Here is a 72,089-nt window from a genome sequence, read left to right as displayed (position 1 = left end):
ATGATTAAGGGACTGGAACAGATGACATATGAGGGGAGGCTGAAGGAACTGGGATTGTTTAGTCTGCAGAAGAGAAGAATGAGGGGCGATCTGATAGATGCTTTCAACTACCTGAAAGGGGGTTCCAAAGAGGATGGATCTAGACTGTTCAGTGGTAGCTGATGACAGAACAAGGAGTAATGGTCTCAAGTTGCAGTGGGGGAGGTTTAGGTTGGATATTAGGAAAAACTTTTTCACTAGGAGGGTGGTGAAACACTGGAATGCATTACCTAGGGAGGTGGTGGAATCTTCTTCCTTAGATATTTTTAAGGTCAGGCTTGACAAAGCCCTGGCTGGGATGATTTGGGGATCGGTCCTGCTTTGAGCAGGGGGTTGGACTAGATGACCTCCTGAGGTCCCTTCCAACCCTGATATTCTAGGATTCTAACAGAGTTGCAGCTAAACTGGTTGGAAACAGCCAAATTTGCAAAACACTTAAGACTGAGCACATGCTTAAGTGCTCCATTGAAAGTAGAGCCTACTAGAAGAGTAGCATTAATGATCCTATAGGGTTTGAACTTGGTTAGTCTTTCTGCATTCTAGCCAGGTTCCCACCTCCTCCATCACTACTTCTGAAAGAGGAGGTATCAGTTCTATCGAAGGCCTTGCTAATGAGGGGCTTTAACATTTAGACAAACACATTCAAGATCAGGATCCTCCCCTTTGGCAAGGTGTTCCATAACCAGGGTCTTGTGCCAGAACTCAGCAGCATGTTCCAGAGTCCGATTTTGGGTCTGGGTGTTGGCTGTGCGTCTTTGTGGAAAATAGTGGTCTTGCTCAGTCATGGGCTTATAGGCAGTTGCTAAACAGCCTGTTCAAATCCCTTATAGAACAGATCCAGGAATCTGAATTTGACCTGAGATTATCAGAGAGCTAACGCAGGTTGCGGAGCATGATTCTGATAGGTTTGCACCAACTATTGTTCCTGGTTACATGCCCTGTTGAGTACTACCCAAGCTGTAGCTTCCACATGGTGGTCACTTCCAGGATGAGGTAGAACCTAATTTCAAAGTAATGAATTTTTGAATCACAAATGCAAGTTCCTTAAGAACAAAGGTCCCCTGGCCAGCTGAAATTTGGTAAAACTAATTGTTCATCTCTGTATGTTCAAGATGAGTGAAGAATCCAGCACAACCCTGAGATTTTCTACCATCTTCCACGTCAGTGGCGGGATGCCCCGAGCTGAGAGAGAGATTAGTGTCCCAATAGGTTTCTCAAAGGGTTTCCACTTTCTATCACCATCTACTTCTTCCTGCAAGTCTGAGCCAGCTGCCTTGCATCCATCTACTTATCTCTTCCAGCCATGGGAACATCTTGGTGGTGGTAAAGGTTGCATCTATGATGAAATGGACAGAGAGCTGAGGGTCATTGGGGAACTGTTGACAGTCATGATCACTGAGTGGTCTGATGCCTATGCTGAAAGGGTGCGTGTACAGTATTTAACATCAGCCTCCAAATGTCTAAACCGGGGGGGGAATGGGACTTTTTTGGCCCGAGGGCCACATTGGGGTTGTGAAACAGTATGGAGGGCCAGGTAGGGAAGGCTGTGCCTCTGCAAATAGTCCGGCCCCTGCACCCTATCCACCCCCTCCCACTTCCTGCCCCCTGACTATCCCCCTCAGAACCCATCAACTCATCCAACCCCCACCAACCCCCAGCACCTTGTCCCCTGACCTCCCTCTGTGGGACCTCACCCCCATCCAACCCCCACTGCTTCCTGTCCCTGGATCCCTATCCACACCCTGCCCCCTGACAGGCCCCCTGACCCATTCAACCCCCCCCATCCACTCCTTATCCCCTGACCGCCCCCTCCAGGGACCCCCCCATCCCTAACTGCACCCCCCAGGACTTCACCCCCTATCCAATCCCCTCCCCCACCCCGTCTGACTGCCACCGAACCTCTGCCCCATTCAGCTGTCCCCTGACTGTCCCCAGGACCTCCTGCCCCTTTATCCAACCCCTCCTCCCCCAGCTCTCTTACCAGGCTGCTCAGAGCTGCAGGACAGGCTTATTGGAAAGCCTGGGAAGTGGGCGGGCCCAAGCTGTGCTGCCCGCACGGCAGCATGGCTACAGGGGACGGGGGGCAGCAGGGGAGGGGTCGGGGGCGAGCGTCCCCGGCCAGAAGCTTGGCAGGATGGGCCCATGATGTGGCCTGCGGGCTGTAGTTTGCCTACTTCTGGTCTAAAACCCTTGGTTAGGTGAAGATAAGTTAGGTCTAACACTGCTGTGTTTAATAAATGTTTCTGGTGAAAGCTGCCAGCCCTAAAAAAAGAAATGGAGACCAAATTCCTATTTATGCACAGGTGACTCTGCAAGCTTTCCCAACCCACCCACTGATGTGGCTCAGCCCTGCCCTAGGATAATCATTTCTAGACATAAGATGCTAGTTCACTGTTCATGCCTATTCAATTCTTAGTCTCTTTGCTGATAGGGCCAATAAGGACACTAGTTGTTGTGGGACTAGTTGGACCAACTGGAAAGTCGGTAAATTGGGTGGGGGAGGAGAAGGCAGTTGACAAAGTGGGATGTGAGCATCTGTTTGTTAAAATGTGGAATAAAACCATTTCTTTACACACAAATCACTGGGCAGCCATTGATCAGGGATGGCTTTCAGTCATTGATAACCTAGGCAAGGCTTGAACCAGTGACCTGAAAAGATACAGGAGAGGGGCTATTTAAAATACTTAAACAACCCATTCCCCCACTCCATGCTGCATTCTGAACCAGGGGTAGCACAGAACTAAATGGATAGGTATTCCACAGATACTTGTAAGAAAATAGCTCAGAGGACTCCAAGGCTGAAAACCAGTCTTATAAAACTGCCTCTCTGAGACGTTATGTTCAACTCCAGCAGCCTGCTGCATCCACCTCCAGTGAACTGCTGTCAGTGTTAAAAGACAAAGGGGCTTTTGTGAAATGAACAAGGCCCGAAGAAGTCGTAATGCACACAATAGGCGTCTTACTGCAAATCCAATAATCCTTTCACGTTCAGAAAAGGCCTAGTTATGGGAACAGTCACTCAGATTCTATATGACAGGTTTCAGAGTAACAGCCGTGTTAGTCTGTATTCGCAAAAAGAAAAGGAGTACTTGTGGCACCTTAGAGACTAACCAATTTATTTGAGCATGAGCTTTCGTGAGCTACAGCTCACTTCATCGGATGCATGCCGTGGAAACTGCAGCAGACTTTATTTATACACAGAGAATATGAAAAAATACCTCCTCCCACCCCACTGTCCTGCTGGTAATAGCTTATCTAAAGTGATCATCAGGTGGGCCATTTCCAGCACAAATCCAGGTTCTCTCACCCTCCACCCCCCCACACAAATTCACTCTCCTGCTGGTGATAGCCCATCCAAAGTGACAACTCTTTACACAATGTGCATGATAATAAAGTTGGGCCATTTCCTGCACAAATCCAGGTTCTCTCACCCCCTCACCCCCCTCCCAAAAACCACACACACAAACTCACTATCCTGCTGGTAATAGCTCATCCAAACTGACCACTCTCCAAGTTTAAATCCAAGTTAAACCAGAACATCTGGGGGGGGGGGGTTGGAAAAAACAAGAGGAAATAGGCTACCTTGCATAATGACTTAGCCACTCCCAATATCTATTTAAGCCTAAATTAATAGTATCCAATTTGCAAATGAATTCCAATTCAGCAGTATCTCGCTGGAGTCTGGATTTGAAGTTTTTTTGTTTTAAGATAGCGACCTTCATGTCTGTGATTGCGTGACCAGAGAGATTGAAGTGTTCTCCAACTGGTTTATGAATGTTATAATTCTTGACATCTGATTTGTGTCCATTTATTCTTTTATGTAGAGACTGTCCAGTTTGACCAATGTACATGGCAGAGGGGCATTGCTGGCACATGATGGCATATATCACATTGGTGGATGTGCAGGTGAACAAGCCTCTGATAGTGTGGCTGATGTTATTAGGCCCTGTGATGGTGTCCCCTGAATAGATATGTGGGCACAATTGGCAACGGGCTTTGTTGCAAGGATAAGTTCCTGGGTTAGTGGTTCTGTTGTGTGGTATGTGGTTGTTGGTGAGTATTTGCTTCAGGTTGCGGGGCTGTCTGTAGGCAAGGACTGGCCTGTCTCCCAAGATTTGAGAGAGAGTGTTGGGTCATCCTTTAGGATAGGTTGTAGATCCTTAATAATGCGTTGGAGGGGTTTTAGTTGGGGGCTGAAGGTGACGGCTAGTGGCGTTCTGTTATTTTCTTTGTTAGGCCTGTCCTGTAGTAGGTAACTTCTGGGAACTCTTCTGGCTCTTCTATATCTGTGTGATAAAGCAGAAGGCAGCGAGGTGCCTATGGTTGGTCTGGGATGCTTCTCTCAGACTGCTACAACAAAACCCAGGGCCTGAGCCTCTTAGGTGTTAAGTGCCCCCTGTGAGATGCTAAGCACACTCAGCAATCAGTAAACTGAATTTAGTACTTCAGTGCAGGCCCACTATAAATACCTAGATAGATTAGGATGCAGTAGAAATGGAGGGCACTCAGTCCTTCACAGGAAGTGCTCCAAATTTTACGAGCCTGGCCTCAACAGCAGTTGGCTGCATTGGTGCCTAGCTAATTCTAGTTATAGGATATAAAGTTGTAGTCAAAGGGACAGATGCTGGCAGTGAGAAGACAAGTTAACAAGTCATAGTTCTGTATCAACCAATGAAAAATGCACAGCAGCTAAAAATACCTACAATGCTTTTCATGTGTAGACGTCAAAAAAAAAAAAAAACTTTAAAAAGATTGGAATTGACTCCATTTTACAGATGGGGAAACTGAGGAATGGGGACAGGGTCACCTAGAGTGAGGATTGACAATAGAATCCAGGTCTCTGCAGTCCCAGTCCACTGTTCTAAAATTCACTAGGGCATGTTGTCATTGAAACATTGAAACAAATATTTCATTTATTCCCCAGCTCAGAGAAATTTTTGCTTTTGCAGAAACCTCATTTTCCATTTGGGGGAAAAAAAAAAAAAAAAAAAAAAAAAAAAAAAGACAGTGGAAAATTCCCAACCAGCTCTACAAATATTATTCGGTCACATGAGGCAAACTTTGCCAGGTCTGTAAAAAAGCATTCTGTACTCTATAGCTGTAATCCTGCATTTACATCCTGCATGTTCATTCCTCCCTCCCGCCCCCCCACCATCTATTATTCTTTATTGCTAAGAATGTGTGCAGACAGACAGAGATTTTTAATGAACTCTTGATAAACCATGCTCCTCTGCTGCCTCGTGCCTGCATGGAAACATAATCCTCTGCTTGTAATGTTACAGCTGGTGCTTGGAAAAGATTAATTTGTCAGAGACGGAGGATTACGCATTTAAACAGGGACACAGATAGGGGAAGAGGTGAGCTCTTTGGAAGCAAAGTTCCTAGTGCATGTAAAATATACAACAGCGAGGTCTCGGTCCTTCAGCCCTTGAACAGCATGACAAATAGAAGACAAGAGATGTAAGAAGTAGCATCAAAATTGTTCCTAAATATCATACCAAGAGGCATCCTCAGCTGCCATAAACCATATAACCCCATTGAGTGGTTCAGCCCTTTGGAGGAAATGGCTGATGGTGTGTTAGACATTCCAGATCCCACCAGCCAATGGAGTATATCTACATACATGCCTTTAACTGTGCATTTACGAAGTGTTCATAGGGGACATCAGTTTACAGCAAACGTCATGAATCTTTACTGCATGCATAACATCGTCAGTGCTTTCTGAATAAAAATCTATTCCCCCATTGTTGTGTAGATGTGCTGCAGCCATGGGTGTGACTGGAGCATATGCAGACATACTCAAGGTAGTTGACTTGAACAGCAGCTGGGAAGCCACAGGGCCATGGGCCTCAGCTTGGACACATATCTAGTGTAATGGCGACAAACCCCAGCCATTGGGATTGAAGCGGGACCACTGAAGCTAAATGCATGAACCTCTACTGCATGAGCTAAAAGCCACATGGCCCTTAGCTAAGGCTGCAGCAGACTCCTTAATCTCCAAGTGGTCTTGGTGCCACTAGATGGGACAGACCCCCACACCCAGGGGGTGCGTGGGTTACACTAGGATCCCAGCTGAGCTGGTACTGTGCTGCCATGTTTCTTTGCTACGGTTATTGGAGCTAGTGATATCAAAGCTAGCTCAGGTACATCTACGCCGTGCTGCAGTCACATCTCTAGTTGCCACACAGATGTAGCCTTAGTGACGCAACACAGGACTCGTAACCCAAGGAGAAGGCGACCCATGGTGGCCACCTTTGTGCCCTGCTGATCCTGGGCTCCTCCGGGCCCTCACAATGCAACTGATACAGACCGGCGCACCTGTCTAAGTTACAATAAAGACAGACTGTGCTTCTGTACAGGCCCCAGCCCTGCCTGGAATCTCTGCAGCGCTCCAGCCCTCCCCAACATGCTTGTCTGAACTCCAGCATGCCTGCTATGCCAGGGCTTGCGGAGGGGTCCTCAGAAAGCAGCCTCACAGCTGTGTTCCACAGTGCCTGTGAAATCCTCCCATGATTGGAAGAGGGGTATTTAGGGACCCTTTACTCCACTCTGGCCCTTTTACACAGCATAAAGGGACTGAGCATCGGGGGGATAGCTCAGTGGTTTGAGCATTGGCCTGCTAAACCCAGGGTTGGGAGTTCAATCCTTGAGGGGGACATTTAGGGATCAGGGGCAAAAATTGGGGATTGGTCCTGCTTTGAGCAGGGGGTTGGACTAGATGACCTCCTGAGGTCCCTTCCAACCCTGATATTCTATGATTCTATGATCTGACCCCTTGCTACACATGTAAAACCCGGCTCCTGCACATATGCACTGGGTAAGCGCAGACTCCGTTGTGAGGCCTGAGAACAGCACCTGGCCTGTAAGTGCAAATGACCAATCAGAGCCAGCCTAGGCAGCTTGAGTGTCTGGGAAAGAAAATCAAAGGGCGTAAGAAGATGACAGCAAAGGGAAGAAGGGAGGAGTCAGAGAGAAAAGGAGGGGAAACAAGGAGACAAAAGCCTAGAAAACAGGAGGGAGGAATAGGCAGCCTATTCTTTCTCTTTTGAGTATGAATTTGCCTGTCCTATTCATGGCCTTTGATAGATGTGGTCACAAGTCCCGACAGCCTTTCTTGACTCATTGGACACTCTGAGCAGTTTGAAAACCAGCCTCTGCAGAAGCTCCAGTAAAGGGCAGAGGCAAGGATATGCAGTGCCAGGTAGCGTGGGGGTAGGTCTTCTGCAGTCTGACAATGAAACTATAGGGCTAGGTTCTCTTAGGACTGCTTTGCTGGGGTCAGAGGAAGAGGGGTGCATCAGGGAGCCAGTCACAGCACACTGGTTCTGTGCTGATCCAGCATAAATTACAGCAACCCAGTAGAGGGGTTGGCATAGCACAGAGTATTCCTGTCCACCAATGCAGGGCCAACATGGACCCCACCTCCACCCTCTGTTCACTAGTGGAGAGTTCCCGTCCCTACATCTTATTCTCTGCAAACAAGGAGATTATCAGCATGAGGCATTTAGAGGCACAAAGGTCAGCTCTGTGCAACATTTGCAGGTCCAGAAGGAGGCCTTGGGTGGGAGCATTTTTTGCTGTGGTACCAGTTGTGCTCACATTTGAAAACAGTTAACTTTGTCTTTACCCCACAATCAGTAAGTTTAAGTAATTAGAAGAGTGTTGCATGTTTGGACTTAATTATAACACGCTCAGTTGAAGTTTTATTTAAGTAAGACAATCAAGCAATACCTAATGCTGCATTATACAAAAAGGAAACATGTAAGCGGGGAAATAGTCCCGCTATTGTGGGGAACTTTCCTGGCTTCTGCACTACCCCGGTGAAGTGGGCTAGCGAAAGGATCTGAGTCCTCACTCCCACTTCCTTTACCCAGTGGCCTCTCTGCCCTTGAGGACTCCCCTTCCACTCTCCTGCCTGGCAGAGTCCTCGTAACCCCAACAAGGCTGGGCCCAGGATTCCTGGGGGGCTCGGCCCCCAACCCTGCTGTGGTCACCTAGGACAAGGGCTAGGGTGTCCCCTCTCCAGGGTACTCTCTCTGCACTGGGCACTTCTCTGACCCACTGACCATTACATACAAGTTAAAGCAAATGCAAGTTATTTAATCAACAACTAATTTTAAAAAGAATAAGGAAAAATGGGAAAGGTGAAAGGAAGCACATCACCCCGCTCTGTGGCAGGGAACATCACAAACAGCGTCTCTGGAACGTCCGGGCTGTTCACAGTCTGCTCCTTGTAAGTCCCAGGCCTCCTGCTCAGCCCCTGGCCATGCTGCAGGGATGCTGTGGGTTGGACACTCGCTCTGGTGGTGGCCACAGGCTCTAAGTGGTAGGACCCTTCCTCCCAGTGTCGCCCCCGCCCTGTCGGGGTTACGATCCACACCTGGCCTGCAGAGCCTCTTGGCTGAGGTGTCTCCCTCTGCTGGGCCCACTGCCCAGGGTCCCCCTCGGTCCCCCCAGCTGCTCACCACACCCAGCTCCAGACAGCTCCAGTCCCAGCTGCACCACTCTGTCTCTGCTGCTCTGCCTCCAGCTCCCTGGGCTGCTTCTTTGGCCCCTCTGCTCCCAGGACAGGTCTGCTCTGCAGGCTGCTTCTGTGACTCTGCTCCCAGCACTGACCTGCTTCCTGGGCTGCTTTTCTGGCCCCTCTGGCTCTGGTTGCTGCAGCTCTGCTCCCAGGACAGGTCTGCTCTGCAGGCTGCTTCTGTGACTCTGCTCCCAGCACTGACCTGCTTCCTGGGCTGCTTTTCTGGCCCCTCTGGCTCTGGATGCTGCAGCTCTGCTCCCAGGGCAAGTCTGCTCTATCTGGGCTGTGCCTCAGGCTTTGGGGCTGCAGCTCTGCTCCCAGGACAGGGTCTGCTCTCTCTGGATCTGGCCCAGCTCTGCTCCCCAGCTCAGCTTGGGCCCCTGCTTTCTCCTTAGCTCGGCCCCACTCTGACCCTGGCAAATCCAGCTAACACAGAGGACGGGACCTCCCTGACCTCCTGACTCCCTGATTAGCCTGCCCACCCTGTCATTCAGGCTGACCTGGAGCATTGGCGTCTCCCCATTGCTCTTAGGGACTGGCAGTCTCAGAGTCCTGGTTTCCCATAGACCCTTCCCCTTTTAGTACTGGGAGCTAGCCAACCAAAACACCCCCACTGACTGTTAGTAAGGGGGCAATAATCCCCTTACACATGCATACCAAATCTCTAACTGCAGACATGATGACAACTTTACTTCAGTTACCTTGTGACTAACTTTCTAAAACTCACTTCTTTTGTATGCTCTTTGGACCAAAGAAAAAATCCTCTTGCATGCTTGATCTTATCTTGACTCAATAAGCCAAAGATATTTTTACCAGTACTGGGACAAACTGTGACCACAATTAGCTCTTAATGCACAGACTTTAATCCATACATTAATGATTTGCTGTTCTATAATCAATGTAACACCTGCTATGCTACATGTTCTTGTCCATTTTGTCAATTACTAAATTTTATCAATTAGAGCATTTATGAGAATCCCTGATCAATTACACCATTTTGTCCATTATAATAGAATCATAGAAGGTTAGGGTTGGAAGGGACCGCAAGAGGTCATCTAGTCCAACTCCCTGCTTGAAGCAGGACTAATCCCCAATTTTTGCCCCAGATCCCTAAATGGCCTCCTCAAGGATTAAACTCACAACCCTGGGTTTAGCAGGCCAATGCTCAAACCACTGAGCTATCCCTCCCCCCTATTATAAATAATAGGCATCTATTTATACACTCTGTATTTACAGAAAAGACAAAGAAAATGACCATGGACTTCTTTTCATGGCATCTGGTTTACATAATTGATAAGCTAAAGACATCTATTCAACCATCCATTATTTTAATCAATTATAAGATACACCTATAACCAACTAATGACAGAAATCACCCATTAGAATAATTCCTGATAATCTATTTTATTAAAATCACAGAAAACACACACCCCACCTCAGTTGCAAGTTGCTCCTTTCTGTGCACATTTACCTAAGGGTCAAGAGTTTAGAGTAAAAAGGAAACAATCCATTATTTAACGCACTAAGGCAGCATTTCTCAAACTGGGGGTCTAAAGGCCCACTGATCAACTCCTCCCCCTCCCTCCCAGTGCCTCCTGCATGAGGGTGGGGGGGGGGGGAGAACAGCTGTTCAGTGCCATGCAGGAGGTACTGGGAGGGAAGGGGAGAAGTGGGGACAGGGGACATACTTGGGGGAAGGGGTGGAATCATGTCCAGGGCCACCGGACCTGCTGCTCAACTCCTCCCTCTCTCTCCCAGTCCCTCCTGCATGCCGCAGAACAGCTATTCCCCAGTGTGCAGGGGGGGGGGGGAGGAGGAGTGGGGACAGGGTGCTCAGGGGAGGGGGCAGAGAGGCAGGGAAGAGGAGGGGCAGGGGTGAAGCGGGATTGAGAAGAGGTGGGGTGGGGCCTTGGAGGAAGGGGTGGAGTGGGGCAGGACCTGGGGATGAGTGGTGGGGAGGATTTGGGGTGTCCATGAAAGTTTTAAAATCAAAATGGGGGTCCTTGGATGCTAAAGTTTCAGCTTATTTATAATACACTAGGGTCAGCTAAAGTTCAGAGTAAAAACAGAGTGGATAATAAAGTACAGCCTACAAGACCAAGACATTCATTTGCCCAAAACAATACCTCCTTTAATATTACAGTTTAGTCGGCACTTAGTCAACACAGAAGAGATTCTGGAATACTTGGCCAAGAAATTATTGAGTTTAACATTACAGACCCATGAAGATGAATATTTATGAACAAAAAATTAGGAGCCAGGAGATATGGGCTCCATTTTGAGTTTTCCCATTGACTTGCTGCATGATCTTGAGCAAGTCACAGTAATTTAATTTTCTGGGCTATAAAACGATAACCATTATCCATCACTGCAAAGTGCAGGGGATTCTGCAAACAAAAGTGGCATCTAAGTTCAAAGAGTTATAAAAATATTATGCCTTTATAGTCACACTTAGAGAACTTCTTCCATTTTTGCAATGTTACCAGGTTTAGCAGTATCCTTCATTTTAAATGTAGGGAACACCTATCAAACCGGTAGAACTTTTAAGAATAGAATCATTTTTAAGTTTGACCCCTGAAGTGCAAGAAGTGAGTAAAAGCTGTATATACAGCAGCTCCCTCTAATATATGCTGCGGTACATATTCTGACTTGTGTGGCTTCAAAATAGATCAAAACAGAATAAAATGTCTTTCTATAATAAATTCCAGGGTTGCACTGTGTTGCAGCAATGCTTTATATGACAGAGGGTGTTTGTGCAGGTTCTAGTATTTACCTGTATGTTCATTTGCATTTTTTATTCAAGTTTGCCAGGAGCTTTTTGCATGTCTAAGGAGTCATTTAAGCGCCAAAATGAGATGAAGCTTCTTTTCATGGCCTTTCAGTTAGTGGGTGGGAAAAGTACTGAAAATACCCAGGATCCTACAACATCAGCCCTGCAAATAGTTCCCTGATACACAAATATCCATGAGGAACAATGTGAAACTAAGCAGTGTGAAGAACACGCTCAGCACTCCTGCCTTTCCAGGCCCTCAGTGAGCAAGGGCAGATCAATAACCATAGGAGATTTGGAATTGTCTCAGACACAGCTGGGTAAATCAGTGTGGCCCAGATTCTCAAAGGTATTTAGATGCTTAATTCCCTTTCAGGTGGGTCCCTGCATGTTAGGGGGGGGGGGGTCAGGGTGTACCGCTGTTGGCCCAGTGCAGGGTTGGTACACACAGTCATCAGGATTCCCTGTTGTATCAGGCTATTTTGATTTGGGAGGGACTCGGGGCCCCTGATAAACACTTTGTCTAGGCCTGCTGAGCCTCCTGGCTGGTGCCAACAATCACAGCTGGCTCTCTGATCCTCTGGGCAAGGTAAAGCCAATAAATAATCTGCAGCCCCTGGGCAGAGCAAAGCAAACCATCTAGTCAGTAGCCCTTGGGATTGGGCAGAGCAAATGCTCTGTTTGCCCTAGCCTGGAGAGATTGGAGTGTCACACACCGATGCTGCAGTGGGCGGAACTGAACCTGGGGCCTCTGGAGCTTAGTGCATGATCCTCTACTGCATAGGGGGACCATATTTCCCTATGCTGAAAACAGGACACCTGGTAAAATTGCTCGTATTCAAGTGAGTTCAACGGCAATCAGTCAAACTATGCAGTACAAACATTCAAATCGTCAAGTTGACTGAGCCCCTGTTAAAAAGAAATACTGCCTAGGTGGATGGTTTTTATTGACCTTATCTTTAAGGCTTTAGGGTTCACACGAGAAGGGGTGACACACACCCCTACTCTGCACCCACACGGGGCGAGGTGACACACACACACAGCTGTACCCCTCTCTCACAGGGGGTGTGTATGAGAGATCAACTGATCCGACCCTCCCCGGTGCTCTCTACCCGGCTGGGCCCCCAGGATGAACCCACCTCTCCTAGTACCGGACGCCACATCTTCCGAGGCAACATGTGTGGGGGGAGACATGCAAAATCACATGCCTCCCCCCCGCACGCCCCCCCTCCCAGATTTCTGCCAGGGTTCACACCAGAATGTGGCCACCAGCAGCCTTTCTGCACTGTGCGGGAAGGAAGGGACAGGAGCTGCTTCCCGCTGGGGGTGGAAGAGGGGAAGGGATGACCTGACCCATGTCTTTGCAGAGCTCATCTCTTCCCCACGCCCCTGCTCCCCAGTGGCTGGAAGCAGGTTGTTGCTTCCTGCCCGCACAGTGTCGAAAGGCAGCTCACCCCCCCAAGCTTCTTCTGGCCACCGACATAACCCAGCCACCTCCTGTCCCTCGGCTACAGCTTGGGCAGGAAGGGGGTAAGCCCTAAGGCTGCATTGTGCACCAGGGCCCAGGGAACCCAACTGCAGGGTCTTCAGCGAAGGGGCCAGAGAGGTGACTGAGCAGGGGCGGGTGCTTAGGGGATGAAGCAGCCCTGGGCTCCCTTGGGCAGGACCCAGGGCGGGGTGGGGGTGCAGAAAGAGGATGCTAAGCCCCTGCCCAGGTAGCTGCTGTGGAGCCTGCAAGGTGAGGGCACGAACAGGCTGGAAATCGCTTTCCCCCTCCCACACCAGAGCTTAGCTGTGGGGCAGAGAGGCTTCCCCGTGCCAGCACTGTGCGGGGACTTTGGCACACACTGGGCTCAGCTTCTCTTGGCCAGTGCGCAGGGCCGGAGGGTCTTGGGCTTTCCTGGGGCACCAGCCCAGCCAGAGGCAGTGGGGGAAGAAAGGAGCCTGCCGGCCAGGCTGTTAGTGAGCTGAGCGCTGCGATCAGGGGCTGGTTCTCCGCGCAGCACTGGAAGCAGGACGCACCCCGCGGGGCAGGATATGGAGGAGCAGCGGGGCTGGGAGAGTGAAGGGGGAAAGCAGGGAGAGGACAGCGAGAGGGGGAGCATGTAAAGGGCTGATGGGTGGGCAGCAGAAGTGACACGTAACCGGCTGCTGCCTGGTGTCTACCTGCGCTCACCAGCCACCACAGCTCGCTGCACGCAGCCGGAAACAGGATGGGGCCCTGCTAGCTGAGAACCAGCACGCAGCGGGGGCTGCCCTGAGAGACCAGCAAGGGGAGCAGCCGGCCCCATGTGCTGCAGTTTTGCCCCATCGTTAGCCACTGGGCCCTCTCATGCACTGCTGGTGGGCAGGCAGCTGGCAAGCAGGGATCCGGCCAGCAGAAGGACCCGCAAGTACTGATTGGGGGGGGAGGGGGCACAGACAGAAAATAGGGGACAATTTGCCCCTTTTTAAGACGTTGGGAAGCTGCAGGAGGGCTTAAATACAGGACTGTCGCTTTAAAAATGGGACATCTGGTCACCCAACTACTGCATGAGCTAAAATCCAGATGGCTGTTAGCTAAGGCTGTAACAGACTCATTAATCTCCACTAAGCAGTCTCCATACATCTAGACAGGACAGAACACCACACCCAGGACACATGTGGGTTACAATTGCAGTAGCAGGGCGGCTCTGGCCCTCTGGGCAGGGCAGAGCCAAGCCAAGCAAACCATCTAGGACCCCTGAGCCTCCTGGCTGGGACAGGCAATAGCAGTTGAGGGGCTCAGACCCTCTGGGCAGGGCAGAGCCAAGCCAAGCAAACCATCTAGGACCCCTGAGCCTCCCGGCTGGGACAGGCAATAGCAGTTGGGGGGCTCAGACCCTCTGGGCAGGGCAAATAGTCAGTCCTTAGCTGGAGCCCCCAGTAGCCACATCTAGTTGCCAGTGCAGAGGGGAGGGAGAAATAGGGGAACCTGGGCCCACCATACCCCACCAAGTTCCCACCTAGAGCCCTATGGAGCTGGGAAATTCCCAGTTAAGGGTTCAAGCATCAGCTTCAGATACATTCACTGGAGCACTGCCTACCGCAAGGCTCATCTCGAGCACCTCCTCACCTGGTAGTGCCTCCGTGTCCCAGTCAGTCTCCACGGTCAGCCACTGCATAGTCTGAGTCCACCATGCCCCTTGCTTGTGGAGTCAGCAGAGGCCTGCAGCACACATCCTTCCTCCAGCCTAGACTGAGCTGGGCTGCCTCCTTTTATCTGTCCCTTCCACCTGGAGCATGAGCACAAGGGGCAAAGGGGGGGGGCGTGGTCTCCTGGGCCCACAGTGATTGGTCAGGCCTCAGTGGCTCAGTGCACGGTTGGTGCATCCCGTCACATTCCCATTTAAATCAATGGAAATTAGGCACCTAAATACCTTTGAGGATCTGGGCCTGTGTCTAATCCTGGCTGCTCTGTTTTTCGGTAACCCAAATGCACTGCTTCAGTGCACAAAAATGCTCATAACCCCGCCCCCAAGATCTGAATTCTCCTATGCAGTAAGGCCCCTTTACACAGCCCTGGCAAACAGATTCTCCGCTGGTGTGAACTGGTCTGGGTCCATTAAAGTCAATGGGGTGATACTGATTTACACCAGCTGCCCAACTGGCCAAGACAGTATGAAGGAACCTTGAAGTGGATGTAACTAATTACACTAGATTCTGCTTATTAGCAACCCTGGGTTGCCAGGAAAAAAAGCTCCCATTATCCCATAGTTGCTAATAAGCATATGACAGGTTTGCAAGGCTCCAGCCAGAGAAGGAAGCACTGGACAGTGTCTTCATTGCAGCCCTGTAAACCTGCAGCAAGCAGTAGCGGAGAGGGGTCTGCAGCCTGGATGCTGGAGGCCCTTGGGACTGCACGGTGCCCCTCCAGCAAGGCGCTGCACTCAGGAAAGGAAGTGCTGGGACATACTGAGCCCTGACCACCAGAGAGCGCAGGGAGAGACACCATGCTGCTCTAGCCTGCAGCCCCCTTGCTGCTACTGTCCTGCCTAGTCTACACACTCTGCCCACAGCCCCTTGCCTCCTGTGTGGTCCATATGTCCAGGCAGTTTCATGGGGATGAAGTCCCAGAAGCACTAGGAAGGGCTGAGCACTGGCCAAAGGCAGCATTGTGGGGCTGCAGCCAGAGAAAGTAGCTCGTCTTTCCCTGGCTGCAGCCCCAGAAACCTGCCTGTAGCTGGGGCCTCCCCCCCCCAAAAAAAACCCCCAAAAAACATTGTTAATAAGCAGCATGCCATTGCCAATAGCTGAATTCCATTCACATGAATGTCAATGGGATTGTATTGGGTCCCAGCAAAATGTTGCTATGAACCGGAAGTAGCCAATATCTAGGCTGCTCTTATACAGAATCTAACGTATCCTTAAAGGCCTCTTTACAAAACATCACACAGGTAAAATGGATGGGTGTGAATCCAAATCCGGCCCCAACTGTTTGTGTGTGCACTGGAGGTGAAGATAGCCTTATAACCCATAACTAGATGGGTATGAAACTAAAGTGGCTTGGTTGTAGATCCTGTTACAAAGTCAAAAGCCAGTGATGAAGCATTGCCAGTTTTTGTGGAGCTGAACTTTTCAGGAAACATGAGCAGTTGTGGTTTTGGGTATAACACATGGTGTTTTCAGTAGAGTTTCACTTTCCATTTCGGAATTCGTTTGAACTGTGCAAGAGTCCTGGTTACTTCTGCAGTGAAGACATATTCTAAATGAAACAAACTAAACAATGGCCTCTTAACCCTTAACCAAAATTTTACTAGCCCTTTCTAAACTAGAGCTCTCATAAAGGGGATGTCTTTGTGAAATCATTTTGGCCTCAATGCAGTAACACACTTAAGCATATGCTTACCTTTTAGTATGTGCTCAAGTCCTGTTAAGAGTCAATGGAACTCAAGCATATGCTTAAATTTCAGCCTGAATTGGAAACTTTTTGAATATGTGTTATTACTAACATCAATGATACACTGTGTCACCTCTTTTTACCCTGTAAAACACAAATCTGCAGGTTAACCTGCTCCTAATTTATAGCTGCTGGCATCACTTGCTGCCTTACATATTATACAAATTTACTTTTCAAACACACTGAGTAAAATATATGTCTAGTGGGGAATATTTTATCAGATGGACTTTTCAATGAATTATTTTATTCCTAAGGTGGGACAAATGGAAAGTAGCAAAAGAAATATGGCGGTAATAAAATATGCAGTCAGCGAGAGCACTTTGATAGCATCAGCAGTTGCATGGGTGACTCCTAGAAAAGAATAAATTGTGTTTATAAATAAGTAGCAGGAGGCTAGTATTAGTAGATTTATTTAATTGAAAACTATAAAGCTTGTGAGATTTTTATCTCCTGCATTTGAGCATGTTTTGTTCTTGTAAAGAAGGTGAGGGAGGAGAGGTGAAGTGGAAGACATGCAAAACTTGTGGTATTAAGTGAATTTTTAAAATAGAGACAAAATCCAACCTGTCTTTTGTCTACCTGTTTCTGGTCTCAGTGGAACATGTCTAAATCCAGAATAACTCCATTGAAGTAAATGGAATTACACCTGATTTACACTAGTGTAAACAAGAACTCAGTCTTGCCTGCCTTCTCCATCAGTAATGCTAAAACTCATGGCTGTGGACTATCGAGCAGTACTGTGGTCTGGTGATTAAGAGACTGTTCTATGACTCAGGTGATCTAGGTTCTAGTCCCATTTCTGCTGGCTGACCTTGGGCTAATTCTTTCTTCTCCAACTTGCCTGTTTAGATTGTAAATTCTTTGGAGTCAAGAACAGCCTCACACTGTGTCCGTAAAGTACACGACACAACAGAGTCCTTATCTGGGTTGGGTCCTGTAGGTGCTACCCTAACACACAGAATAATAATAATCTCTCACCATTTCAACTGTGGGCAGTTACCAGAAGTCATTACCAATGTAAAGCTCCTTAGTGATCGATGTGAAATGAGTTAGAGGTCTCAGTCACATTCTTTGTGGGCAAGGGTCTACATCTTAAAACTGACCATCACAGATGGCACTAACTGGTAATCTTATGAGCAGCCCCTGGAAGTGCTGCTTAGGTGAGAAGTTTGTTGATGCATGGAACAGAACCAAGTGCAACTCACTCTTCCATAGCTGTCTGGGTTCTGTTGTGCTCACAAGAGTAGATGTTATACAGGCTATAGAACAGGTGAAGTGAAAAGGCATGTAGTCATCTAGGGCTTTGATGGGGCTACTCACATGAGTAGGCTCCAGCCCATCTGGAACTATCATCTATTGTTTTTGCAATGCTTTCTCCAGACAATGACAATTGATGGGATTTCTACCACTTCCTTTGGAAGCCTGTTGCCCAGTCTAACTCATCTCGTGTCAGCAATGCTTCCTGATAGACATCTTCCACCTCTTGGTTGCATACGGAATGGGATAGTGATAACAGAGGAGATTACAAATGCCATTAAATAATAAATGGTTCTGCATCATCTGCAATACTGCATGCAATACTGATCACCCTATATCAAGGAGGATATTGGGAAACTATCCAGTGGATGTAGTGTACTTAGATTTTCAGAAAGCCTTTGACAAGGACCCTCACCAAAGGCTCTTATGCAAAGTAAGCAGTCATGGGATAAGAGGGAATGTCCTCTCATGGTTTGGTAACTGGTTAAAAGATAGGAAGCAAAGGGTAGGAATAAATGGTCAGTTTTCAAACAGTGAGGTGACAAAATTTGCAGATGATACAAAACTACTCAAGATAGTTAAGTCCCAGGCAGACTGCGAAGAGCTACAAAAGGATCTCTCGAAACTGAGTGACTGGGCAACAAAATGGCAGATGAAATTCAATGTTGATAAATGCAAAGTAATACATATTGGAAAACATAATCCCAACTATACATATAAAATGATGGGGTCTAAATTAGCTGTTACCACTGAAGGAGATCTTGGAGTCATTGTGGATAGTTCTCTGAAAACATACACTCAATGTGCAGCGGCAGTCAAAAAAAAACTAACAGAATATTAGGAACCAGTAAGAAAGGGATAGATAATTAAACAGAAAATATCATATTGCCTCTCTATAAATCCACAGTACATTCACATTTGGAATATTGCATGCAGATGTGGTCACCCCATGTCAAAAAAAGATATTTTGAAATTAGAAAAGGTTCAGAAAAGGGCAACAAAAATGATTAGGGGTATGGAACCATTTCCGTATGAGGAGAGATTAATAAAACTGGGAGTTTTCAGCTTGGAAAAGAGATGACTGGGGAGGGGGGCTATGATTGAGGTCTATATCATGACTGGTGTGGAGAAATTAAATAAGGAAGTGTTATGTACTCCTTCTCATAACACAAGAACTAGGGGTCATCAAATGAAATTAATAGGCAGCAGGTTTAAAACAAACAAAAGGCAGTATTTCTTCACACAATGCACAGTAAACCTGCAAAACTTTTTTGCCACGGGATGTTGTGAAGGCCAAAACTATAACAGGGTTCAAAAAAGTACTAGATAAGTTCTTGGAGGAGAGGATTGGCGATTAGCCAGGATGGGCAGGGATGGTGTCCCTAGCCTCTGTTTGCCAGATCAGGAGCTGAGTTACCAAGTTCAGGGAGGAGCCAGAGCTGAGAGGCAGGAATTAAGAGCTGAGGGTCAAAGCCAGAGTATCAGCTGCAACCAGGCAGGAGCCAGGAGTGCAAGACAGGACCTGGGAACCAGGAAAAAGGAACAGGACAAGGAAGGCACTGCAAGCGAAAGCAGGATGAGGAACACAGCTGCAGGCATGGCACATGGCAGGGTTTAAGAATGGGCCTGCTGCAGTCGTCAACCAGTCGGGGGCCAGATTCATTATCTGACTCAGCTGAGGGCAATGAGCGTGTGAGTTCAGCTGTGGAATCCTGACAACTGGACTAGATGGACCTCAAGTCTGATCCAGCCAACAATTCCTATGTTCATTTTCCTTTCTCAGTTTCCTACAGTTACTCCCAGATAAACGCCTCTGTGCCTTGCCATGTAACGGCCTGAGCCTGCATTTCTTAAGTGGTCCCACTGGGTTCAGAGGGGCACCTCAATACGTAATGAACCCACCATGAGCTACGCTGTGTGTGACCATCTGCTACGCAGGGACAACTGCACAGCCATTAAACACCCACAACTGGCCTGGGATCTGCTGACTCAGGCTCATGGGGTTTGGGCTGCCGGGCTCATAAATTGCTGTGTAGACATTCGGGCTCAGGCTAGAGCCCAAGCTCCGGGTCCCTGCAAGGGGTCTCCCTTCCCCCTTGTACAGCTGGACAAGGGACACCTATGCTCCGGGGAATGCATGAACTCCTTGGCTGCCTGTGAGCTGGACTCTGAGAGGACAAGGAGAGGGGTAGGAAGGAGGTGGGGCCATTAGCCTCCTTTCCACCCCAACAGGCCCACTGAGTGGGATAAGTGCACTGCAGAGACCAATCACTAGAGGGCAGTATTAAGGTGGTTTGAAGGTCTTAACTGGGCATTTCCATACCTAAAATGCTTAGATTTCTTTGAAATTTGACTAACTCTGGCTTTCTCACATGTGTAATGCTTGTTTTGGGGGTAACTGCATCATCCCTGTAATGATTTTACCCTTTAAATCATAGTTCTCCTAAATCTTATTTATGCTTCTAGATAAAAACTGATACATAAACATCAGCTGCCTGAAATCTACAGTAACACTGGTTTTTAATAGACACACTGCATGCAAGTGTCCAGTTTGAGCTATAAATAAAATCTGCTTAATCACTATCAGGCAGTGAAGTGAGTGCCTCCTCTCAGCTCCTCCATAAACCTACATCACCCCTTAGGGGTGACATCATGACTAGAAATGTTATATGCCTTCGCTCCTCCAATGCTACTTGAGGAAATTTATACCGAACCTAACAGAAAATGTTTTATCAGATGGTCAGCTCGGTAAAATATTTTATTTCTAAGACGGGTGAAAAGCAGGCAGCAAAAGAAATACAGCTGCAATAAAAGGAGCAGGCAGTGAAAAGGCTGTGGTATAATCAGCATAAATGTCACCAGTAAGAGAATAAATTTTGTTTATAAATAAATACGGGGAGAATAACATTAATATATTTAACAGCAAATGGGGAAGTGTGGGAATGGTGAAAACTGTACTTCTTCTGCATTAGCATACTTTGCTCTTCAAAAGCAGAGGATGTGGGATTAGGTTGGTACAAGCTTGTTCACTGATAGGTTCTAAAAGAGAAAAGAGAATGACAAGGTATTTCATGCTCCAGCTAAAGGAGAGGCAGCAAAGTCTAAAGTCTAGCCTGGTGGGCTGGGAGTCAAGAGACGTGAGTTTTAGGCTTGGCTTTGCTGCTGAAATACATGCCATTTCATCTCTTTGGGCCTTTGTTTCCACTCCAACTGTTTGTCTTGGTGGTTTAGACCAGTGGCTCTCAACCTTTCCAGATGACTGTATCCCTTTCCGGAGTCTGATTTGTCCAGTGTATCCCCAAGTTTCACCTCACTTAAAAATGACTTGCTTACAAAACTGGACATAAAAATGCAAAGTGTCCCAGTGTGCTATTACTGAAAAATTGCTTCCTTTCTCATTTTCACCATATAATTAACTATAAAATAAATCAATTAGAATATAAATACTGTATTTACATTTCAGTGTATAGTATAAAGAGCAGTATCAACAAGTCATTGTCTGTATCAAATTTTAGTTTGCACTGACTTCACTAGCTCTTTTTCTGTAGCAAATATCTGAACGAGTCGACGTACCCCTGGAAGACCTCTGCGTACCTCCCTGGGTGGGAACCACTGGTTTAGACTGTAAGCTTCTTGAGAGAGAGAGACTGTGTCTCGCTATCTTTGTACCTAGCAGCTGGGGCCTCAAAGTGCTGTCATAATATAGATAGTACTTAGTATAGTATAGATAATTGCACTTTGTCAAGTTTTGTGCTAAAACTAAACAGTGAGAGATTCAATGTCTCTCTCTGTTGTGACTTGGACTCGGCATTTCACCAGCGCTCCAAAAAATCCCTCCCTCGTCTAGAAAACTTTATGGTTTGGAGAACTGGTAAACAAGAGGAAAAACATCATCAGGTGATACAGACAACGAGGTTTAGAAAATGAGAAATAGAGCAAGAAAGAATCAGCCTAGGGAAGCCATGGAAGCTCCTTCACTGGAGGTTTTCAAAAAGAGGCTGGACAGCCATCTGTCTTGGATGGTTTAGACACACCAAACCCTGCATCTTGGCCGGGGTTTAGACTAGATGACCCTGGTGGTCCCTTCTAACCCTATGCTTCTATGAGTCAGTGATCAGGCTGTCCCTATTATTCCCAGCAACAGCAAATTCAAATAAATACTACAAACTAACGCACATTTTAGATGGGAAGTTGCATCCAGTACATTGCTCATGTAAGAGAGAGTCTCTCTTTCCAATCCACACCACAAAGGTGAAGCTACAGGGGAATGAGGAAGTGGCAAAAGACTGAAGCCAGGTCTCATGGAGAGCAGACTATTGATGGGCTGTTCATTTATCAAGCTTGAAATCTGGCTCACATCCTGAGATCCACTGGAGGATAGGATGGTCCAATGGTGAGGGTGCTAGCCTGGGACTCAGGAAACGTGCTCCACCACATACTCCCCTGGGTGACCTTGAGCATGTCACTTAGTCTTGGTGTCTCAGTTCCCCATCTGGAAAGTGGGGATAACAGCCGTGTCCTATCTCCCAAAGGTGTTGTGCTCTGATACTACAGGATAGAGTCCAGACAAATAACTTGATCCCCCTAGTTATCCTTCATGTGTAGGTCCACCCCACTAATCCTGGTGTGTTACGTGTCCCTGATCCACAGATGATGTGAGTCTGTTATACAACCCTCCCAGCTTTAGAGCTTGACTCTTTAGTTCAAGCTGAAGAGATTCATGCTGGCCAGGTCAGGGAGTCACTTATTTGGTGTTGGCCAAGAGGGCAGCTACCACACTGAAATAGATAGAACCAGATCCTGTCTATGGTATCTGTGCCTTCACAATTTCATTATAGTTCATTATCCAGCACCACTGTGAGGTAGAGCACTGCAATTGACCTCATTTTATGCATGGGTAACCAAGGCACAGAGAAACTAAGGGCTTCTGGCAAAGCAAGGAATTAAACCCACTTCTCTTAAGTACCAGGTTAGTGCCCTAACCACTATGCCATCCTTCCATTCCTCTGTTCCACATTGCAACATAATTAGGTGTCTGACTTCAGCGGGGTGAAGCTGCTCATACACTGTTATAACCGTGTATCTTTGGTCATTAGAAAACAAATGGACCATATGGAAGGGGAGTCTCAAGAACCCAGTAAAAGACTCACCAAGTCCTATCTAGCTAAATTTTGCTTTTTGGGGACATCACCAAAGGGCTCCCCCAACTCTCTGAAAGTAGAAACACAATGACCCTTTTTTTTTTTACAGAGGTTCGTCTACAAGGTGGTCCTGCAGCTATAGCCTCATGCAGCTAATGGATCTGAAGCAAACACATCACTTACTCCATTCTGCATGCGCACCCCTGGGAGCAAATACTGACTTCCAGCTCAGATGACATTGCAATTAAATGACAATTGCTGAACCAAACTGAGCAGAAAGCTACACAGATTAAAAGTGAGCAAATGCAGACTAAGGGCGCCTCAGACTGTCTTGTTAGAAGACTGCGAGATTGTTTTCTCATTTTAGAATAACGTGTGTAGAAAACGAGGACTGTACGGAAAAATCAGTGTTTGGGTTTTCACTGAGTCATGGGAGTATTTTTTTTTAAAGTTTCATTTCTGGTCCACATTGCTTTGCTCTAGAGCTGGGCAAACTTGTTTCGCCCAATTCCAAACTAACTTCAGATGCTGTAAGGTTGAAATTTTGAATGCTTGAGTGTAAATTAGGCTTGGGTCTATTTTTCTTTGTATTACAGCAGCAACTAGAAGCCCGCAAACAAAATTAAAACCTTTGGAGGAAGGATGGTGTAGTGCAGTGATACTCAGACCCATAGGCGTCAGCTCCATTGGTGCTCTGGGGCTGGAGCACCCACAGAAAAAAACAGTGGGTGCTCAGCACCAAGCAGCCACCCACCAATCAGCTCCTTCCCTCTGCCCCCAGCGCCTCCCGCCCACTGGTGGCCCTGCAGATCAGCTCCCCCTCCCCCGCCACAATCAGCTGTTCAGCAGCGAGCAGGAGGTGCTGGGGGAGGGGGAGGAGCGGGGGCAGGAAGAGGCGGGGGGAGGGGGCAGAAAGGGGTGGGGTGGGGGTTTGGGGGAAGGAGTGGAGTGGGGGCAGTGTCTGGGGCAGAGCGGAGGTTGGAGAAACCCCTGGGAACTGGGGAAGTCGGAGCCTCTGGTCAGACCTCAGTGGTTCAGGAGCTAGATTACCAATCAACATTACCCAAAAGAGCCACAGTAGTGTGAATTCATTGTTTCATTTACTATATATATTATTATCACAGCAAAATGACTGATCAAGGACTAATATATTATCGGCTACAATTGGTTAATAACATAGTAAAAGCATCCTGGCTGGCTGATAACAGACTGGCTAGTAATGAAAGTGTTTTAATATCACGTGCTGCAAAGAAGCACAGGAGACATATTAAAGAGGACTTGTCTTCACTAACCCTGTAAGTTGATTAAGTTACGCTAGTTAAGTTACCTAAGCGGTGTCTACAAAATCGCTCTCCCGTCAACATAGCTTCCGCCTCTGTTGACGTGGATTAATTAAGTCGATCGGAGAGTGCTCCCCCATCAACCTATCGCATCTTCACCAAACCCACTAAATTGATGCCACTGCATTGATCAATTTAGCCACATAGTGAAGACAAGCCCAGAGCTACTTGCAGCTTGTGAGCCTCAAGATGAATATCAGTGGTTTAGTGGTTAGGACACTACCCTAGGCTTTAAAAGAGTTGGGTTCAAGTACCTCCCCTACCATTTACGCTGGGTGAGTCATTTAGCTTGTTTGTGCCTTATTTACCCATCTGTGAAATGGGACTAATATCACCCCTGTGAGTCAGGGAAGGGCTACGACAATAAATACATTAAGGATTGTGAGGCAATCATGTGCAATGGTAAATGGAGGCCAGATAAGTACAACAGATAATACTAGACTCTATACAGGTGGATAGAGACAGCCAGACCCCTAAGTGGGGAAAGTGACTTACCCAAGGTCACACAGCAGGGAGCTGGGATTAGAACCCAGGACTCCTAGCCTACTGTCCTATCCATTAGACCACAGTACCTGCCCAAAGCTAGATGAGGATTTGGGTTAGAACACATTCAAGTCCTCAAGAGAAGCTCCTCCAGAACTGATAACGTATGCCTGGGTTTTGGGCAGGGGGGTGGTCAAAACTATTTGAAGCCCCAAAGTTTCAGCCATCCAAGCCTGTAACACCACAGCCGCGTATGCTTTACATTTGTCCCACGCTCAACAACAACTTGGGGCAAGAGGTCGGCAGACCTGACCCAGGTTTTATGGGTCTAACGGGACCATGAAGGGTTATGAGTTCTACTTCAGAATGGTTGGGCAGCCTGAGTCCTAACAGCTTGTGACATTTGGAATTGTAGAGAATCAAGGAACAGCGTTCCCTGTCGCAGCTTTCAGCTTCTGTGGCCGTCTCTTTATGGCAGACACTTCTCTTCCTCTCACTTGTGTTTGTCTCTTCACCAGAGGCTCTGAGGAGGTTGGAGGTGATAACAGACCATGAAGGAAACAAGAGGGCTATAAGGGATAACATGATTTTGGCAATTAATTGATCTTTAAATATTCATGGTAAATAGGCCCAATGGCCTGTGATGGGATGTTAGATGGGGTGGGATCTGAGTTACTACAGAGAATTCTTTCCTGGGTATCTGGCTGCTGAATCTTGCCCATATGCTCAGGGTTCAGCTGATCGCCATATTTGGGGTCGGGAAGGAATTTTCCTCCAGGGCAGATTGGAAGAGGCCCTGGGGGGTTTTTGCCTTCCTCTGTAGCATGGGGCACGGGTCACTTGCTGGAGGATTCTCTGCACCTTGAAGTCTTTAAACCATGATTTGAGGACTTCAATAGCTCAGGCATAGGTGAGAGGTTTTTCACAGGAATGGGTGGGTGAGATTCTGTGGCCTGCATTGTGCAGGAGGTCAGACTATATGATCATAATGGCCCCTTCTGACCTTAATATCTAGGAATCCATGAAAAAAAAGGTTTCAGAGTAACAGCCGTGTTAGTCTGTATTCGCAAAAAGAAAAGGAGTACTTGTGGCACCTTAGAGACTAACCAATTTATTTGAGCATAAGCATCCGATGAAGTGAGCTGTAGCTCACGAAAGCTTATGCTCAAATAAATTGGTTAGTCTCTAAGGTGCCACAAGTACTCCTTTTCTTTATGAAAAAAAAAAGACACTCCCAACCTCTGGGAATTTGGAGAATTTGTTTTGATAGATTCCCCTTTTCCCTTCTTCCTCTTCTCTTGTCTCCTAGTGTTTTCTATTTCTCTTCTGTTTCTGTACACTTCCTCTCCTATGTGCACTCTCTCTCTCTTTCTCTCTCTCACACACACACACACATTTCTCCCATCCACAGGGGCACAATAAGGAACATGCAATGGTAATTAGCTGTGGTCACAATGCTCAGTCTTACCAAGCACTGAGTAGATCACCAGACAACTTGACATGCGAGTTCTCCAATAGTTTTTATAGAATCATAGAATATCAGGGTTGGAAGGGACCTCAGGAGGTCATCTCGTCCAACCCCCTGCTCAAAGCAGGACTGTTAGGATAAAGATATTCAGGCCTGTCTGCAAAGGCCTGTACTTTAAGAATTTAGGTGTATTCTTATCACCTGGCTAGTTAGAGGTATAAAAGAATCAAAATCACTGTCTGCTGGTGTAAAAGCCTTCTCTTAGTGTGACAGTCTGAGGCCCTGTTCTTAGGCTAAGGCCTTTGGCTAAGCGACAGAGGCAGCCATAAGCTGGGAAGCGACCGGTCACATCCTCACATTCCAAACTAGTCACATTGAAAGAAGGTGCTATAGGGCTTTTAGGAATACAATCCTGTCGCCTCCGGAGAAAGGGAAGTGTCTAGAAGATGTAAAAGGAAATTTAGGTTGATAGTTTTCTGTCTGGTAAGAACTCACTTATCAATAGACACAGCTGGGAAACTCGTATGTCTTTATAGATGTAGTTGTGAAATCCTCACTTCTGTATTGTTTTGTCATTATAGTTCCCACTTTGCTATTGTTTATTGGCATGGTCTCTGTCTGGTTCTGTGATTGTTTCTGTCTGCTGTATAATTAATTTTGCTGGGTGTAAACTAATTAAGGTGGTGGGATATAATTGGTTAGCTAATCATGTTACAATATGTTAGGATTGGTTAGTTAAATTTCAGTAGAATGATTGATTAAGGTATAGCTAAGAATATTACTATATAAATTAGGGGCAAACAGGAAGTAAGTTGGGATTCGAAAATAAAGAAAAAGGAACTTGTATTTAAGCTTGCTGGAAGTTCACCCCAATAAACATCGAATTGTTTGCACCTTCGGACTTCGGGTATTGTTGCTCTCTGTTCATGCGAGAAGGACCAGGGAAGTGGGAGAGTGAAGGAATAAGCTCTCTAACAAGGACCAATCCCCAGCTAAATCATCCCAGCCAGGGCTTTGTCAAGCCTGACCTTAAAAACCTCTACGGACCCCTACGGAACCCATTCCAGGGCTTCACCACCCTCCTAGTGAAAAAGTTTTTCTTAATATCCAACCTAAACCTCCCCCACTGCAACTTGAGACCATTACTCCTTATTCTATCATCTGCTACCACTGAGAACAGTCTAGATCCATCCTCTTTGGAACCCCTTTCAGGTAGTTGAAAGCAGCTATCGAAAGCAGATGAGGCCTCACCAATGCCGAATAGAGGGGAATGATCATGTCCCTCAATCTGCTGGCAATGCTCCTACTTATACATCCCAAAATGCCATTGGCCTTCTTGGCAACAAGGGCACACTGTTGACTCATATCCAGCTTCTCGTCCACCATAACCCCTAGGTCCTTTTCTGCAGAACTGCTGCCTAGCCATTCGGTCCCTAGTCTGTAGGAGTGCAGACTTTTTTTTTTAACTGGTCAGAAATTTGTAACTTCCTAGGGGTTTATTAATTATTATTATTATTTTATTTTACATCTGCCTTTGTATAATCCAAGGAGTTAGAGATCAAAAGGACCTATAAGGTCATCTGTTCCATCCCCACCCTTCCTCCATCTCTACCATGCTGCCTGGGCACCAACGGGCCGGGTAGTGAGAGCACCAGAGAGCCAATCTGCCTGCTCTTTCTTCTGGTGCCACAGCAGTCTCCAGCAGATGGGAGGCGCACTTATATATGATGTCGAGCATCAGAGGGTTAGCTGTGTTAGTCTGGATCTGTAAAAGCGGCAAAGAGTCCTATGGCACCTTATAGACTAAAAGACATATTGGAGCATAAGCTTTTGTCAAGGTTCCTTCCCCACTCTGAACTCTAGGGTACAGATGTGGGGACCTGCATGAAAGACCCCCTAAGCTTATTCTTACCAGCTTAGGTTAAAAACTTCCTCAAGGTACAAACTTTGCCTTGTCCTTGAACCCTACGCTGCCACCACCAAGCGTGTTAAACAAAGAACTGGGAAAGAACCCACTTGGAGATGTCTTCCCCCCAAAATATCCCCCAAAGCCCTACACCCCCTTTCCTGGGGAAGACTTGATAAAAATCCTCACCAATCTGCATAGGTGAACACAGACCCAAACCCTTGGATCTTAAGAACAATGAAAAAGCAATCTGGTTCTTAAAAGAAGAATTTTAATTAAAGAAAAAGTAAAAGAATCACCTCTGTAAAATCAGGATGGTAAATACCTTACAGGGTAATCAGATTCAAAACATAGAGAATCCCTCTAGGCAAAACCTTAAGTTACAAAAAGACATAAAAACAGGAATATACATTCCATCCAGCACAACGTATTTTACTAGCCATTTAACAAAAGGAAATCTAACGCATTTCTAGCTAGATTACTTACTAATTTAACAGAAGTTCTGAGGAGTTATGAAGAGCATTTCTGATCTGTTCCAGGCAAAAGCATCATACAAACAGACAGATCCTTCCCCGCCGCCCCTCCAGCTTTGAAAGTATCTTGTCTCCTCATTGGTCATTTTGGTCATGTGCCAGCGAGGTTATCTTAGCTTCTTAACCCTTTACAGGTGAAAAGGTTTTGCCTCTGGGCAGCAGGGATTTTATAGTTCTGTATACAGAAAGGTGATTACCCTTCCCTTTATATTTATGACAGCTTTCGTGGGTGAATCACCCTTCACCCACAAAAGCTCATGCTCCAATACGTCTGTTAGTCTGTAAGGTGCCACAGGACTCTTTGCCACTTATATATGAATAAGTCCTGCTCATCCACAACAGCCCTGGGCTGGGGCATGTTCACTACAGATTGAATCTTCAGAGATTTTTACTGCCAGCCTCTAACAAACCTCTACTGAGCTTGTGCAGTCATTTTCAGGTGCTCATTGCTCAACTGAATGTGGGTGGGTGTCTCGTAGGAAAAGCAAAAGGCACATCCCTGACCCCATGGTGACTCCCCTCTCAATGTCAAGTCCATGATTTAAGTCATAAGGTTCTAGACTCTAGCAGCTAGAGCATCTCAGTGAAATGGTTGCAAGAATTTTTTAAAAAACCTATTCTTAATACAAAGCATTCCCCACAACCTCCTTCTTGAAAATAGCTGAGTATTTTATTTCACTGAAGCTTCCCAAGCTGATTCTGCCTGAGGCAGACACTCTGCATGGAAAATTTCTGTCTGAATGCTTGAAGTTTGGGCAAATTATAAGCTGTAGCATACAGGATCATATAATAGAAAAGTGTTAGGCAAACATTAACTATAAGCATTTCTACCAGCTCCACGTACAATGTTAAAATATCTTGATCTCCTGTGCACAGGAGAGAAGCACTGATTTGATCCTGTACATCAATCTGCACTAAAGAGCTAGATTTTACACACTCTCTCTTACCCCTGCCTCCCATATTCCCCCTTCTTCACTCATTCTTTTACTCATTCCCTCTTTGCCTGAAGGTACATAATATGAAGGTGCAAACAGAGAGACATCTAAAATAACTGGTGTCTGTTGTGAACATGTATCACGTCTCCGACATGTAGAATAATTATAAATGGCCTCCCAGGCTACAGTGCTTTAGATCATGCCTGACTCCTATTGTCTTGTCTGCTTCTGCGAGGCTTAAACTGGAAAGCAAGCCAACACCGAAAGTTAATATTTAAAGCAAAGGTATGACTGAATACACATATCAATTCAGATAGCAAGTAACAGTTCTGAAAACAAAGACAGCAAAGGGAATAGGAGCAGATAGTCATCTCAAATCACTTTGGAGAGATAACATGGTAACTTCACAATTACCTACCTCATCACTGGCTTATCCAGTACACTCTTGAAGCTGAAAGTATTATTTTTACATTATTAGCCTATACATACATGTAAGGCATAGTATGCATTATATTAATGGGTATTATGTGCATGGTATTAATAGAATATACATAATTATATAAGCATTGGGAAGTTATGTTAACTTAATGCATTATGCTCTCCACACTAGTCTGTTCATTCAGGTCAGGTATCTCAAAACACTTTTGCAAAGTTGAAGTACTCAATACTCATGCTTCTCGGTGTCAACCCAATCCTCTGTCTTATACTAGCTGCTTATGTCCCCCAGAAAAGGAGCAGAATCTAAAACCTCCTGTTTCCAAATAAAATCTGATACCCAACAGGGTTCAAGAAAGACTTCCCTCTCCCACCCTCAAGTGCAATATTACATTAGTAGCCAGGTGTTTGATGAGAGTTTTTTCTACTTCTCTGTTTTCACTAAGCAGGACACTCCGTATATTGACCAGTGATCTGACCCAATATCTTGGAAATATCCAAGTCCTTCCCCATGGACCTCTGCCATTAATGCACCTTCATTAATAACACTGCAGAAAGCCAGGAAGGAACTGTGCTAGAAGACAAGAAGAGACAAGAGAAGGGAAGATGGGTAAAAATCATTCCCAATAACAATGATGTTAGTAAATCTGACAAATATGGAGTGCCCTGTAATGATCTTTGAATACTGTATGTTGGTGCAGTTATGGGACCACATTTTCTGACTGAATATTTTGGTTAGACTGTAAGAACAGCCATACTGGGTCAGACCAAAGGTCCATCTAGCCCAATATCCTGTCTTCCGACTGTGGTCAATGCAGGTGCTTCAGAGGGAATGGACAGAACAGATAATCATCAAGTGATCCATCCCCCGTCACCCATTCCCAGCATCTGGCAAACAGAGGCTAGGGACACCATCCCTGTTCATCCTGGCTAACAGCCATAGTATCCTCCATGAACTCATCTAGCTCTTTTTTGAACCCTGTTATAGTCTTGGCCTTTACCACACCCTCTGGCAAAAGTTCCACAGGTTGACTGTGTGTTGTGTGAAGAAATACTTCCTCTTGTTTGTTTTAAACCTGCTGCCCATTAATTTCATTTGGTGACCCCTAGTTCTTGTGATATGAGGAGGAGTAAATAATACTTCCTTATTTAGTTTCTCCACACCAGTCATGATTTTATAGACCTCAATCATATGCCCCCCAAAGTCGTCTCTTTTCCAAGCTGAAAACTCCCAGTTTTATTAATCTCTCCTCATATGGAAGCTGTTCCATAACCCGTATTATTTTTGTAGCCCTTTTCTAATTCCAATATATCTTTTTTGACATGGGCCAACCACATCTGCATGCAGTATTCAAAATGTGGGTGTACAATGGATTTATAGAGAGGCAATGTATTTTCTGTCTAATTATCTATGCCTTTCTTACTGGTTCCTAACATTCAGTTAGGTTTTTTGACTGCTCCTGCACATTGAGTGGATGTTTTCAGAGAACTATCCACAACGACTCCAAGATCTCTTTCTTGCATGGTAACAGCTAATATAGACCCCATCATTTTATATGTACAGTTGGGATTATGTTTTCCAATGTGCATTACTTTACATTTATCAACATTGAATTTCATCTGCCATTTTCTTGCCCAGTCACCCTGTTTAAGTGCTTCTAACTAGGGGGCCATTTGGGATGGGTCAGGCAGGAAAGAGGGTCACCTATTAGCTTCCAAATTAAGAGCTGTTCCAGGACAATGCCAGACTATTAGCTCGGACAACTTTGGCTCAGTTCCCCTCTATGGCACTTGTTTAACCAAGGGGAAGTGGGGGCGCAAAGCCCACCAACATTGAAATAACCCTCCTGGACAACAAAGAACCGTGGCAGGATTGTAAAAGGTCTCTTAGGGCCTCGACCTTTATAAACCTTTAGTTTATAAAGCAGTGGTAGTCTCAACTCTCCTCTACGGCTGTGAGACTTGGGAGACTTATAGAAAACACCTGAAAAGCCTGGAATGCCTGCACCAGCACTTTCTTTGGAAGATCCTCAACATAAAGTGGGAGGATTGTCGCATGAATGTCAGTGTCCTCATAAAGACCAACATCGTCGGTGTGGAGCCCCTGATTATCCAGCACTGGCTGAGGTGGAGCGGGCCCTGTGTGCTCAAGCCTGATACATGCTTACCAAAACAACTGCTATATGCCCAACTCACCAAAGGAGAAAGGAAACAGGGAGGCCAAAAGAAACGCTTTAAAGACACCCTCAAGATAAACATCAAGAGACGTGACATCGACACCACACACTGGGAGACAGCAGCCCAGGATAGGGATAACCGGCAAAGACTTGTCGGAGAGGGAACGTTGACTTTTGAGGAAAATCACCTTGCCCTGGTTGCAGAAAATCACCAGAAAAGAAAGGAAAATCAACTGTCATGCAGCAATCGTGGACCAACTCTGTCTTCCAACACCACCTGCAATGTCTGCCAACGAGCCTGTGGTTCAAGGATTGGACTCTTCAGTCACCAAAGGACCCGTGAAAAATAAAACCTGTGAAAGAGATCATCCTCAATCTCGAGGGATTGCCGATGAAGGACAAACCAAAAAAAAAAAAAACCACCCCACAAACAAACAAAAAAACCCAACACAAAGAGCTGGTCAGGGAATGTGACATTTAAGTGAAAACTTTGACAAAAATGAAAGATTTTCTTCAGAAATCTGTGCCACTTTCTAGCATGCTTTTTTCAGAGTAAGATTGCACTTGAGACAAATATGAACATTTACAGCTAACTTTTTATATATACACAACGGATTGCAGGGATGTCCCGATTTCCTGTTCCTCCGTATCAAAGTGCTGGTGCATCCTGGTTTTGTCGTCACTTTTGTTACTCTACTGCCAGAAGTGCTTGTCTGGATCTGCCTAAGTTCTGTCACAAATGCTATGATGACATGTTGGGTCCGATCTGACAGCTGAGACGATCATTATGATCATTAATCCTCCCTTCTGTCCATCAATACACGGTGCAGATAGAGTTTTACAGATGGAATGCCACTCTGGTAAGAAGCTGCCCTATTGGATTGCTGTAATCCTGCTGTATAAGGAGAGGTTTTTTTTCCCTTTTACACTGAATAGCTACATTCTTATTCAAAGATTTCTGCTATCCAGGGGGTATCAAGCCAAGAAGGTAAATAGGGCTTCTGTTTTTCAGGGTGTATTAATTTCACTTTGGGGGAGTTATTTTTACCAATTATTGAGTTTTATGTAGATATCCAAAAAGTGGGGATTTTCAGAGCTTCTTCTTTGTACATACAATAATGAATAATCTCTCTGAATTATTCCTTATTGTGTTTTAATGTTGTGCCGTTTCAAACAGTACTATTTTAAAGCACACTAGAGAACCTTTAGTGAGCACCAGCAGGGTTAGGCCACTTTAGAAATCACACAACTGTAGTCTTCCCATTATTACTCCACATAAACAAGACCCTACATACAAGTAACCATTTCTAATGCTTTTCTGGTGTTTAGTGGATAAACACTGGTTTCAGAAAGAGAGAGAGAGAGAGGGAGGAAGGGAGGGAGGGAGAGAGAGTTTGTGTGTGATCGGTTAAAATCAAAAGCCCCCGCAGATGAAACACAATACAGCCCTTCTCATGTTTAAGCTATTGAGCGCTGATTCAAGCACGTGAAACCCCCACTGATTTCAAAGAATATTGTGCCCATTTGCTCCATAGTTGAATTTGATCTGTCATATCTAGACAAACTTTTCTTACACTTGCAGCCATACTTTTATATGGCTGCCTTAGTAAATCAGCTTCAGCTGGTGTAAATCCACACAGTTCCATTGATTTCCATGTACCTTCACCAATTACAAAGCGGGTTTGATATTTCCTGCTTAGTGACATTGCTCCTGCCTAGTGTCAGGTGCTCTGTATCAGAACAGGGTTACTTTAGTAAAGGTTCTTTAGGACATATAGATAGGGTTATGATCACTTTTTGCACAGGGATGAGCAACAGGCACAAAGACCCTCTCCCACCCTTGCGCAGCCTGTTTTAAAATGGATGCATGTGAGACCAGCTGTGTCCATTTTTTATAAATTAGAGACAGAAGCCACAGAGAGAACATGCCAGGTTTCAGAGTAACAGCCGTGTTAGTCTGTATTCGCAAAAAGAAAAGGAGGACTTGTGGCACCTTAGAGACTAACCAATTTATTTGAGCATAAGCCTTCGTGAGCTACAGCTCACTTCATCGGATGCATAAAGTGGAAAATAGTGAGGATGTTTTTATACACACAGACCATGAAAAAATGGGTGTTTATCACTACAAAAGGTTTTCTCTCCCCCCACCCCACTCTCCTGCTGGAACTAGCTTATCTAAAGTGATCACTCTCCTTACAATGTGTATGATAATCAAGGTGGGCCATTTCCAGCACAAATCCAGGGTTTAACAAGAACGTCTGAGGAACAGTGGGGGGGGAGGGAATAAACAAGGGGAAATAGGTTACTTTTTATAATGACCCAACCGTGGTTTTCCACTTTATGCATCCGATGAAGTGAGCTGTAGCTCACGAAAGCTTATGCTCAAATAAATTGGTTAGTCTCTAAGGTGCCACAAGTCCTCCTTTTCTTTTAGAGCAAATATGACAATAGTTCTGTCACTGTGAATGGGCTCCCAAAAGGGAAAAAAAATGGGATAGAGTCCGATTCTCCTGCTGATGTGTATGTTTAACTCCCACGGAGTTCAACGGATGCTGTTAGCATCCAACAGTAGGAAGTTGGGATCCAGTGGGAAAACTACAAAATACCAGCAGCCATTTTGGAATTGCATCATTCAAGGAGTTAAGTCACTTTGGTTGTTATAAAGACTTTCCTGTTCCATTGTCTACTTCAAAAGGCACACCTGAAAACAGAGGGTGTTCCAATATAGCCTTTACAAGTTACAATAACCAGGACCATGTTTCATTTGTGATTAATGGTGCGGTCAGCAGATAGGATAATAAGAAACAAAGCTTCATTATGAGTGCCAGGAGGTCCAAGTTACACACTACTGAACCTCTGGTCCCTCACTAATCTAGGTCCTTTCTGAAACCTGATCTTCTCTCTCCAGTTCCACTCATCGTACTACCAAGTGCAAATCAAAGTTTGCTTTTTGACCTCACGAGCAAGCACTCTGGTGGCCTTAAAAATGGACTTAAGTCACTCTGTGCTGTATTCCTGCTCTGTACATTATTTTCTTCCTGCTTTGTGTTTGTTAAATTGGCTTCCTGTGAAGTAATAACAGTTCTAAAAGTCTTCTTTTGATATTCAAAGTTTTTACAGAACATTTGCTCCCACACGTCTGGTTGAAATGCTAGAGTGTTTCTTCCTACATTATGGTCATCTACCCTGGGATTGCTTGTAGCTCCCCCCCACACATTTGTAAATCCCTAGGTGATCAAACTTTGTTTTGTTTCATTTTTTATGCAATTGACCTTTGAAATTCACTTCCAAAGCCTATTATGAATTGTAGAGTCCCAGCTGGGTGTTTTTAAGGTTATGACATAAGATTTATCTGTATTACACACACTCATTTTGTTTGCTTTGCCTTCTCTTTGACGACTTTTTCTCTCTAGTGTTTTGCTTTGTGCAGCATTATGTTATTTGTTACTGTGCACCGTGTTTTTGATGTCTCCTAACTAAATTGTTTTACTGTACACAGGGCCCTGCTGTTATGCCAAGCCATTCGCTGTTCAGAATGTAAGTACCGGAGACAAAGATTAAACAGAGATATTGGATTACTCAATCTAACTTCCCCAACGAAGGCAAGGACAGGGTCCTTCCCGAGGAAAACCTGTATGTTTATCAGAGGGCTTGAGAGATTTACTAGGGAATCTAATGGGGAATTCTAGTCCACTCAGTGCAAATACATTCTGGCCCTGATCCTGCACCATTAAAATGAATGGGACCTTTGCCACAGAGTCCATTGGGCTCTAGATCAGGCCCTCAGGCCTATTATTATGCCCCAGACTGCACCTGTGCTGAGCAGTACAGAGGGGAAATTTGGGTCTCAGGACCACAGGGTAAGTGGGCCCTATGCACCTGATATTTCCCCTTATGGGGCAGACAGGGTGGGAGGAGAGGAATTCTAGTCACCCCCTCCCTCACCAACTTGCCAGGCAACAGAAGCAAGGTGATGTATCAGGAATAGTTATTTATTGCTGGTTTAAATTAGCAGCAAATTACTGCCCTCTGGAGGAAGCAGGGACTGAAATGTGGCTTTCCCCAACCTGCTGTTCCATCCTTAGGATGATCCCGGGGTGGCGCAGCGATGCGGTGCCTCTTACTCCGGGCTGTTGTCTTGCGGCCCCATCTAAGCCAAAGAATTAGTGGCAAACCTGTGACGTCTCACACAGGAACCATCCTAATGCTACAAGGAGTCGGGTGGCACCTTAAAGACTAACAGATTTATTTGAGCATAAGCTTTCGTGGGTAAAAACCCCACTTCTTCAGATGTATGGAGTGAAAATTACAGATGCAGACATAAATATATTGACACACGAAGAGAAGGGAGTTACCTCACAAGTGGAGAACCAGCGCTGACAGGGGCAATTCAGTAAGAAAGCTTATGCTCAAATAAATCTGTAAGTCTTTAAGGTGCCACCGGACTCCTTGTTGTTTTTGTGGATACAGACTAACACAGCTACCCCCTGATACTTGTCACCATGCAAGGCATTACATTTAGCTGTATGCAGTGGAAATCCATCAGCCTCAACAAAAAAACTCGCACAGATACAGACAGACATCATCTTCCTCTCCAAGTGCAAACAGATGGACATCATATCAAATGGACTGAAGCTAAAAAATCCATTGCAATTGACATACTACACTGACTATGGTGAGAGACTATGCCACACACTCTCAAAGAAACTGAGGAACCACCTGATCAGCATCCTGTACAGCAGACAGGAGAAGACAAGAATGAGCTCTCAAAACTGGAGACTGTCATACAGAACCAACCTTCCACACAAACTGCCTTGTGGCTGGGCTTTACAAAAACAAGACAAGCCATTTACAACATACAATTCATTTCTCTACAGAGGAAAAAGGACAGTAAACTATCTAAACTCCTACATGCCATAGGAGGCTACAAAAGTGGTACCCTCAACTCACCTAACCATATTGTTAATCTATCCAACCACACACTTAGCCCAGCGAAAGAGTCTGTCCTATCCCAGGGACTCTCTTTCTGCCTCACCACCCCCACGAACATGATACAGTTCTGGAAACCTACTTTTGTCATCTCCGACTTAAGGAATATTTTCAGCGCACCACTGAACAGTGCACTGAGCCACAGGAACCCTCCTACCAACACGACAAGAAGAAGAATCATGTGGGGACTCCTCCTGATGGTCGAAATGACAGACTGGACTTCTACCTAGAGTGCTTCCGCAGACGTGCACATGCTGAAATTGTAAATAAACAGCATCACTTGCCCCATAACCTCAGCCGCACAGAACGCAATGCCATCCACAGCCTCAGAAACAACTCTGACATTATAATCAAAGGGGCTGGCAAAGGAGGTGCTGTCGTCATCATGAACAAGTCAGATTATGAACAGGAGGTTGCCAGGCAACTCTCCAACACCGCATTCTACAGGCCACTATCCTCTGACCCCACAGAGGAGTACCAAAAGAAACTACACCATCTGCTCAAGAAACTCCCTGCTACAGCACTGGAACAAATCTACATGTACACACCCCCAGAGCCCTGACCAGGGGTATTCTATCTGCTACCCAAGATCCATAAATCTGGAAACCCTGGACACCCCATCGTCTCAGGCATCGGCACTCTTACAGCAGGATTATCTAGCTATTTGGACTCTCTCCTCAGTCCCTATGCTACCAGCACTCCTAGCTATCTTTGAGACACCACTCACTTTCTGAGGAAACTACAATGCATTGTTGCATCCGACGAAGTGGGTATTCAACCACGAAAGCTCATGCTCCAATACGTCTGTTAGTCTATAAGGTTCCACAGGACTCTTTGCCGCTTTTACAGATCCAGACTAACACGGCTACCCCTCTGAAGCTTGATACAATGCATTGGTGATCTTCCTGAAAACACCATCCTGGCCACCATGGATGTAGAAACTCTATATACCAATATTCCACATGAGGATGGACTACAAGCTGTCAAGAACAGTATCCCTGATGAGGCCACGGCACACCTGCTGGCTGAGCTGTGTGACTTTGTCCTCACCCACAACCATTTCAGATTTGGAGACAACTTATACCTTCAAGACAGTGGCACTGCTATGGGTACCCGCATGGCCCCACAGTATGCCAACATTTTTATGGCTGACTTAGAACAACGCTTCCTCAGCTCTCGTCCCCTAACGCCCCTCCTCTACTTGCGCTACATTGATGACATCTTCATCATCTGGACCCATGGAAAAGAAGCCCTTGAGGAATTCCACCTGGATTTCAACAATTTCCACCCCACCATCAACCTCAGCCTGGACCAGTCCACACAAGAGATCCACTTCCTAGACACTATGGTGCTAATAAGCGATGGTCACATAAACACTACCCTATACTGGAAGCCTACTGACCGCTATACTTACCTACATGCCTCCAGCTTTCATCCAGACCACACCACACGCTCCATTGACTACAGCCAAGCCCTAAGATAAAACCGTATTTGCTACAATCCCTCAGACAGAGACAAACATCTACAAGATCTTTATCAAGCATTCTTAAAACTACAATACCCACCTGGGGAAGTGAGGAAACAGATTGACAGAGCGAGACGGGTACCCAGAAATCACCTACTTCAGGACAGGCCCAACAAGGAAAATAACAGAACACCACTGGCCATCACGTACAGCCCCCAGCTAAAACCTCTCCAGCACATTATCAGCGATCTACAAACTATCCTGGAAAACGATCCCTTACTCTCCCAGATCTTGGGAAGCAGGCCAGTCCTTGCTTACAGACAGCCCCCCAACCTGAAGCAAATACTCACCGGCAACTACACACTACACCACAGAAACATGAACCCAGGAACCAATCCCTGTAGCAAACCTCGTTGCCTACTCTGTCCCCATATCTACTCCAGTAACACCATCAGAGGACCCAACCACATCAACCATACCATCAGAGGCTCATTCACCTGCACGTCTACTAATGTGATATATGCCATCATGTGCCAGCAATGCCCCTCTGCCATGTACATTGGCCAAACTGGACAGTCCCTATGTAAAAGAATAAATGGACACAAATCAGACATCAGGAATTATAACATTCAAAAGCCAGCAGGAGAACACTTCAATCTCCCTGGACATTCTATAACAGATTTGAAAGTAGCTATCCTTGAACAAAAAAACTTCAGAAACAGACTTCAAAGAGAAACAGCAGAACTAAAATTCATTTGCAAATTTAACACCATTAATTTGGGCTTGAATAGGGACTGGGAGTGGCTGGCTCATTACAAAAGCAGTTTTGCCTCTCCTGGAATTGACACCTCCTCATCTATTATTGGGAGTGGACTACATCCACGCTGATCGAATTGGCCCTGTCAGCCCTGGTTCTCCACTTGTGAGCTAACTCCCTTCTCTTCACGTGTCAGTATATTTATGTCTGCATCTGTAATTTTCACTCCATGCATCTGAAGAAGTGGGGTTTTTACCCACGAAAGCTTATGCTCAAATAAATCTGTTAGTCTTTAAGGTGCCACCAGACTCCTTGTTGTTTTTGTGGCTACAGACTAACATGGCTACGCCTCTGATTTGTCATCCTGATGCTGCATTTCACACATCAGGAGTTAGTAGTGATGACAGGCCGGCATTAATCAGCAAATGGCCACCCAGGTGTACTGGGAATTCAGTGTTTGTTGAAGACACATGCTGTGAGGTTCACCTTCTCTTCAGGGCCCTGGGAAAGGGGTACACTGAACTTTCTTTGATTAGTGTAATGGGAAGAGGAAAATTGTGTGGGGACTTAGAACAGTTTTGATGTATGTAATTTTTAATGTAGAGGAAGGATGCTCCAGTGGTTTATGTACTAGCCTGGGATACAGAAGACCTGGGTTTACATCTCTGCTTCATCAGTAACTCCCTGGGTGACCTTGGGCCACTCACTCAGTTCCCTGTAGCTTAGCTCCCCACCTGTAAAGTGGGGTAATAGTACTACTATGTCTCACAAGGGGGTTGTGATGATAAATCATTACAGATGGTGAAGTGTTCAGATAGCCTCAGCTACCATACTAGTATCATAAAGCGTTAATCTGAAGCCCTTGCACACTTTGGAGAAGTCTAGATCTCAATTCAGATTCAAGCTTTAGGGCAGATTTGGATCTGGGGTCTTGGGTCAGGCCCATCTCTAATTGAGCTTAAATGCTTGCTCTCTGGATTTAGACTTCAAGAGGTTGCATGTCATGTGCTCAGTATGACATCCTAATGCCAGCATAGCCTCTTGCCATTCTTCATTCATTTTTTTCAAATAGTTTTTTTTTTAAATGAAGCAGAAAGTGCCATTTCCCATCCCCAACATTTACAGATGGATAAGAAAACAACCAGCATTCACATAAGGCATGGCACGAATCACCCCACCCAGCTATCAGCAATATAGCCTTCCAGCAACTATCCTAAACCAAGTGGCCCATCTTCCTCTCTGAGATACTGTTGTGTAACTAATAGGTGTGCTAAAACAGCCAACCCGGATCCTTTATAACACACACTTTTCATTGAGTGTGGAACAGGACAGATAGTGAAACATTCACAAGAGAAAACCCTTCTCGCCAACTTCATGTCTTAACAGTATCCCAGTGTATCCTCAACCATATTGGGCCAGAGCCTATCTATGGTACTTAGATGGGCCCCATCCCCGTGGTATACTTACCTGGTGCGAACTGGTGTACTCCATGGACTTCAGTGGAGTTACACCAATTTTACACCAGGTGATGATCAGGCCCATTAAGGCTGCTGCTCCACTTTTATTAGATATCATCTCCACGGAGGCAGCCATTTCTGCTTGTTCCTTAAAGTCAGTATTTGTTCCACACAAAGGAAAGCTTCACATTTAGATATTGTTGCAAGGAAAGGAGAACAGTATCATGGTTTAACTGGATGGATTGGTTGTTGTCTGTCAATCACTTTCAAACTCACAGCACACAACTTAAGCTACATGTTCTTGGCAATATGGTAGTCCACCCACATTCTAATTAAGCGGAGAATAAAGAAACAAAGGAAATTTCTTAATTTTCTGTGTGTCATTCCTTTGTTTCATCAGTGGCACTTTTTTTTTAAAGCAAGCTTAAAAAGAGATCCAGTAAACAACAAAAATCAAAGCAACCAAGCAGGCCTGATCACTGGTACATCCCGACTCATGCAGCAGAGTTTAACCTTTGTTCAATCCTGTCTTGATTTGTAAATTTCATACTTTAAGGAATAAGCCAAGTTTGAAGAAAATCCAATTTATAGTTTTAAATGCTTTAAATCCAATTATTAGATATATATTGACAAAACACAAGTGGCTTAAAAACTTAGATAAGCTTAAACTATATGGTCCATAATAAAGATAAGATGATCTTCCATATTTCGGTAGTCTCATACTTTGGGGCATCAGTCTTTGTTGCCCAACACATCAGGGTTTCTATGCACACCCATTGGGTCACTTGCTTTTTGTAACAGATAATGATACTCATGCCAGGGCATTCTCTGTGCCTTGTCATAGGTTTGTCCTATGTGACCATCTGTGATGCTCATAGCATATACATTTCCTGAGTTTAGATGGTGTTGGTGGGTTTTTGCTTACAGCCAAGGAGCCAGAGCTCTTTACAACATTTCCAACCTACATAACTCTCTTTACCGAGAACTGCTACACTCCTCATAACTCTCCCCTTTGATGGTTGGTGCTATATTCCCATTTGATGTGACCTGCAGATGATGCTGTTCTTTTTCTATACAGCTTAGAGGACTTCCCTGCCTCCTTTTACATGGTTCTTGCTCTGAGCTGGAGATAATCAGCCCCAGCACATCCATTTTAAGGGCCCAATCTTGGAGGATGCTAAATCTGCAAGATACAGAGTGCCTTCAACATGCTTTTAGCCAACAGAATTGAGGCATTCAACCCTTCTCAAGAGGTGCTCAGCACCTGGCAGGCTCAGAACTTGTATGACCATATTCTGCAACATCTACTCCAATTCACTGAGACTTGTGTGGTATGTCATCTTAGGCAAGTCTGGTCAAACTGCAAAAAAAGTCAGACCTTTTGGGCATCTGGTAACTATGTGGCAACAACCAATCCAAGATGGGCAACACACTGGCTTTTGACCCACTTGGGTCCATTTGTCATTGGTGTCATGCTGTCTGCAGTGGCTCACAACCCAGGCTCTCAAAAACAGGGTGGACACCCCCAAATGGTGGTATGTTCTCTAATTAGATTTCTCCAACCTAGAAAGAGATATGATCTCCTGGATCACTGTACTCGTCTTTCCATGGAGTCATAGACAGTCCCCTTGGGCACTCCAGTCTATCTTCCAAACTGGATTTAGTGATAAAGGGTCACTTACACCAAATAAGACAAAATATTCAGATTGCTCCCAGTTCCACGAGATGAGTCACTTACCTCAAATCAACAGGTACCCTAGATCTTACACCAAAGACAATGCCTGCAGCCAGTCATATAATGATCTATCAAAAAGTTTTATTAACTAGGAGAAAGAAATAAGAGTTATTTACACGTTAAAGCAAGCAAACATATACACACAAATGCATTTATCATATATGGTTCCTAAATGTGACAGGTGTAGTAATCTGTCCATTCAAAATGTCTTTCAGGGTGTGTTACCCAGGGTTATCTGAACCCAAAGGTATGGTAACTAGTCTGTTTTCCAGGCGGTGTCAGGAAATAAATCAGTGGGGGACACAGCACCTCCTTCTGATAAATGATTGGTACACACAAGAGCGCTTCCACCCAAAAATCCTTGTTTTTACTGAGTACAAAGCACACATCTAAAATAGCAATAGTCTAGAGCATCCCAGAATATGGTTACTGAGTCTGAGGTGGGTGCAGAGAGGCAGCAGCATGGTTCTAGTGGCCAGCCGTCCCTCCTAGCTGCTGGGAAGGTAGCTGTCAGACTCCAAGCTCGTAGAAATCCAAACTCCTCCAAAGTATACACTCGCACCAAACTTTTTATAGGTTTCTCCAAACAAAGCACATCACTCAAAATAACTTCTAATAAGCTAACAATTTCCCTAGCAACAGCAAAGAACTCATAATTTTTACCTATCAGCAAAGCAGCTCAAGCAAGAAACTTACAAACACAGGTTTCAGAGTAACAGCCGTGTTAGTCTGTATTCGCAAAAAGAAAAGGAGTCCTTGTGGCACCTTAGAGACTAACCAATTTATTTGAGCATAAGCTTTCGTGAGCTACAGCTCACTTCATCGGATGCATGCTGTAGCTCATGAAAGCTTATGCTCAAATAAATTGGTTAGTCTCTAAGGTGCCACAAGTACTCCTTTTCTTTTTACAAACACAGGCACCCAGACCAAGATCCTCTATCCACACTGCCTTCCATTCTCATGAACCTGTCATTTATCTATCCTAGTTAGTAATACTGCAACCGTGCAGATGTTTTTGTTTGCCTAAGCGAGGCCAAATTCTTTCTGGCTATGCGGTGTGCTCACTTCCAGCTTACGGAGGCTAAGTGCACGAGATGTCTCTGGGTTATGTGAAGTCTTGAAATAGGTGGACCCAGGCTGACTTTGTGGATTTCTAGTTTAGTTTAGTGTCTCTGGCCCTGTGACAGTTCAAACAGCGAACAGATGAAAAATTTTCTTGTGAGCCTGTTTTATCTTTTACATTTGGCCTTCCAGTCCATGAGATGAGCTCCCTTGCAGGTAGCATTTCCAAAACGTGATAGGGCCATTCACCAATCCTTTGTATTGTGATGTTCCTTAATGGCTCGTTTAATCTTGATATGCCTCCTGAATGGACAGGAGGGAGGAGTCCCATGCCTGGGTTCAAAAGCTCAGAGCAAACATTTTCAAAGTTATAAAGCATAACTTACATATTTCCTTATAGCATGAAATACACACATTAAAAATTACATTAATGCATGCAGCAATTTATAAGCATTTCATACGGTATAAACACTAAATACTTTCTTACAAAACTAATACCTATCTTGAACAAAATGAACATACAGGTGAGCTGCTTTGGTTTCTAGCAATGAGTTTATCAATTCTGAGCTAACGCCCACAGCCTTGACCAGATCTGGTATTTGGTTTACCAGCATCACAACTTGTATCCAATCCTAACTGGGTGTCTTGATTTCATCTCTGCCATCTCTCTCATTTCTCCCAGGGTCAGCCACAGGTTTTCCTCATCACTTTTTGATAAGACATCTAATTGTGAATGATGAAATTAGATATTTTTCTTGTGCTTCCTTGAATTTGGCACAGCAACATAAAGATTCATATTTACAGTCCACATACCTCCAGATATGTACACAGTAAACACACACACGTGTGTGTGTGTGTGAGAGAGAGAGAAAGTCTACATACTTTATGCCAAGAATCTGCATGGCTTTATTTCTCAGTTGCTGAGAAATCAAATTCCATATACTACAAAACCACTATTTCAGTAAAGAAAAAAAAATGCCCAGATAAATCACAGGAAGAGAACCTACAATTCAGCTCCTAACTCCTAATTAATAAAGTAAGCGTCAGAAGAACTGTTTTATCTGGAGATCCTTCTTCACCTGAATGACATTATGATAGTGTCTGCAGTTTTAGTTCTCATTGATTAAGCAATGCAGCTGTTGTTCTGGTTCATCCTGACCAGAAAAAAATATTTACAATAGGATTGTAATATCTGCTGACATACCTGGAGGTTTCCTGGTGGATATTGAAAGGAATAGCACTTGGAGATCTATTTATCAGCACTGTCTTCACACCCATAGGCCTCACGATGTTGTAATATAATGAAACCCAAAGCTATAGACATTCCAGAGAAGTTGCCAGGGGATTGATTTAACTATTTAAATAGTAAATCCTTCAGAAGATACATTGACCTAAACATCTGAAATATTTAGGTGAGCTCCCCACTATGGTTCTGGGTAATAATACCGTACATGTACTGGAAAGGATTGGAAGATTCTACAGGGAAAAGGTTTGATTTCCTTCTGATTCATGCCCCCATTTTATAGTTCCGGTATTATCATGTACTCACTTATACTGTGTCCCTTGAACTCACATTTTTATTCCAATTTGGAAAACAATTTCTATTTGAAGGAAAGACAGACTTTGGAATACATTTAGTAAAATATGTACATTTTATTTCCTAAGCCATGGGTTCTCAGCCTGGGAGTTGTGTCCCGAAGGCATGGTCATGATTAGGAATCCAAGGCATCACAGAAACCCTCCTCTTCTTTTAGATGGGAGGGGATGATCCTGCAGCTTTCCTCTGTTGTAAGGCACGGTCGCAATACAAAAAGTATTGTGAATCACTGGTCCTAAGCCAATGATAGCTTTTAGTGCCTGCTTTGGGAGCTCATACCAGTGAAAATCAGGAATAACTCAGTTAAATCAAGTTTCAGAGTAGCAGCCGTGTTAGTCTGTATTCGCAAAAAGAAAAGGAGTACTTGTGGCACCTTAGAGACTAACCAATTTATTTGAGCATGAGCTTTCGTGAGCTACAGCTCACTTCACGAAAGCTCATGCTCAAATAAATTGGTTAGTCTCTAAGGTGCCACAAGTACTCCTTTTCAGTTAAATCAAGTGTTACGTCAGTCTGACCTAACACTTGGTAAAGCAACCCACATCCTTTCATGTATTTATACCTGCTCCTGTATCTTTTACTTCATACATCCGATGAAGTGGGTTCTAGCCCACGAAAGCTTATGCCCAAATAAATTTATTAGTCTCTAAGGTGCCACAAGGACTCCTCGTTTTTTTTGCTGATACAGACTAACATGGCTACCACTGAAATCAGTTAAATCATTAGACCAGATTCTCAGCTGGTGTAAGTCAGGTCATTTTAAGAAGCAGCATGGCCTGTTGCTAGGGCACTAGCCTGAGTCTCTGGTTTCTATTCCTGGCTCTGACACTGACGTACCATGTGAGCTTGGGCAAGTCGAGTCACTTCCCGTCTCTTTGCCTCAGTTTCCTATCCCGCCCTTTGTCTTCCTAGACAATCTTTCTGGGGAAAGGACTGTCTTCTACTGAGTACAACACCTATCACCACAGAGCCCTGATCTCCCTCGGGATACAAACAAGAGTTGCATGCTTTACTTTTCTATTTAATTCTTCTTCCGCTTGTTTTTCCTCTAAACAAAAAAAAAAAATTCATTTCGCTCCCCCAACTTAGCCAGACTTTTAATATCATTTATTTCAACAAAAATGCTACTAACGCAGGTTGCTCTTGTGTATGCACATGAGGGAAATTAGTCATTAATCAACCGAATCCCCACAGAACCACTTTAACTTAATGTACTAAAACAAATGATGGAAGGAAAAACAAATGTGTCTGAATTAAACAAAGCAGAGAGACTGCCAGCCCAATAAGCACTCAGAGGAGGCGACATACAGTCTTTTTGTGTGTGTGTGTGTGGTCTTTTTTTGTGGTTTATTATGCAGACTATTAATACTAATGATTTCAGGGAGAGGCAGTTAGGAAGCCAGTCTTCCAACTTGTTGTGCAGAAGCTGAATATTGTATGATCCAGAAATAAATGAGCTGTTACGGACACTATTTCGTCTCAAATGAAGTTGTGCTGAAGAGCAATCCCTCACACTTCCCCTTCTTTTCTTTCCTACTTAAAAATTGCTAAAAGATGCTCAGCAGCCCTCTCCTCAAGGGTATGGCATGCCCTTGGCTTCCACTTATCGTGGTAAGGATGAAAACCAGACAAAGAAACCCAAGAGTTATGGAAGGTGGATAAAACCTAAGGGGTCAGGGCAACAGATTTCAGGGGTTCAGAAGGAACTTTTCCTGTGGATAGGTTATAACATAACTTTCTACTTTGGAGTGTCTTCACTTTCTTCTGGAGAAGAATGGTACTGGCCAATGTTGGAGCCAGAATACTGGACCAGACACAGTATGGCAATTCTTATGGCCCCAAGCTGATGGCACTTTCTCAGCATTGGGAAGCTGGGGCAACAAGTTGCATTCTTGGGGAGAGGTTTGTGACTATTCTTCAGCATGAAGGATCATGTGTTCCAGCTCTGGGATACTAAGACACTGACGCAAGTATGAATCTAGGGTTCTGTCGTGCTTGGTGCTTACAGTCCTCAACTCACTGTGAAGTTAGATGCTAAGGAACATCAAGAGTTAACGTTCCCTAGCAATTCACAGAAACTCAGCAACTCTGACTTTCATAGGGCCTGATCCTACCACATGCAGAGCATCTTCAATGCCCGTTGGCTTCAACAGAAGATGGGGGGCATATTCTCAGGAGGCACTCAAGTCATAACTAGTGGTATAGCAAAGTGGGCTAAACTAGTGGATTTAGGCTCCAGCTTTTTCTAAGGAATGAGTTTGCATCTCACTGCTGCTAACTCTTCATATACTTGGTCCTGCCTCAGCATGGGCAGCTGGACTAGCTAACTCTTGAGGGTCCTTCCAGCCCTACATTTCTATGATTTGCAGTATTGGGCCCACAGGGCAAAGCTGTTTAAACAGAGTTGTTTGCTTTGGATGAGCCCAGGAAAATCATCCCCGGAATTAAAATGAGCTGCACAGAGCTTCATTAGCCACACGTTTTCAATTTTTCATTAAGCGCTGTGAGGCTGAGCACATAAACAGCTCTCGTAGCAAGGTTCCCGTACACTCAGAACAGGAGATAACAAATAATAAAGATAGGTAACTCGGCAACACAGGAGAATATTTCAGTGAAAGATGCAAATTCCTTGGCTTTTTACAATGCTGGAGCTTGCAGTTGATGAGCTTGTACCCACCAGCATCCTCCACTGAGGAGAGAGCAGCTTATGGGTTTCCAAAGGCATTTGACATTGGTCCAGTTGGGATCAAGTGCCATTTCCGGCTGGATTTGCACACAGCCTGTCAGGGTTCCTTCCCCACCCTGAACTCTGGGGTACAGATATGGGGACCCGCATGAAAGACCCCTAAGCTTATTCTTACCAGCTTAGGTTAAAACTTCCCCAAGGCACAGATTTCTTTCTTGCCTTGGGATCGCTGCCACCACGAAGTGATTTAACAAACAATCAGGGAAAGGACCCCTTGGAGTCCTATTTCCCCAAAATATTCCCCCCAGCCTACACCTCCTTTCCTGAGGAAGGCTTGAGCATATATCCTCACCAATTGGTTACAAAGGGACTACAGACCCAAACGCCTGGGTCTTAGAACAATGGAAAAATCAGTCAGGTTCTTAAAAAGAAGGATTTTATTTAAAGAGGAAAAGGTAAAAGAATGACCTCTGTAAACTTAGGCTGGTAGTTAACCTTACAGAGAACAGAAAATTCAAAAAGCCCAGAGGAACCCCCTCTATCCTTAGTTTCAAAGTTGCAACAAAACAGGGATAAACCTCCCTCCAGCAAAGGGAAAATTCATAAGTTGAGAAAACAAACAAACTAATACACCTTGCCTGGCTGTTACTTACAAGTTTGAAATATGAGAGACTTGTTCAGAAAGATTTGGAGAACATGGATTGATGTCTGGTCCCTCTTAGTCCCAAGAGCGGGGCCACAGAAACAAAGAACCCCAAACAAAACCTCTCCCCCCCCCACCAGATTTGAAAGTATCTTTTGTCCCCATTGGTTCCTTTGGTCAGGTGCCAACCAGGTTACTTGAGCTTCTTAACAGTAAGAAGGAATTTAGGCTACCCCTATGGTTATGACACAGCCTTTCAGATCTAACTGCGATGGAAAGGAAGGAACCTTTTAGGTGTCTTTACATGCTCCTTTGTCTCCGTGAGCATTTTCAAAGCACCTTGTCTTATCTTTATTTTAACTTCTCCCTGAGATTTCTCTCTTCATATGCCAGTTATGAAGCATATCACTGCCTACCACTGCCAAGGATACATAGAATCATAGAATCATAGAATATCAGGGATGGAAGGGACCCCAGAAGGTCATCTAGTCCAACCCCCTGCTCAAAGCAGGACCAATTCCCAGTTAAATCATCCCAGCCAGGGCTTTGTCAAGCCTGACCTTAAAAACCTCTAAGGAAGGAGATTCTACCACCTCCCTAGGTAACGCATTCCAGTGTTTCACCACCCTCTTAGTGAAAAAGTTTTTCCGAATATCCAATCTAAACCTCCCCCACTGCAACTTGAGACCATTACTCCTCGTTCTGTCATCTGCTACCATTGAGAACAGTCTAGAGCCATCCTCTTTGGAACCCCCTTTCAGGTAGTTGAAAGCAGCTATCAAATCCCCCCTCATTCTTCTCTTCTGCAGGCTAAACAATCCCAGCTCCCTCAGCCTCTCCTCATAACTCATGTGTTCCAGTCCCCTAATCATTTTTGTTGCCCTTCGCTGGACTCTCTCCAATTTATCCACATCCTTCTTGAAGTGTGGGGCCCAAAACTGGACACACTACTCCAGATGAGGCCTCACCAATGTCGAATAGAGGGGAACGATCACGTCCCTCGATCTGCTCGCTATGCCCCTACTTATACATCCCAAAATGCCATTGGCCTTCTTGGCAACAAGGGCACACTGCTGACTCATATCCAGCTTCTCGTCCACTGTCACCCCTAGGTCCTTTTCCGCAGAACTGCTGCCTAGCCATTCGGTCCCTAGTCTGTAGCTGTGCATTGGGTTCTTCCGTCCTAAGTGCAGGACCCTGCACTTATCCTTATTGAACCTCATCAGATTCCTTTTGGCCCAATCTTCCAATTGGTCTAGGTCCTTCTGTATCCTATCCCTCCCCTCCAGCGTATCTACCACTCCTCCCAGTTTAGTATCATCCGCAAATTTGCTGAGAGTGCAATCCACACCATCCTCCAGATCATTTATGAAGATATTGAATAAAACCGGCCCCAGGACCGACCCTTGGGGCACTCCACTTGATACCGGCTGCCAACTAGACATGGAGCCATTGATCACTACCCGTTGAGCCCGACAATCTAGCCAGCTTTCTACCCACCTTATAGTGCATTCATCCAGCCCATACTTCCTTAACTTGCTGACAAGAATACTGTGGGAGACCGTGTCAAAAGCTTTGCTAAAGTCAAGAAACAATACATCCACTGCTTTCCCTTCATCCACAGAACCAGTAATCTCATCGTAAAAGGCGATTAGATTAGTCAGGCATGACCTTCCCTTGGTGAATCCATGCTGGCTGTTCCTGATCACTTTCCTCTCATGCAAGGGCTTCAGGATTGATTCTTTGAGGACCTGCTCCATGATTTTTCCAGGGACTGAGGTGAGGCTGACTGGCCTGTAGTTCCCAGGATCTTCCTTCTTCCCTTTTTTAAAGATTGGCACTACATTAGCCTTTTTCCAGTCATCCGGGACTTACCCTGGACATACCCTGGAATAGGCCAATGTAGAGATTAAGTTGATAGACAGAAGGAAGTAGTTGCTGCAAACGACCTGATTTATTAATTTAAAATCTAGACGCTCTTCCTATGTCAAGCAAAGGGAGAATTTGGCTCTAAGCTCATCAGAGCTGGAAAGACATTTTGTTCCAATGTGCCACACTTCTCCTCTCAGCTTTGGTGCATCTGTGTGAGCGGGAGAAATCTGTTTACCCTACGTTAACAGTGTAACCTTTCCATTGATTTCCTAATATAAATTTTAATATAAACCTGACATTAACTCTAGCTTTCCAATAATCTCCCTGCTGAGAAAACAGCAATTTATGAGCTGTGTCAATAACAGGTGCCCTTAGACTAACATCCCAGAGTCCCACCTGTGATGAGACGCTCTCTACTACTGGTCTGGACACACATACCAGCGTGTAATACCACAAGTGAAGCCTTTGCTGACTGGCTTTTTGGGCTGTGTCCCATTACTGGTCTTGATTCCACAGGTCTTTATTATGTGGTATACTGCTAATCCAGAAAGGAAAAGAGCATTGTAACAGGGTGGCTTGCCCCATGGGCTGAAGAGACTGAGGCTGAGCTAATCCTGATTATAGAATGAGTCCTACATGAGAGGAATCAGGTGATTCCAGTTTTTAAAAAAAAGGAGCAGGATGGTGCAGGGAAAAGGGGAAAAGCTGTGGCAGGGTTTGAAGGGAGTGAGGAAAACGCTCCAGGCAAGAAGGCCTGGAAGAGACCCTGTCCCAGCTGGGTGGGGCCTGCAAAGGCCTGTGAGGAGGAAGCTTGAGTTGTGAGGACTTATGAATGGACTTTGTTTTGAGGGTTACCAATTATATATTAATAAAAATTAAAAATAAAGAGGGGTAGATAGTTGGACCCAGAAAAAGCCTGAAGTGAAGCTTATTTGAATTGTCCAAGAGGGGAAACTGAGGCAGGCCACCTGGATTGTGACCATAGGCCACAACAGGGTGCACAGGAGGCAGCTGGCCTGGGTATAGACATCAGATGTGGAAAAAAATTTCCCAGCCCCTACCCGGGGTAGCTGGTTTCTACCAAGCATGAAACTGACTAATACAGCTTTAATTTATCAAGTTCCATATAATCATTCAACCTTTGCTTCGCTACATTAAAATGACTCGATTCTGCCAACTCAGATGGAAATCCACTCAGCCTATTCACAGCTCTGTCAATTCTTGTGACATATCCAATCTCTTACTTCAAACCTGTGTCCCCCTCTGCTAATCTGTCCAATGACTTCAACTACATCACCAAGGTTAATTTTATGTAATAACCTTAAACTAAATTAAATATTTCAGTCAGGTCATCTTTTACTAGTTTTTCTTCCCAGACTAAATAATACTATTTTGTCAATTACCCTTTCTGAGTTTCACAATATTTGGTGTGTTTCTTCATGCCCCAGTTTCTGAAGTCACCTGATTATAGTCTAATCTTAGCTTTGATAACGTAGCATTTTTTGGTAGAGAAAACCTGAAAGTGTGAACCCAAGGGGCTCAAAAGCCAGAAGAACACCTGATTTTATATATATATTTAAAAAATCATGCTTTTAAATCATTCTCAGAATTTTTGAAGGCTTTGGGTTGATGATACTGAAAACCCTCCATTCCATGATTTACGTTATTTAGGCCTTGAATACACAGGGGCCATTCAACTTGCCCCACTTGCAATGTTGGAGCCTTTAGACCTGTGGTTGGCAACCTGCAGCCTGCGGGCTACTGGTGGGCCTCCAGACAGTTTGTTTACATTTGCATGGCCACCTGCAGCTCCCAGTGGCTGCGGTTCACCATTCCCAGCCAATGATATCTGTGGGAAGGGGGTCGGGCCTCAGGGCGGCCTGCTAGCGCATTACCCTGACGGGCTTCATGCAGCCTGCAGGCCGCAGGTTGCCCACCACTGCTTTAGACACTCATTTATTTCCATTTCCACAAAGACAAAAAAGTGAACACAATGGCTGCAATCGCCTCTGTGTTCATTAAAACTTCTACATATCAAAACTGAAAGTTGTGCCCCCTCCAATTTAACAATCCAGGTATAATGACTGAAAGGCTCTGCCAAATGCAATCTGACTAGGGCTTAAAGCACCATCCTCTGAGCTATAACAACCAGGATCATTCGAACAAATGTCAGGAGAAACCACTGGGATATCAGAGTGGACAAACAAGCACAGATGGTGGGAGACCGATTTTAGGGTTGCCAACCCTCCTGGATTGGCCGGGAGTCTCCCAGAATCAGCCTCAATCTCCCAGTGACTATTAAAGGCAACGTGGGAGATTTTAACAGGCCAAAGTCCAGTGGGTGGCTAAAGCAGGCTCCCTACCTGTGCTGGCTCCGCGCTGCTTCCGGAAGCGGACGGCATGTTCAGCTCCTAGGCGCAGGGACAACCAGGAGGTCTCTGCGCGCTGCCCCCGCCCAAGCACCAACTCCACAGCTCCCATTGGTCAGGAACCACGGCCCATGGGACCTGTGGGGGTGGTGCCTGCAGGCAGGGGCAGTGCGCGGAGCCACCTGGCCGCCCCTGAGCCTAGGAGCTGGACGTGCCGGCTGCTTCTGGGAGTCACCTGAGGTCAGTGCCACCTGGCTGGAGGCTGCACCCCTCACCTCCTCCTGCACCCCAATCCACTGCCCCAACCAAGCCCCCTGCTGCCCCCAAACTCCTTCCCATAGCCCGTACCCCTCACCTCCATACCTCAATCCCCTGCCCCAGCGCTTAGCCTCCTACTGCCCCCAAACTCCCTCCCAAACCCGCACCCCCTCCTGTATGCCAACTCACTGCCCCAGCCCTGAGCCCGCTCCCACATCCAAACTCCCTGCCAGAGTCCGCATCCCGCACCCTCTCCTCCACGCCAACCTCCTGCCCAGCCCTGAGCCTCCTCCCGCATCCAAACTCCCTCCCAGAGCCCGCACCCCCTCCTGCACCCCAATCCTCTGCTCCGTGAAAGTGAATGAGGTTGGGGGAGAGCGAGCGACGAAGGGAGGGGGGATGGAGTGTGTGGAGGGCGGGGCCTCAGAGAAGGGGTGGGCTGGGGGCATGGCCTCGGGGAAGGAGTGTGGCAAGGGTGTTTGGGTTTGTGTGATTAGACAGTTGGCAACCTTAGCTGATTTGTGCATGTTCCCACTAGATCTGTGCCAGTAATTGATTTTCCAGTTTGCTGTCTGAACAAAAACACAACACAACAAAAACTACACACACACACACACATGAGTTTTGGTTTTTATTACAGATCAACCCTCTATTTTTTTCAGTTCTCTCAGTGTAACCACCACCAAAAACAAATCATTTCAATTTCCAGCATTGTAACCAGATTTTTTTTATTATTATTAGCATAGGATATGCCAAATGAGTGGAGATGACCCCCTAATACTCCCTCAATTAGGGCACTGATTTAGAAGACCCAGATTCAAATTGACATACTGCCTCATTCAGAACTGGAGTCTTGAATTTCAAATCCCTGCTCTGAATTAGGCAGAGTGAGGACCTGACCCAGCAACTGTTCTACAGGAGTGCCCTAATCACAAACCTATAGAGTATTCAGATATAGGTCTCTATAGGTCTCTCGATCTCTCCAGCTGAAATGGTTCCACTTTGGACAAATAATTTTTTTGACAAGACTAGAAAACTTTTTTTTTAAACGAAAACAGATTCTAATCTCATCATGTAGCTCCAGGAGCTGAGGGCCTGGGCATAGATTTACTGTGCAATTACCTTAATCCAGTCCATGGGGAAAGAATACAAGCAACAATTTATCATTTAGTTGCGAAAACAGAGACAACCCTAAGTAGAAAATGGTGATTTTTCTCTCCACTAGTTAATACTCTACCAAAAAATAAAAATAAAAGACTTTCTTCCACATACTAGCACAAATTTATAGCCTCAACCACACACACTAATAATACGCAGCACTTACCTAAAATATTCACAGATTTCAGTGTGCTTTACAAGAGAGGACAAGTAACATTATCCCAACTTTTACAGCTGAGTTACAAGCAAAAGTGACTTGCCAAGGTCCCAACACACCTTAGAACTGGACCCTGAAACAGCATCCCACTACCTCTCCTGATGATACACCTGCTGCTCTGTTATTGTAGGTTTCAGAGTAGCAGCCGTGTTAGTCTGTATCCGCAAAAAGAAAAGGAGGACTTGTGGCACCTTAGAGACTAACCAATTTATTTGAGCATAAGCTTTCGTGAGCTACAGCTCACTTCATCAGATGCATGCACTGGAAAATCCAGTAGGGAGATTTTATATGCACAGAGAACATGAAACAATGCATGTTACCATACACACTGTAACAAGAGTGATCAGGTAAGGTGAGCTATTACCAGCAGGAGAGAAAAAAAAACCTTTTGTAGTGATAATCAAGGTGGGCCATTTCCAGCAGTTGACAAGAATGTGTGAGGAACAGTAGGGGGGAAAAACCGGACAATCTCTACGTAAAAGAATAAATGGACACAAATCAGACGTCAAGAATTATAACATTCAAAAACCAGTCGGAGAACACTTCAATCTCTCTGGTCACTCAATTACAGACCTAAAAGTTGCAATATTACAACAAAAAAACTTCAAAAACAGACTCCAACCAGAGACTGCTGAATTGGAATTAATTTGCAAACTGGACACCATTAAATTAGGCTTGAATAAAGCCTGGGAGTGGATGTGTTATTATAAAAAGTAAAACTATTTCCCCATGTTTATTCCCCCTCCCCCACTGTTCTTCACACGTTCTTGTCAACTGCTGGAAATGGCCCACCTTGATTATCACCACAAAAGGTTTTTTTTTCTCTCCTGCTGGTAATAGCTCACCTTACCTGATCACTCTCATTACAATGTGTATGGTAACACCCATTGTTTCATGTTCTCTGTGTATCTCCCTACTGGATTTTCCACTGTATGCATCTGATGAAGTGAGCTATAATACACGAAAGCTTATGCTCAGATAAATTTGTTAGTCTCTAAGGTGCCACAAGGACTCCTTTTCTATTCCTGTAGTAGTTTTGGTTTCTATAATCAAATCAGAATTGTGATTTATGGGGCCAACTTAATGAGATCTGGTCATAGCATGATAATTTCATCTTATGCATGGTTGAAATCTCCTAAAACTAGATATAGCTTCTATTTCCTCCCCCATAAATGGATCCCTGAAATCAACAAAACCTGAGAAACATAAACACAGACTTCAGAATGGTAGCCGCGTTAGTCTGTATCAGCAAAAACAAGGAGGAGTCCTTGTGGCACCTTAGAGACTAACACATTTATTTGGGCATCAGCTTTAGCCCATGAAAGTTTATGCCCAAATAAATGTGTTAGTCTACAAGGTGCCACAAGGACTCCTCCTGAGTATCAAGCTTTTTCATGTTTATTTGGGTCTATCTACATAGTAAAATCTTCCCTCTTTGCCCAAATGTACAGCTATTCACAACAGAAATCCTCTAAATTAGTGTTACTTATCCTACTTCTATTAGCTAACAGGTAGTCTGTTACAGATGCTTGCCTCAACTCCCTTGTTTTAAAAATGTAGGGTGGGGAATTTGTTTTTACTGTGAAAACTCATTTTGTTGAACCACGACCAATTAGCAGTAATGAAAGCCTTGAAAATGAGAACACAGAAGCAAATGCAAGTGCCATTAGAAGAGTAATCAAATAACTAACCAAAAACCAGGCCTGGCGAGTCATCTCTTCTATTGCTACAAGCTGTTACTGCGAAGTCCAAAATTCCTGGAACAAACTGGGAAGCAGCCAATTGCCAGGGAGGGGTGTTTCAAGAGAGGCTATTTGCATCTGTTAGGTTGGAGGTTATGCCTTAAGCACCTTATGAGTCAGCCCACAGAGCCTGATTTGACAGAAGTCTCCCAAGTGGTAGGCTGTTTGGTTCCTATTCGGCACTGATAGTCATAATTTATCTTAAAAAGAAAAGGAGGACTTGTGGCACTTTAGAGACTAACCAATTTATTTGAGCATAAGCTTTTGTTAGCTACAGCTCACTTCATCGGATGCATTTGAAGTGAGCTGTAGCTCACGAAAGCTTATGCTCAAATAAATTGGCTAGTCTCTAAGGTGCCACAAGTCCTCCTTTTCTTTTTGCGAATGCAGACTAACACGGCTGCTACTCTGAAACCTGTCATAATCAGTCTTGATCATTAAAATTAACTTAAGCATGAGCCTGGTATTTTGCAGGAATGTGCAGTTCTGATTATCTTCCACAAGGAGGCCGCTTTCAGTAACTTTCTCTGTGCAGCAGAAACAGAATAGAGATCTACTTGGAACAGAATTTTTTTTGAGGAACGGGTAGAGAGTGGAAAAGGATATGAAGCGCATGAGAGGGGAAAGGCGAGAGGGTGCTTGATTATTATAACTTACAGTCTACACTTTATACCTTGGCACCTTGCCACTCTCTTCTAAAATTATTATTTACCTAGGGGCTAAAAAAGCTCAGTGTAGATCCAGCAACTTCAGTTTACATCAGCTGAATATCTGGCCCTCTGAGCATCTCATCCCTGTAAAGTTCTATATAATTACATGGAGTCAGTTCATCTGCACCATAAGGATTTACTTGTGTCTGGAAGCTCCACGGATTTCCCTTTGCAAACATTTTCCTGGTACTGCTCCCTTTGGAGAGGCAAGAATGTTCCACATCCGAGTCCTGTAGATCGTAGGGATCAGTGATAAGTATCCATGCAGACTCTGCCCCTTGGCAAGCCCTCCACCTTGAAGTGCAGAAACTGCATTCCTGGAGCTTCCTCTAATAGCCAGTGCTCTTGCAACCCCCATCGAGAAGGGGATTCCACAAGCAAGAGGGGCAAAGTGCTGATGAACCCTACCATGCACCTTGTTCCATGTGGACAGCAGTCAGCAGGGCTTGATTTCTGGTGCAGAGTCAGGCATCTGCCTGTAGGATGGGGTCCAAAAAGTAAAGCTATCTCAGCCCGCATTGACCTAGGCAGGTTGTCTCCCAACGTGTATACAGGATCATAGTTTTGACAGCATTAGGGGTCTCAAATGCTGGTCCACAGAGCTCGTAGGAGACTGTACGTTTGACCCACCATCCAGCAAACTGCTAGCAGTCGCCAGAACTCAAAGCTCAACTTCTGCAGAGGATGCCAGTCCTTGGATTTGTCTGGTGAAACTCTGAGGGTCCTGTCCAGCTCCCTGCTTCTATTTCAACCAAGTAGAGGAACAGGAAGTCATCTGTGCAACTGGATTTCTTCCCTGCTTAGGAGTATCTACCTCCTGAGCGCTACCTACTCCTGCTGCCTGACTCTGATTTCCTGGTATCCTGATCTGGCTTGCCTCTTGATCCTGACACTCGGTCTCCCCTCTGGCCTGTTTCAGATGCTGTTATTCAGATCTGGCCTGCCTCTGGGCTCCTGACTTCTGCTCTGACCACTAGGTCAGACCACTTAGATCCCAGTCATGACAGGGAGCATTTACAATATTTCTAACCTGAGATGGATTTAACTATACAAGCAAGGGAAGTTGCCAAATATGAGCGTTTCAGAAACACACAGGAATGGGATTAAAAACTAATATTTTATTAAACATGTATATAGAGCCAGACTGTTGCATAGTAAGAGACAGATTGGGTATGTGTTGGCAGGGGGGTTGTGATTTTTGGCTTGAAAAGATCAGGGAAAGAATTTTCAAACAGCACCTAAGTTATTTAGGCGTTTAAGTCCAATTTCCTAAGCGACTCAGGTATTTGGAGCCTAATGCCAGCTTTTTTAAGATCTATAAGCACCCAAAAATGCAAACAGGTGTCTAGTTGGATTTGTAAGAGTGCTAGGTGCCCTAGTTGCCATTCAGTTTGCTGTATAAGACCTAGGTATTTTATTAATTATTATTTTTATCATCATCCACATGTCAAGTTACTCATGGACATGTTTACAGGGTGAAACCGTTAGGCAAAGGAAATCTGTCAGGCAAACAGAGCATGAAGACAGACACAACGATGGGGAAAGAGAAAGGAGGGATGTAGGTTAAGAAGACAAACTATTTAATTCCACCTTTGAAACTGTATTGTGAAGGCCTTGAAGGCCAGATTGATGGGAACTTTCACAGATCCACAGTGGAAGAAGGGAACCCCTTCTGTGTACTTGTCACATCAAAAGAGGCACGGAGGAGCATGGAAAGGTGGTGTCATGGCTCTGCCTCCTCTCCATGCCATTTTGTGGATCAGATCTCATGCAGAGGTGAGCAGGTTGTAGTGACCAGAGAGCTCAGAATGAGATTCTGTCCTGACGCTGCCCCTTAGGTGGTGTGACTCAGAGCCAGCCCGGACACAGGGCAATGCAGTCTTGCCCCAAAGGCTGCATGGATCGTCACACACACAAAAAAGGCCCCAGGAAGGTCAAAGTTAAGGTTGCACGCATAGCCCAAACTCTGCCTCTTATGAGGATGCATTGTAACACAGTCACCCCTTACAAGATCATTTGCAGTTTCTCAAAATCACCACAGCATCCACCAATTATAATTTTGCAAACTTATGAGTTAAAGAAACAGGCATTTATGGAAACTCTTAATCAGCCTCCAGTCATAATCAGATTTGGAATTAATTCTCAAATGAATGGAAATTAACATAGCATATTAAGAGATTAGCCTCTTATCTCTGATTTATACCCGTTTTACATTGTGTAAGCTTCTTTTCACTTTAGGGGAGTTACTCTTGATTTAGCCCATTGTAAGTGGAAGGAAAATCCTCTTTGGCCATTCAGCATTATTTGTCCAGACCTCTCTTGCATACTCAACAAAACTTACTGGATTCCAAGTTCGTCATACATTGTCACATCTTCCAAATCCTAACTGATGACCCACTTCTTCTGGAATTTTTGTCCTTTAATGTTTTAATAGCTACATATTTACTGGTTGGTCTTTTTATAAGCACACTTTCCATTACACAACCAGAAATGAAAATCAGTGAACTCCCGTCTTAGGTTTAGGGTGAGGAAAGAGTAATTAGCAGAGCCAGAACGCCTAAACTAATTGCCAGTAGTTAATACAAATGTCAAGTGACAATATATTTCAGCAGGGGGAAGGATGGCCATGTGGTTAAGATACTGGCTTGGAACTGTGGAGACTTAGGTTCTAATTCTTGGCTTTACTGCATCTTCCCTGCATGCCCTTCGCCATGTCATTCAATGTCAGATCCCCATTTTACAAATGGGGACAACAAAACTTCCTTTCTCCTCCCCTTTCTCTATCTTGCCTATTCAAACTCCACGCTCACCAGTGCAGAGTCTGACTCTTACTATGTATTTGTCTGGCACCTTGCACAGTGGGGCCCCATAGAATCACAGAAATGTAGGACTGGAAGGAACCTTGCAACATTATCTAGTCCAGTCCCCTCCACTGAAGCAGGACTATGTATTACCTAGACCATTCCTGACAGTCATTTGTCTATCCTGTTTTTAAAAACCTCCAGTTATGGAGATTCCACAGCCTCCCTAGGTAATTTGTTCTAGTGCTTAACTACATTGACAGGATTTTTTCCCCTAACATCTAACCTAAATCTCTCTTGCTGCAATTTAAGCCCATTGCTTCTTGCCCTGTCTTTAGAGGTTAAGGAGAACAATTTATCACCCTCCTCTTTATAACAATTTTTTACATACTCGAAGACTGCTATGTCCCCCCTCAGTCTTCTCTTCTCCAGACTAAACAAACCCAATTTTTGTCAGCCTTTCCTCATAGGGCATATTTGCTAGACCTTTAATCACTTTTCTTGCTCTCATCTGGACTTTCCCCAAGTTGTCCACATCTTTCCCAAAGTGTGGTGCCCAGAACTGAACACAGTACTCCATCTCTGTAGATGCCTGGCAGAGCTACTGTCAGACAAATAAAGAAGAAAAGTGAGGATCCATAAAAACAGGAATATAATAGAATCATAGAATCATAGAATATCAGGCTTGGAAAGGACCTCAGGAGGTCATCTAGTCCAACCCTCTTCTCAAAACAGGACCGATCCCCAATTAAATCATCCCAGCCAGGGCTTTGTCAAGCCTGACCTTAAAAACTTCTAAGGAAGGAGAGTCCACCACCTCCCTAGGTAACGCATTCCAGTGTTTCACCACCCTCCTAGTGAAAAAGTTTTTCCTAATATCCAACCTAAATCTCCCCCACTGCAACTTGAGACCATTACTCCTTGTTCTGTCATCTGCTACCACTGAGAACAGTCTAGAGCCATCCTCTTTGGAACCCCCTTTTAGGTAGTGGAAAGCAGCTATCAAATCCCCCCTCATTCTTCTCTTCCGCAGACTAAACATCCTCAGTTTCCTCAGCCTCTCCTCATAACTCATGTGTTCCTGTCCCCTAATCATTTTTGTTGCCCTCTGCTGGACTCTTTCCAATTTTCCACATCCTTCTTGTAGTGTGGGGCCCAAAACTGGACACAGTACTTCAGATGAGGCCTCAACTGTATTTAAGCCCAAACTTGCCCGCTAACAAATTAAAATATTGAATGGTTTATTCAACAAGGCCATTGGTAACCTAAGGTTTAGAACTGAAAATATTTCTTGCTTTTGTCCCTATCTGGAAAGACAAACCTAATTCATAGATTCCATAAAATTTAAAGCCAAAAGGAACCAATAGATCATCTAGTCTGACCTACTGAATGACACAGGCCATTACATTTCACTCTTTCATCCCTTCAGTAACAACATGCATCTTTTCAAGAAAACAATATTACTTCCGCACCCAGGTGACAGAAAAATCTTCCCTGTAAACCTGGTTTCAGAGTAGCAGCCACGTTACTCTGTATCCGTAAAAAGAAAAGGAGGACTTGTGGCACCTTAGAGACAAACAAATTTGGAATCTTTTTATTCTCATTTGGATTATTTCAGCAACGCCTCTGTAACTGCTTGAGCTAAATCAGCTTGAAATAGATTTCCTTGTCCTGAACAAACACAACATATTATTCAACACGCAAAATATCCCCGAGACAGGAACAACATGTCCTGTTGAAACACACAGGCAAAACAGAGAAAAGGCAAACTTCAAGGAATCCTTGGGGGATTGGACAGATTGCATGTTTCAGGTGACCATATGGGCATCCCCATATGGGCTTCCCCTGACCCTTTATTGGCATTTATTTTTTAATCATCATTTAATTATTCTTTTACAGTCACATCATCATCTCTCCAAGTCTACTAGATTATGTATATACAATGTTGTTTACTAACGGGAACCTTGTGGACAGCACTTAGGATGACTATACAGCAAGTGTGAAAAATGGGGACACTTTTTTTTTTGTGGGGCAGTGTAGTTGCCTATATAAGACAAAGCCCCTAATACCGGGAGTCTGGTCACCCTCACTGCACTTCTGCACTGGTTGCCTATTAGCTTCCTACTGGAGTTCAAGGTGTTGATTTAGACCTAGAGAAAGTCTTTGGGAGAGGATTTCAAAAGGCATAGATAAGAATTAGGTACCCAACTCCCATGGGCTTTCAACAGGAGTTGGGTGCATAACTGCGTTGTGTGCCTTTGAAAATTGCCGCCCTACATGGTTTGGTTTCTAGGTACCCAAGAGACTACCTGTCATGGTCACCATGCAAAGCACTGCAGATGTGAGAAGCTGAGAGACTCAGTTCACCCACAGAGATAGCCGCCGTCCTGAAGTTATTGGGTTGCTTCTCACATCATCTCTGCTCCTACTACCCCAATGGGAAGAGGGCTACTGGCCAGCCATAAAGAGACCTCAACTCTGGAAAGAACTCCCAACCTCCATCCACCAGAGCCTGGATTTGTTAAACTCTCTGTGGCATGCGACAAACACCGTTTTTTCCCTTGGGATTTTCAATCCAAAAAGCTGATTGAGGATTGGGTCTTGAATGGTGATGTCTGAATGGGGTTATCCATGAGTGTTATTTTGGGGTGGCAATTTTTAGATTGGATGGTGTTGGCTGGGCAGTTCTTTTATGTTTGAGTTCATTTATATTATTTTTTAAATTGGTGTATTTCAACTGACTAGTAATGTTGGGTGCCTTAACTTTACATGCCTGACATGAGACATCTTAAAGGGGTCTGATTAATACCTATCCTCTGAAAAATAAGACTTTTTAAAGGATATTCATGTTAGACACACATAAAATTAAGATACTCAAAATCACACAACATTTAGGCTATAGATGGATGCTCTCTGTTAAGTGAAACACACAAATAAGATTTAAATATGCCAATCACAGTAGTATCTGTGTAGCAATCTGAGTCAGAAGGGACTAATGAAAAGTGGCATTTCTCCAGCCAGCACAGTGCAAATATCCTTTTAAACTGTCTTTTCTTTATATCAGTTTTGGTTGCTTCTTTTCTAAAGCTACTTTTCTTGCCCGGCGTATTTAGCACACATTTATCTCACTCTATCGGCAAAGATTAAAGATTCGTACTACCTAGTAATCCAATTACCCTGCATGATAAAAGCAAATGTATCTTTGGTCAATGCTCACAGAGCTTGAGGAATCCATCACAGTAGAAAATAAAATCCAATTAATTGTACGCTTTGATATAGCCTTTGTGTGCATCGTTACTTCATTCATTTTTAATGCATATGTTTACCACTACTTTTAGTGGAGATTTTGTAGATTTAAGAGGATTAGCTGTGTTATAACCTAATTTTTTTTTTCAAACCCAAAACATGGAGGCAATTAAAAGCAGGACTGACTCAGAAGGAAAGGTTAGAAGAACTAATTGCATAAAGCTTCTATACATAGCACAAAGGGGAGAGATCGGGATAATGGTATTTCAAAAGGGTGATACACCAAAAAGAGAGAGTTGATGCAAGGGGTTATCATAGTATAGCCCTTCCGATTCATAGAGCTCAAAGTACTTCACTAACATAATTAGTCCCTCTTTTACACATAGGGAAGGGAAGGCCAACATTTTCAATCTTAAGCATGTAAATCCATCTTTAGACTCAAAAATGGTCTGAAGTCCTGATATGCGGAGTGCCCACAAGCCTCTTTAAAAAAAAAAAAAAAACAGGAAATCTGGGTGCACAAAGGAGGCATTTCATTAGGTGCTTCAATATCAATTTAGGTGTCTAACTTTAGGGCCCCATTTTTTAAATTTTGATCTATGGGTGTGTCTACACTGTGCTGAAAAATCCGCAGCAACGAGTCTCAGAGCCTGGGTCAGCTGACTCGGGCTTCGGGGCTCAGGCTGCAGGGATACAAATTGCAGTGTAGATGCATGGGTTTGGGCTGGAGGCCAGGCTCTGAGATGCTTCCTGGGTCTCAGAACCTGGGCTCCAGCCTGACTCCAAACACCACTGCAATTGTATAGCCCCCAGCCCACGTTCTGCTAGTCCAGATCAACTGACTGGGCCAGCTGTAGTCATGTGGCAGGTCTCTTACCACAGCATAGAAGTAACCTGTGTGACTTGCCCCTAGTAAAGTAGAGAGCAGGGGACAGAACCCTTGTCTTAATTCCCAGGCCACACGGCCTTAACTCCAGACTCCTAAATGTAGGTTATAATGGGTAGAGATGACTAGAGGACAAATCAATCTCACAGCAGCTTTTGAGGTTTCAAAATTTGCTTTTGTTCTGTGCTAAAATGAAAACAAAACCTTCTGAATGTTTTAACAAAAACGGAATTGTGTCAGAGTGTCTGGAGAGAGCGAGACCTTGTCTACACTGGCAACAGCGTATAGGGTACCTGTAACTACACACCACAGTGGAAAGCAGGCTGCGTCCACACTATGGGGTGTAGCTACATGTGGCAATGAAAGGCTCTGGTGAAGAAGGCAATGGGGAGATGCCGGAACCTTTCCCCACTGCCTCTCCCCTACCAGAGCCTTTCCCTGTGGTGGGGAAAAGGCTCCAGAAGCAGGGAGGTAGGGGGACACTATGCTGCTACAATATCAGTGTAGACAGGGGAGGCACTGCTTGGGTGTGTAGTGAGCTGTTTAGGGCACATACAGGTCATAATCGTGGGGTGTTTACTTGCGTAAGCAGTGCCTCACTGGCTACACGGCTATTTATATCTGTACTAGCAGGGCATGCTGTGTACACATTTTACACAGGAGCCTCAGTGGAGTCTGTGGGTAGGGCACTAGCTCCTGGTGCTGAGACCCAGGTTCAAGTCCTTCTACCACCTATAGGGTGACCAGACAGCAAGTGTGACAAATGGGGACAGGGGGTAATAGGAGCCGATATAAGAAAAAGACCCAAAAAATCAGGACGGTCCCTATAAAATTGGGACATCTGGTCTCCCTAATTCAGAGCAGAAGTCTTTTTTTTTAATTCCAGATCACTTTAATTGAGGCAGACCAGGGATCTGGACCTGGGTATCCTACATCCCAGGCCGGAGCCCTAATCATCAAGCTATAGAGTGCAGGAACACCCCTCAGCCTTTCCCCACAAAAGTGTCTTGACAAAGACTAACTTGAAACCAAATATCCATGAAACTTTCAGCTTGCACAACATTTTCTTTCATTTCATGAAAAGTGTCCCGACTTAGTTCTCATACTGGGATTAATCTCAGACGAGAAATAGTGTGTGCCTCAATAACCAACCAAAAAACCCTTAACCGTGGGAATGTTTTGGAAGAACAGACCAAGGGAAGTATGCAACTGGGTTTCCACTACCAGTTATTTACTATTAGACCCCCAAGAAGCATTAATGACTATATGGCAAGCAACAATTCTACACTGCATGAGCATGGACAAGATAGGGTTATTTTCCCCTCCAGTCTAATCTCGGATTCCACGGACACAGCCATACTGCACATTTCAGAGTAGCAGCCGTGTTAGTCTGTATTCGCAAAAAGAAAAGGAATACTTGTGGCACCTTAGAGACTAACAAATTTATTTGAGCATAAGCTTTGGTGAGCTACAGCTCACTTCATCGGCTGCATTCAGTGGAAAATACAGTGGGGAGATTTATATACACAGAGAACATGAAACAATGGGTGTTGCCATACACACTGTAATGAGAGGTTTCAGAGTAACAGCCGTGTTAGTCTGTATTCGCGAAAAGAAAAGGAGTACTTGTGGCACCTTAGAGACTAACCAATTTATTTGAGCATGAGCTTTCGTGAGCTACAGCTCACTTCATCGGATGAGAGTGTAATGAGAGTGATCACTTAAGGTGAGCTATTACCAGCAGGAGAGCGGGGGGAGGTCGGGGGGGAGGCGGGACGGACCTTTTGTGGTGATAATCAAGGTGGGCCATTTCCAGCAGTTGACAAGAAGGTCTGAGGAACAGTGGTGGTGGGGGGGAAACATGGGGAAACAGGTCTCTAGTCAAGCCTAAGTTAATTGTATCCAGTTTGCAAATTAATTCCAATTCAGCAGTCTCTCGTTGGAGTCTGTTTTTGAAGTTTTTTTGTTGAAGTATTGCCACTTTTAGGTCTGTAATTGCGTGACCAGAGAGATTGAAGTGTTTTCCGACTGGTTTTTGAATGTTATAATTCTTGACGTCTGATTTGTGTCCATTTATTCTTTTACGTAGAGACTGTCCAGTTTGACCAATGTACATGGCAGAGGGGCATTGCTGGCACATGATGGCATATATCACATTGGTAGATGTGCAGGTGAATGAGCCTCTGATAGTGTGGCTGATGTGATTAGGCCCTATGATGGTGTCCCCTGAATAGATATGTGGGCACAGTTGGCAACGGGCTTTGTTGCAAGTTCACTTTCCATTTGCTTTTGGAGCCTCCGAAATAGCATCCACCTCAGAGTCTGACAAGCAAAGCTCTGTTCATAAATATTTTGCATATGCAAACATATGGCCACTTTTATTGGTCTCCTAAGTGCCGGGATAAGCTGCACTGTACTTTTCGCAATAAGAAATACAAAGATAATCAGGAGCATAGACTTGTCTAGGCAGAATTTGGTCAAAATGGACACAGGCTTATAAGGCCTGATTCTCCACTGCCTTGCATGCTGTATATGGTTCAAGGATGTGTATAATATGTACCTTGCTATAGCCATATGCAGGGTCACACGTCTAAGAAGAAAGCATGGTAAACAGTCAGGCACAATTACAAGATGTGAGACTGGACCCTGGAATGCCGTGATGCTGAAAAAGGACTTAATATTTCTGTGTTTATATGTCCAAGGATCACATATGCTGTCTTATTTACAGCATCACACTTGGAGTTTGTGTTCCCTTGGTTATATACCACGAACAGTAAGTAGGAGTAAGGAGGTAACATTACCTTTGTATACAGAATTATTGAGGTTATTATTGGAATACTGTGTCTAGTTCTGGTGTCCGCACTTCAAAAAGAAGCTTGAAAAAACTGTAAAAGGCTCAGGAAAGAGCTACAAAAATGATTTAAGGTCAGGAAAACATGCCTTATAGTGAGAGACTAAAGAAAGAACCTATTTAGTTTATGGAAGAGGATTCTATGAAGCGACTTAGCCCAGGTCTACACTACAAAACTACTTTGGTATAACTACACTGTTTAGGGATGTGGATTATAGAATCATAGAATATCAGGGTTGGAAGGGACCTCAGGAGATCATCTAGTCCAACCCCCTGCTCAAAGCAGGACCGATCCCCAATTTTTGCCCCAGATCCATAAATGCCCCCTCAAGGATTGAACTCACAACCCTGGGTTTAGCAGGCCAATGCTCAAACCACTAAGCTATCCCTCCCATCCCTGAGTGATGTAATTATACCGACCTAAGTGCTAGTGTAGACAGTGTTATGTCAGCAGGAGAGCTTTTCTCCCTTACTGGGAAAGGGAAGTAAAGGAAAATTATTAATAAGATTAATTCCTAGCTGTTATATAGCACTTTTGATCAGTAAATCTCAAAGAGCTTCACAAAGAAGGTCACTATTATCATTTAACAGGTGGGAAACTGAGGCACAGAGCAGGGACATGACACCCAGCAGGCCAGGAACAGACTCATGAGTCCCAGTCCAGTGTTCTGCCCACTAGGCCACAGAACCTCATTGGAAAACAGCCCAAACAAAAGAAAAGACCCCCCTCCTGCACCCCAAACCTCTCATCCCTGCCCCCACCCCAGAGCCCTCACCCCCTCCTGCACCCCAACCCCCTGCCCCAGCCCGGTGAAAGTGAGCAAGGGAGAGCGAGCGATGGAGGGACGGGGACTGGAGTGAGTGTGGGGCGTGGCCTCAGAGAAGGGGCGGGGCGGGGGGTGGGTTCAGTTTCCTGCAATCAGAAAGTTGGCAGCACTACTTAAGGAATGAAAACTCATGGTAAAACCTGGGTTTCATTACGGTTCTTGGTGTTTCCTATATTTAAAACAGAAGCAGGACACAGCTGTGCTAAGACAGGAAAAAAGGGAATCGCTGTTCCATTCCTTAGAGGCACATCAGAAAAAAAAAGAAACCAAAGTCTTTTCCCATAACAGTTGGTAACAAAGCAGTACTGATTTAAGTTAGACATTGACTCCCTGTTGGTCATGTGTCAGTTATAAATGAAATTCTGTGTTCAGGCATCAAAATACACGGAGGTCATTATGACTCAAAGTGAATGAATATGAAAGGTAGAATAGAAATGAAAGAGAATCAAGGAGACATAAGTATATGGGGGGACGACAAGGACTGTTTAGATAGTTTTAGATTTGCCTTTGTATTATATTTTGCCTGAATGGTTGAAGCTAATGTTTCTGCATTAAAAATATATATATACTTTCTGGGTCAGGAATTAAGGATGGATATGACATGAAAGAGAGTTTGATGACACTGGACACTAACTGGAAGATAATTCTGTCCAAAGGGTCCATGAAAGTCCATGGCATTCATAAACCAATAACTGATACAGCATCTCTTTTATTACTGAATGCGATGCTATCTCCAACAGCATAAAAGGACTAGCACAGTAAATCAGCATGAGAGCTAAGCAAAGCATCCGCAGTGAAAGTGAAGTTCTTGGAGAAGTCCATGAACCTAAGCTTAGAAGAAGACTCAGCCTGGCCTCCCTTCCCCACAATACATTGCAGGAGCTTCTGCCTTCTGTTCCATGTGCCATCATCTGGCACTGGTTGGGACAATGGCCTACAAATCTCCTCAGCATTACTGACTTCAACTGGTCCTTTCCCCTTTCTGCTCTATGTGGTCCATTTAACCACTTGCCGATGTTGAGGAGCAGCAAGATATCTCTCAGGTATGCGGGACAGTGAGTGGACTGCCATCGTTGCCTCTGCCATTTGGCAACAGAAAGACATGGGCAGGAGTGTCAGACTTACTGAATTTAAGTAAAAAGAAAAGGAGTACTTCTGGCACCTTAGTCTCTAAGGTGCCACAAGAACTCCTTTTCTTTTTGCAGATACAGACTAATACGGCTGCTACTCTGAAACCTGAATTTAAGTAGGGGCACAAGTCCTACTGAAAGACTTGCAAAGGGATCTGTGCTTCTAACTCCCTTCAGCTCTTTCAAAAATCCCTCCTTCGCATCCCAAAGGAGAGGGAATAGATTAAAGCCCAAGTGACTTGCTAAGCAAGGAGTAAATGAATGAGGACTGAAGCTGACATGATCGATAAACAAGTGAGGCTGCATTTCTCTATACAAAGCAGTGATGGGAAAGTTAACCAGTCCACCTGCATCTGAGCTACCTCTTCTGGCAATCTAGAAATGGAAGATCCCATCAGGCACTTTTTCTACTTGGCTCTCAAGAAAGAGTTGAAGAAATTGTACATTAACTTACAGGAGAGAGACCTACACCTATCTGACTGTATTCTTGAGGGCAAGAGAAGTACAGATTCATAGAATATCAGGGTTGGAAGGGACCTCACGAGGTCATCAGGACCTCAGGATTGATGTACAGATCATAAGAGCTAGGCCCTGATATGCAGTTTGGCTTTTTACTCATTCTCAGTGCTCCTAAAAACTCCCTGTTGAGGGAAAGGGCTTTGTGATGTGGTAAAGATAAGAAATTACCTGTTGCCTTGACTTTTCTGACTAGTCACTCGCTTATTGGAGAATTCTTATAAGTCACTAGCGTATTGGTCAGACCTAGTAGTCTGTCCCAGCCTCTCAAGTGCAGTATTTGCCAAGGTCGCCTGTCTGTTGCATTTCAGTTCTGAACTGACTCAAAGATTTACTTCTTGTTTGACAATTGCTGCTTCATTTTGCTGACTCAAATAAATGGTGCTTGATTTCCTATGAATCATAACACAGACATCACAAAGCAGATGCTCGTTTAAATGGATTTTATAATTACTCACTGAGAGCTAGATCCTCAGAGAAACTGACCTACTGCCTCTCCCACTGACTTGACTGGAAATTGCAGATGTTCAACAGCTGTCAGGATATGGCCCCTGGATGTTTTTAAGACAGCTACACTGTGCCACACACGTAACAGCATAACCCCTTGGAAAGCGACAACATACGATGATAATCATAGACGTTCCAGTCTGTTTCTCTGCCTCTTCTGGCTTGAACATCTGTGTGGTACTAGCACTTGTTTTCATGTACCGGCTTTGTGCCTATGTCATTGTGTTGTCTTGGCACCCACTCGTTTAAACATGAACCAATCTAACTATTCGACATTGGTGAGGCCTCATCTGGAGTACTGTGTCCAGTTTTGGGCCCCACACTACAAGAAGGATGTGGATAAATTGGAGAGAGTCCAGCGAAGGGCAACAAAAATGATTAGGGGTCTGGAACACATGACTTATGAGGAGAGGCTGAGGGAGCTGGGATTGTTTAGCCTGCAGAAGAGAAGAATGAGGGGGGATTTGATAGCTGCTTTCAACTACCTGAAGGGGGGTTCCAAAGAGGATGGCTCTAGACTGTTCTCAACGGTAGCAGATGACAGAACGAGGAGTAATGGTCTCAAGTTGCAGTGGGGGAGGTTTAGACTGGATATGCGGAAAAACTTTTTCACTAAGAGGGTGGTGAAACACTGGAATGCGTTACCTAGGGAGGTGGTAGAATCTCCTTCCTTAGAGGTTTTTAAGGTCAGGCTTGACAAAGCCCTGGCTGGGATGATTTAACTGGGAATTGGTCCTGCTTCAAGCAGGGGGTTGGACTAGATGACCTTCTAGGGTCCCTTCCAACCCTGGTATTCTATGATTCTATGATTCAATCGCCCCAAATGTTGGTTGAGTTCCTCTACTGGCTGAGGGCTGGCGAGAAGTGCTCCCTTAGCTTGCACAGCAGAGAGCTATGGCTTTGCAGCCAAACATTGTGAGCTGTATTTCTGATGGTGGAAGTTCAATTAGCCTGTTGTCCCAGTGTCTACACATCCCTACTCTGTGACTTATAACAAAGCAGCGACCACCACCCTTTTAGGACATCTCCAAACAGCCTTAGTCCTCAACTGGGCTCCTAACAAGGCCTGATCTCCCAGCCCAGTGAAAGCATTGGAATGAAGAGGTTTTAGATTAGGAAATTCAGCCAGTAAATAAGGTCAGAGAAAAGGTGGGGATAGAGCCAGAGGAAGCATAACTGCATGGATCCCCTGGCCATGCCCATCTGCTGTGGGAATCACAACTGCAGACTTGGAAGCTGCTTTAGAGGTTGCTGAATGGCTCTGTTACTCTGTGTCCTGGTTACCCATAAGCTTAATGGGCTTCCCCAAAAACTAAGAAGAAAACCTGGCCCTTATTCATTAAGGTAGCAGCCTCCAGTGTCACAGCCACAGAGATCCCCCCAGGCAAGTCAAACCCTGTGGAGAGGTTTGGGGCTGCATTTCAGGGGCACCTCCCTGCAACTTGGAACCCAGATCCCTGTGCATCAGAATGCAAGTGCTGAGCATGGTCAATCTAGGGATGTGCACATCCTCCCACAGCAGAGAGGGGTGCATTAAGGGTGCATCTGGCTGCTTCAGCAATGGGGCTTAGCCTCCTTGAGCAGTCATGGAACCATTCAGCAGGCTTTGGTGTGTGAGGGATAACTATATTCCTCTGCCCTCCAACCAGTCCATCTCATCATCATGCAGTTTAGCTAGTTGGCTGATTGGTAGAAGATCTGCCCCTAATTTGCAATAGATCATTTGTGCAAATGGGTGAGGTTCAATTATGGTCCAAGTGAAAGAGGAAAACACAGGGCGAAATGGATGCATGAACAAGAGGGAGGGAAGATGTGACCTATCCCCATTCCAAAGGCACAAAGCACGACATATTCCCATCAACAAATCACAACTCAGATTGAAATGAAGAAATGTACCCAAGTTTTCTGCCTTGATAGGACAGGAAGAAAAGGGCCTTCAAAAAAACATCACTCTCTGAGAAAGGACAGCCCCGATTCTCCTTGCACCTTGCGTCAGCATTGCTAATGCTTGTGATATTTGGTGTTTTCCTTAATGCCCTAGCTCCTGGAGTCATGTGATTTTGTGAGAATCTCAGCTTTCATTTAAAAACAAAAATGAATCTCTATCCCTCATGACAAGAGAGAAAAACTGAACATGGGTTAAAATTTTCAAAAGTATCTAAGAGGTTTAAAAAGTCAAAGACCCATTTTCAAAAATGGCACTTTACATTCCCTGATTTTCAGTGAGACTAAGGAGCCTAAGTCTCATTCAAAGTCAATGGAACTTAAGTGCCACTTTGGAAGATTTTACCCCCCTGAACTCTAAGGGCTTAAAAAACTAGAAGGCAAACACAAAAAGAAACGAAAATTGGATTTGGCTTTAAAATCATGATTTTTCAGCCAATCTCATGATTTCTGGGGAGCCTGGGAAATCATTTTGGTACACTTGGGGCTGGTGACCCTATTTATACTTGTGTCAAGTATGTATAACACTACCATCAGTGAGAGTGGTGAACCTCCATTTGGTAGCATTTTACAGTCACCTTGTAGAGGTGCAAAGGACTACAAACTGCAAAGCAATGATATATATATCACAGGCACACAGACTATTTAAAACCATTTCAGTTTTCAATGATATTCAGCTGAGATCCCCCATAGATTTTTCTCTTGCTGTTCACATGCGGGGAGTGGGGGTGGAGGATG

This window comes from Lepidochelys olivacea, assembly GCF_965140295.1.
Source record: "Lepidochelys olivacea isolate rLepOli2 genome assembly, chromosome: 11".
In the NCBI taxonomy this organism is placed as follows: Eukaryota; Metazoa; Chordata; order Testudines; family Cheloniidae; genus Lepidochelys; species Lepidochelys olivacea.
The sequence above is the reverse complement of the archived record's forward strand: the minus strand, read 5'-3'. Positions refer to the sequence as shown.